Genomic DNA, 72,089 nt, shown 5'->3' with positions numbered 1-72,089 from the left:
GGTTTAGTGTTTCCTAGACTAGATTTTCTGGGAAGGCAATGAACATGTCTGTTTTTTTTTTTCCCTTTGATACCCAATACCCAGCATGGTGCCTAGTGCATGAAGGGCACTTACTGAATATTCATTGAGTAAACAAATTAATAAAAAATACTGCCTTCAGTGTTAGAGTGGCTTATATACTCATTCGTTCATTCAGCAAACATCTAGCAACTTCAAAGGGTGGATACATTCATTTAGATACTTAGGGGTATATTTAGAACTAGAAGACTTGGATTTATCAGAAAACAATTTTTCAATACAATTTTTCAATTTCATGTGCTGGCAGCATTTGGAGATTTTTCTAAGGTCATGAAACAACATTATTTAATGTACTTTATTTCTAGAATAGCTTTAGATTGACAGAAAAGGTATGAAGACGGTACAGAAGGTTCCTACATACCCCTCACACAAATTCTCTCATTATTAACATATATATTAGTATGGCACATTTGTTTTAATGAATAAACCAATTGTTGCTGTTTAGTCACTAAGTCATGTCTGACTCTTTTGTGACCCCATGGACTGTAACCCACTAGGCTCTCTGTTCATGGGATTTCCCAGGCAAGAATATTGGAGTGCGTAAGACATTTCCTTCTCCAGGGGATCTTTCCCACTCAGGGATTAAACCCACATCCACTGAATGGGCAGGTGGAATCTTTACCACTGAGTCACCTGGGAAGCCAGTGAAAAAACCAATAATGTTACATTATGTTAATCAAAGTTTATACTATACTGATACTTTGTTAGTTTTTACCTAATGTCCCTTTTCTTTTCAAGAATTCCATCCAGGATACCACATTACAATTACTCATTGTACCTTAGCCTCTTCTCGACTCTAATCAGATTTTTCTTGTTTTTGATGATCTTGAGAGTTTTGAGGCATTTTGAGACAACAATTGAAAGTTGTCTGATGATTTTCTCATGATTAGGTTGGGGTTATGGATTTTCCAAATAACCATGAGTAGTCATCGAAAAGCAAAGGAGAAAAGGAAAGATATAAGCATCTGAATGCAGAGTTCCAAAGAATAGCAAGAAGAGATAAGAAAGCCTTCCTCGGCAACCAATGCAAATAAATAGAGGAAAAGAACAGAAAAACTAGAGATCTCTTCAAGAAAATTACAGATACCAAGGGAACATTTCATGCAAAGATGGGCTCAATAAAGGACAGAAATGGTATGGACCTAACAGAAGCAGAAGATATAAAGAAGAGGTGGCAAGAATACACAGAAGAACTGTACAAAAAGATCATCATGACAAAGATAATCATGATGGTGTGATCACTGACCTAGAGCCAGACATCCTGGAATGTGAAGTCAAGTGGGCCTTAGAAAGCATCACTATGAACAAAGCTAGTGGAGGTGATGGAATTCCAGTTGAGCTTTTCAAATCCTGAAAGATGATGCTGTGAAAGTGCTGCACTCAATATGCCAGCAAATTTGGAAAACTCAGCAGTGGCCACAGGACTGGAAAAGATCAGTTTTCATTCCAATCCCAAAGAAAGGCAATGCCAAAGAATGCTCAAACTACTGCACAATTGCACTCATCTCACATGCTAGTAAAGTAATGCTCAAAATTCTCCAAGCTAGGCTCTAGCAATATGTGAACCGTGAACTTCCAGATGTTCAAGCTGGTTTTAGAAAAGGTAGAGGAACCAGAGATCAAATTGCCAACATCTTCTGGATCATGGAAAAAGCGAGAGTTCCAGAAAAACATCTATTTCTGCTTTATTGACTATGCCAAAGCCTTTGACTGTGTGGATCACAATAAACTGTGGAAAACCCTGACCTGCCTCTTGAGAAACCTATATACAGGTCAGAAAGCAACAGTCAGACCTGGACATGGAAAAACAGACTGGTTCCAAATAGGAAAAGGAGTACGTCAAGGCTGTATAATGTCACCCTGCTTATTTAACTTCTATGCAGAGTACATCATGGGAAATGCTGGGCTGGAAGGAGCACGAGCTGGAATCAAGATTGCCGGGAGAAATATCAATAACCTCAGATGTACAGATGGCATCACCCTTATGGCAGAAAGTGAAGAGGAACTAAAGAGCCTCTTGATGAAAGTGAAAGAGGAGAGTGAAAAAGTTGATTTAAAACTCAACATTCAGAAAATGAAGATCATGGCATCTGGTCCCATCACTTCATGGCAAATAGATGGGGAAACAGTGGAAACAGTGTCAGACTTTATTTTTTTGGGCTCCAAAATCACTGCAGATGGTGATTGCAGCCATGAAATTAAAAGACACTTACTCCTTGGAAGGAAAGTTATGACCAACCTAGATAGCATATTCAAAAACAGAGACATTACTTTGCCAACAAAGGTTGGTCTAGTCAAGGCTATGGTTTTTCCAGTGGTCATGTAAGGATGTGAGAGTTGGACTATGAAGAAAGCTGAGTGCTGAAGAATTGATGCTTTTGAACTGTGGTGTTGGAGAAGACTCTTGAGAGTTCCTTGGACAGCAAGGAGATCCAACCAGTCCATCCTAAAGGAGATCAGCCCTGGGTGTTCTTTGGAAGGAATGATGCTAAAGCTGAAACTCGTGTACTTTGGTCACCTCATGCGAAGAGTTGACTTATTGGAAAAGACTCTGATGCTGGGAGGGATTGGGGGCAGGAGGAGAAGAGGACGACAGAGGATGAGATGGCTGGATGGCATCACCAATTCGATGGACGTGAGTTTGAGTGAACTCCGGGAGATGGTGATGGACAGGGAGGCCTGGCGTGCTGATTCATGGGGTCGCAAAGAGGCGGACACGACTGAGTGACTGAACTGAACTGAGTCATATGAGTAGCTTTCATAGTCAACAAAAGAGTCTGAAATGCAGTACTTGGATGCAGTCTCAAAAATGACAGAATAATCTCTGTTCATTTCCAAGGCAAACCATTCAATATCACAGTAATCCAAGTCTGTGCCCCAAATGCTAATGCAGAAGAAGTAGAAATTGAATGGTTCTATGAGGACCTACAAGATGTTCTACTGCTAACACCAAGAAAAGATGTCATTTTCATCATAGGGAACTGGAATACAAAAGTAGGAAGTCAAGAGATACCTGGAATAACAGGCAAGTTTGGCCTTGGAGTACAAAATGAAGCAGGGAAAAGGCTAACAGAGTTTTGCCAAGAAAACACACTGGTCATAGCAAACACCCTCTTCCAACAACACAAGAGATGACTCTACACATGGACATCACAAGATGGTCAATACTGAAATCAGATTGATTATATTTTTTACAACTGAAGATGGAGAAGCTCTATACAGTCAGCAATAATAAGACCGGAAGCTGACTGTGGCTCAGATCTTGAATTCCTTATTGAAAAATTCAGGCTTAAATTGAAGAAAGTAGGGAAAACCACTAGACCATTCAGGTATGACCTAAATCAAATCCCTTATGATTATACAGTGGAAGTGACAAATAGATTCAAGGGATTAGATCTGGTAGACATAGTGCCTGATGAGCTATGGACAGAGGTTTGTAACGTTGTACAGGAGGCAGTGACCAAAATCATCCCAATGAAAGAAGGCATGTAGTTTATCTGAGGAGGCTTTACAAATAGCTGAGGAAAGAAAATCAAGAGAGAATGGGAAAGCTATACCTATCCAAATACAGATTCCAGAGAATAGAAAAAAAGAGATAAGAGGGTCTTCTTCAATGAACAATGCAAAGAAATAGAAGAAAACAATAGAATGGGAAAGACTAGTGATCTCTTGAAGAAAATTGGAGATATTAAAATTGGGAAAGAAGTATGTGAAAGCTGTATATTGTCACCCTGCTTATTTAACTTAAGAGCAGTGTACATCATGTGAAATGCTATGCTGGATGTCTCACAAGCTGGAATCAAGATCACGGGGAGAAATATCAACAACCTCAGATATGCAGATGATACCACTCTAATGGCAGAAAGCAAAGAGGAATTAAAGAGCTTCTTGAGCTCAGTTGGTAAAGAATCCACCTGCAATGCAGGAGACCCCAGTTCAATCCCTGGGTCAGGAAGTTCTCCTGAAGAAGGGATAGGCTATCCACTCCAGTATTCCTGGGTGTTTCCTCTATGGCTTAGCTAGAAAAGAATCCACCTGCAATGTGGGAGACCTGGGTTCAATACTTGGGTTGGGGAGATCCCCTGGACAAGGGAATGGCTAACCACTCCAGTTTTCTGACCTGGAGAATTCCATGGAGGTCCATGGGGTTGCAAAGAGTCAGACATAACTAGACTTTCACTTGAAGAGGGTGAAAAAGGAAAGTAAAAATGCTGGCTTAAAACTCAACATTCAAAAAACTAAGATCATGGCATCTGGTCCCATCACTTGATGGCAAACAAAAGGGGGAAAATTGGAAGCCATGACAGTTTAAATTTTGAGGGACTCCAAAATCCCTGAAGATGGTGACTGAAGCCATGAAATTAAAAGACATTTGCTCCTTGGCAGGAAAGCTATGACAAACCTAGACAGAGTATTAAAAAGCAAAGACATCACCTTGCCAACAAAGGTCCATATAGTTACAGCTGTGTTTTTTCTAGCAGTTATGTACGGATATGAGAGTTGGACCATAAAGAAGGCTGAGCATGGAAGAATTGCTGCTTTTGAACTGTGGTGTTGGAGAAGACTCTTGAGAGTCCCTTGGACTGCAAGGAGATCCAACCAGTCAATCGTAAAGGAAATCAACCCTGAATATTCATTGGGAGGAGTGATGCTGAAGCTGAAGCTACAATACTTTGGTCCCTGATGCGAAGAGCTGACTTATTGGAAAAGACCCTGATGCTGAGAAAGATCAAAGGCAGGAGAAGGGGACGACAGAGGATGATATGGTTAGAGTATCCCAGACTCAGTGGACATAAGTTTGGGCAAACTCTAGGAAATAGTGAAGGACAGAGAAGCGTGGTGTGCTTCAGTACACCACGTAGAAAAAGTCAGACAGGACTTAGCGACTGAACAACAGCAACATGGTAGCTTTATTCCTAGTTTTTTAAGGGATCTCTGTAATGTTCTCCATACTGGCTGTATCAACTTATAGAGGCGAGGATGAATCTAGAGTCTGTTAGACCTAGGCTCTGTCATACAGAGTAAGATAATTTAGAAAGAGAAAAAACAAATATCGTATATTAAGGCTTATACAAGGGCTTCCATGATGGCGCTAGTGGTAAAGAACCTGCCGGCCAATGCAGTAAGAGACACAGTTTGATCCCTAGGTCAGGAATATCCCCTGGAGGAGGGCATGGCAACCCACTCCAGTATTCTTGCCTGGAGAATCCCATGGACAGTGGAGCATGGGATTGCAAAGAGACATAACTGAAGCAACTTGGCATGCAAGGCACACATGTGGAACCTAGGAAAATGGTACTGATGAACCTATTTGCAGGGGCAGGAATAGAGACGCAGACATAGAGAATGGTTGAACTTGAGGACACATGTGGGAAGGAGAGGGTGGGGTGATTTGACAGAGCAGCACTGACATATACACGGCTACCGTGTGTGAAACAGATGGCTAGTGGAAAGGGGCTGTATTGCACAAGGAGTTCAGTTCGGTGCTCTGTGATGACCCAGAGAGGAGGGTGGGAGGGTGGGGAGGGAGGATCCAGAGGGAAGGGATATGTGAATACATAAAGCTGATTCTCATTGCTATACAACAGAAACTAACCATTAACAGTACAAAGCAATTATCCTCCAATTAAAATTAAATTAAAAAAAAAAGAATACCAGTCACAAAAATGGAATGCACATTCAAGCACCAGAAGACAGATGTCACAAATCCACTAAGGGGATAGCGGGTATACAGTTTCCTAACTCAAATGGGGAGAAGGCAATGGCACCCCACTCCAGTACTCTTGCCTGGAAAATCCCATGGATGGAGGAGCCTGGTGGGCTGCAGTCCATGGGGTCGCTAAGAGTCTGACACGACTGAGCGACTTCACTTTCACTTTTCACTCTCATGCATTGGAGGAGGAAATGGCAACCCATTCCAGTATTCTTGCCTGGAGAATCCCAGGGATGGGAGAGCCTGGTGGGCTGCCATCTATGGGGTCACACAGAGTTGGACACGACTGAAGCGACTTAGCAGCAGCAGGGGCAGCAACTCAAATGGCCCTCAATGTCAGACACACGTCAGAACTAACTGGCAAAATGCCCACATGACACTCAGGGTGCAAACAGGAAGCTTGCCCGGGCGCAACTTCACTTGGGTTCGACACTCATCAGCTCGTCCAGGTGCATGCTCCTCCACCAAGGAAAATCATGAGTTGGTAACCAGTGCCAAGCAGAGCAGGTGAGAATTAGGGAGGAGCCCAGAAACGAATGATTTCGGCAGCTACTAGGAACTACCCCACGATCTCCCTTTCAGGGCCAGCTAGCCGTGAGGCAGCAGGCTCTTCACAGCCCTCCTAGCGTGGTGTCATGGCTGTGGCTCAACCGGGGAAACCCGGGCAGCCAAATATCGCGAGAGAACAGTCGCCCCGTGTGGGGGCCGAAGCTGTTCCCCAAAGTGGGGTCCAATAAAGAGGCAAGGTTGCTTTGAAGGAAAATTTGCTTTATTTTAAACGCCGGCAAGAGCTTTTATAGACAGAGGGAGGAGGCTACATGCATAAACAGCACAGTGGGCTCTGACAGTCATGGGAATTATGGCAGCTCAAGTCATGGCTACAGTCTGGTCATTATGTGGTTAACTTTGTCCTCCTGGTGGGGTTTCAGTATCTATAACAGGGTCCCTAACCTCTGGACTGCAGACCAGTACCTCCTGTAAAATCAGTGGCAGCCTTAGATTAGAAATGAAGTGTACAATACATGCAATGCGCTTGAATCATCCTGAAACCATCCCCCTCAACCCCTGGTCCCCATGGAAAAACTGTCCTCTACGAAATCAGTCCCTGGTGCCCAAAAGGTTGGGGGCCTCGGATTTACAACATAACTCCAAGGATAAGGCTCAGAATATTATCTATAGCCCTTACTGCGGCTGCTGCTGCTAAGTTGCTTCAGTCATGTCCGACTCTGTGCAACCCCATAGATGGCAGCCCACCAGGCTCCCCCGTCCCTGGGATTCTCCAGGCAAGAACACTGGATTGGGTTGCCATTTCCTCCTCCAGTGCATGAAAGTGAAAAGTGAAAGTGAAGTCTCGCAGTTGTCAGACTCTTAGCGACCACATGGACTGCAGCCCACCAGGCTCCTCCGTCCACGGGATTTTCCAGGCAAGAGTACTAGAGTGGGGTGCCATTGCCTTCTCCACTATAACCCTTAAAGAGGAACGAAAGTCCCCTGACTAGGCTTAATGACTAAACTATTATTAATCTTGTTGGATTGTTTTCCTTTGTTTCTGCATCTTCTCAGTTCTCTGATTAAACTTATGCTTTGGTTTACGTTTTTCCACAGACAAAAGGCAGGCTGAGAACGTGGGAAGCAAGGGTCATAGAGTCCAGTTCCATTTAACTAAGACAGAAACCAAGATCTGGCTGAGAGTTGTGCTGATTGCTACAGAGGTGACATTTCTTCTATGCTCTCTCACTGACAGAGTATAGAAATATGTGTGTGTATACTGGACTGATGCTGAAGTTGAAGCTCCAACACTTTGGCCACCTGATTTGAAGAGCTGACTCATTGGAAAAGACCCAGATGCTGGGAAAGACTGAAGGCAGGAGGAGAAGGGGATGACAGAGGACAAGATGGTTGGATGACATCACTGATTCAATGGACATGAGTTTGAGTATGGGAGATAGTGAAGGACAGCGAAGCCTGGCATGTTGCAATCCATGTGTCAAAGTGTCAGACACAAATGACTGAACAACAACAGTACTAATCCATGTATATACACAAATTGATACATTTTTCTGTATGTGACCAACCATATCTTTATTTTTCTAAATATGAGTTTATGCTCCAGCTCTATTTCATCACCATCATATGGATCATCCCAGACTCCTCTCCTTGTTTATCAGTAAACTCCCATTCCAACAGTGAGAATCCTGCTTGCCCATCTGCAATACATTTATCCTATTGTCCGATTCTAGGATTTATTTACAGCAGCATCAGAATTGTTAATACTTACCCCCATGGGAAGCAACTCTACCAGCTGGACTATAGTGCTCATGTATATTTCTTTTGCCCTTAGTTTTACAAACTCTATTCATTTGCAAAGTTACTTACGTTAACAACCTGCCCCTTCCATGGTGTTGTTTCACATACATTTGTAATACAGTTAGATCCTTTGGCCAAAATCTATATTCCCTTCTGGGATCCCCTGACCTCCTAAATGATTTCTTAAAATTTGCACACATTAAACTGTACTGTTACAAAATGAAAAAAGTAAAAATAAATAAGCTAAGTGATCAACTCATGCAATTAAATGCAAAGAAAGCAGAAGGAAGAAAGCAATAGAGATAACATCAGAAATTAACAAAACATAAAGAAACAATTTAAAAGAGGAATAAAATTAAAAACTGCTTTTGCGGGGGAATAAAACAATTGACAAGCTCTTGGGAAGAAATAAGACACAAAATGATAAAGATATAAAATATTTAAAGAACATAATACTATGAACAAATGTGAAACAGTGCATTTGGAAATTTAAGTAAAATGACAAATTTTAAAGAAAATACAGATTAAATTTTGCTTCAAGATAAAATAGAAAACCTGAGTGAATACTATAAGTAAATAGAATAAATAATCACATTGCTCCAAAAGAAAACAGAACCATATAGTTCACCAGTGTGTTTTATCAGGGAACCAATAACTCCTAATAGTCTACAGATTGTTTCTGAGGATATAGAGAGAAGGAAAGCTCTCTGATTAATTTTGTGAAGCAAAGAAAATCATTATAAGAAAACCAAACAAAGGCAAAAACATTCTTATTCTGGGACAATAAAGCATAAATCCAAGAAAGATTTTTTTTTGTTTATATTCCATATATGGTTTTATAAATAACTTTATATCCTCTGTGTATTTATATAGATACACAAAGGTTTTTTGTTTTTTTTTTTTTTTTGCAAATATATAAAAATCAGGACTTGTAAAAGAAACCAGATGTTGGCATAAGTTTATATTTTATCTTACCCAAAATGCAGATTCAATAATCATTTTTATTATATAGTCTTTAAAAATACTCTCCAATTCTTAGTTCAGTCTTCTATAAATCCCTTGAGAGTAGTTTCAATTTACTTCTTATGGTTACTTCATTTAACCAGAATTTATAATGAGCATGAAATGGGATTTTTTAAGGTATTTGCTCAAGCTCCCAACAGAGAAGAGAGCTATAACATTTAATCCCGAGAGGATCAGACTCTGCCCTTGCTGGCCCAGTCTCTGCCCTCACTGATGCCCGCAGTTCAGTCCCCTACCTGAACACTCCAAAGAGCTGCCTGTGGAGGAGAAAGTCTCAAGATGGCTTGAAGATGTTTGTTGTTTTCCCTCCAATTGTTTAGGAGCGCTGGGTGAATACATAAGAGACATTTTCCTCGCTATTCTTACTCCTCACACAAAACTGATTACAATTCAAGACACATGTAGACTGAAGCACTGCTTTGAAATGACTTGGTTCCTTGCTCTCATTGTTTTAAGTGGGTGGAGGGTGGAGGTTTATGAGGGTGATCGCAAAAGAGAAGGCAGGCGATGACCTGCTTTTAACCCAACTTCCATGTCCCGTGGACTCAGGGACAATTTCTACATGGAATCTCAGCTTTCCTTGCTAATGTCAATTTGATTGGTATGAAGCAGGAACACAGATCCTCCCAAAGAGTGTTAGATATAAATGTTAATATAAAAATCACTTAAACTGGGCTTTAGAAACATTTCCTTTGAAATTACAATCGAATATAGTTACCCGGTTGTCAGTATCATGTGTGTGAAACCCTCAGCAGTATTCCACACTGTGGTGAGCACGCCCACAGAGACACTGATGAGGCTACAGAAAAGTCAAGGTCTGAAAGTACTTATGAGTGTTACAAACATTTATTCTGATACTTGTTCAAATAGTAGGTAGACTGTTTTCAGGACTGTTGCAGTAGATGTAGGGACTTCTGCAATGGGGTAGCGTAGTACAGAGAGATTGCGCTTAACTCCAGATACAACAAAGACAAAAGGGGATATACAGTCAAAGAGCAGGGTGGGAGGAGGAGTCAGGGGAGCAAAAATTGTGATGAGAGGATGGTGATTCTTGGGTTTCCCAGGTGGTGATAGTGGTAAAGAACCCTCCTGCCAATGCAGGAGACACAGGACGCGGGTTCCATCCCTGGGTCAGGAAGGGCATGGAGGAGGGCACGGCAACCCAGCCCAGTATTCATGCCTGGAGAACCCTATGGACACAGGAGCCTGGTGGGCTACAGTCCATGGGGTTGCAGAGAGTCAGACACGACTGAAGCAATTTAGCACACATGCATGGTGATTCCTGCTAAACTGATCTACTGAGATTCTTGTTGAAAGCAGGCTGGGGTGAAAAGTTATTATCTGGCAGGTGGTAAGGGATGAGAGTCTTCCCTAGTAGCTCAGTCGGTAAAGAATCTGCCCGCAATGCAGGAGACGTGGGTTCGATCCCTGGGTCAGGAAGATCCCTTGGAGAAGGGCATGGCAACCCACTCCAGTACTCTTGTCTGGGGAATTCTATGGACAGAGGAGCCGGAGTACAGAGGCTACAGGCCTTGGGATCGCAAAGAGCTGGACATGACTGAGGGACTGACTAATTAAAAGGCTGAGAAGTTTGGCCTGAGTCTTCTGATTCTAGAATGAGGGATTCCTGCTAAACTGACCTATCAGGATGCTGGCTAAAACTGGGCGATGCAGGCCCTCCTGGGATGGAAACAGAATATCCAGGACTAGGCAGCTCAGATAAGCCTAATGAGAGGTAAAAGAGAGAGTTTGTCACTTGGGAGAGGATGCCTATATACAATAATGAACACAGGAGACGTCAGTGATGATTCAGGCCTGAATTTGAGGATGGTTTAATATGTAACTGACAGAGGCCATCATTGTGTGTTCAGATTGATACACATTTCACACATCTGAGGAGAATGTCTGGGAAGAACCAATGTTTAAAGAAGAACGAGATCAGTACCATTTTTCTAGATTGTACATACAGCGTTAATATACAATAGTTCTGCTTCTCTTTCTGGCTTACTTCACTCTGCATGACAAACTCTGGGTGCATCCACAGGCAGGAATGGAGACGCAGATGTGAAGGGTAGGCATGTGGACACAGGGGCGGAAGGGGAGGGTGGGCGAGTTGGGAGAGGAGCACTGAAGTATGTGGTAGTGTTGATTTCGTCACTAAGTTGTGTCCAACTCTTGGTGACCCCATGAGCTGTAGCCCTGCAGGCTCCTCTGTCCATGGGATTTCCCAGGCAAGAATATTGGAGTGGGCTGCCATTTCCTACTCCAGGGGATCTTCCTGGCCCAGGGATCAAACCTGAATCTCCTTCACTGCAGACAGATTCTTTATTGCTGAGCCACCAGGGAAGCCCCGCATGTGAGTGAAGTGAAGTTGCTCAGCTGTGTCCCACTCTTTGCATTCCCATGGACTGTAGCCTAACAGGCTCCTCCATCCCTGGAATTTTCCAGCAAGAGTATTGGAGTGGGTTGCCATGTCCTTCTCTAGGGGATCTTTCCGACCCAGGGATAGAACCTGGGTCTTGCATTGCAGGCAGATGCTTTACCATCTGAGCCACCAGGGAATCCCCTGTATGTATATTGCTGCTGCTGCTAAGTCACTTCAGTCGTGTCTGACTCTGTGCGACCCCATAGATGGCAGCCCACCAGGTTCCCCCATCCCTGGGATTCTCCAGGCAAGAACACTGGGGTGGGTTGCCATTTCCTTCTTCAATGCAGGAAAGTGAAAAGTGAAAGGGAAGTCGCTCAGTCGTGTCCGACTCTTCATGACCCCATGGACTAGAGCCTATCAGGCTCCTCCGTCCATGGGATTTTCCAGGCAAGAATACTGGAGTGGGGTTCCATCGCCTTCTCCTGTATGTATACTGCTGCTGCTGCTGCTGCTGCTAAGTCGCTTCAGTCATGTCTGTAGGTAAAATAGAGAGCTAGTGGAAGCCGCTGTCGAGCACAGGGAGCTCAGCGTGGTACTCTGTGGTGACTTCGATTGGTGAGTGGGGGTGGAGCGGGAGGGAGGGAGGCCCAATAGAAAGGGGATACATGTATGCGTAGAGCTGATTCACTTTGTTGTACAACAGAAACTAACACAGCATTGTAAAGCAACTATACTCCAATTCAAAAAAAGAATGAGATCGATAAGGGTGGGTCCCTGACCTGTGGCTGTGTTTGCAGATGATGTGGAAGGTTTGGCAGAGAAACTGTAGATGTAGTTGCAGATGCGCTACAAGCATGATGCAGGAGAGGTGTGGTTCTGTGCAAATATGATGGAGATTTGTGCAGATGGCTATTGTATGCTTGAAAAGTGGTAAGCCCTAACTGAGGTGCGCTAAGAGTAACAGACACGCTGAATTTCCGAGCTGGGTATGATATAAAGAATGTACAGAATTTCGGTTGTAAAAATTAATTTCACTTGAAATGATAATAATTTTGGTATGTTGAAATAAATAAAAATATGGCTAAAACTTAAAAAAAAAACCAAGAATGAGCTCAAGTTGACACAGAATGTGGGCCCAAATACCAAGTTCAATGAAAAAAGCCAGTTGCAAAACTTGTCTGTTTAGTACAATCCCATATTTGATAAAAATGAATGGTAATAATATTAGTTTATATACAGGGAAGGAAAAAGTATTAGAATGCAAATCAATGTAAACTAAGAATTGTTAAAAATAGTTTTTTGGGGGGAATAGAATTAGAGTGAAGTTTCAAGTTATGTTTTAGAAAGTTTTTAGGTCGTGTTTTATTTTTTATAACAAACCCTACCTTAGCAATTAGAAAAAAAATTTTTTTTTAAATGAGGGAGGGGCTAAAGGGGCAACAGAGCCCTCATCTCTTCCTGGCACTGTCTAGGAAAGAGTTCAACCAAGGAAACCATATCAGCTAACTCACTGACCCCAAAAGTGATTCTGGAATCTTCTTATCAGGTGCCGTTTCCCCAGGCAGGACACAGTTCACCAGCTTCCAAACTGAGACTATAGTGGTGGCTGTGTGAGCTTCTTAAATGCCAAGTACGTAGGAAAAACTTATATGGGAGCCAAGGCATAAAGAAGTGAATCAGGAGACTGTCAGCAAATACTCAATGTGCCAATAAAGCAAGTCCTTAGTAGAATGAGCACAAGTCCAGCAAACTTTAAAAGTAAATTTGTACCAGTGGATTCCTGGCAAAGCACAATCAGGAGTTCTCTCCCAAAGGCAGGAAGTGAGAATTGCCTCTTCTCACGTTGGCATTATTTATAGCCCTGGGTCTGATTGTGGGCTGTGCTCCTTATCAGCTGTGTGATATCAGGGGAGTTACCTAACCTCTCTGACACCTGGTTTCTTCATCAGTAAAACATGGAAAATATCGACCTCAGAAGATTGCCCTGTAGATTATCACATTATGACTCAGCTCAGGGCCCTGCACATAATAACGGCCCAGTAAATATCTCCCATGAGCAGAGCACTGAAATACATACATTGCAATTGAGGAATAGATAGCTAGGGGGAAACTGCTGTTCAGCACAAGGGGCTCAGCCTGGAGCTCCATGGCAGCCTAGAAGGGTGAGATGGGGGTAGGGGCGGGAGAGAGGATCTAGGGGGACGGAACGTGTGTACACTTAGAGCTAATTCACGTTGTTATACCGAAGACACCAATACAACATTGTAATTATCCTCCAATTAAAATTAAAAAAAAAAACCATAACAAAAGAAAGAGAATATGTACAAAAGCCCAAACAACCACAGACAATTCTATATGCTAAAACACAAAATAAGGGTTTATTGGTCTCACATTACAGACACATTTTATCATATGTAAGCATTACAGCAAGTTCTGTATAATGAGATACAGAAACAAACACCAAGAAAGGTTGTGATATAGCATAAGACATCCTTAAATGGAGAAATTCTACACAGGAAGAGGAACCTAGAGATCCTTGTGTGTTATTTCTCTTCTGTCTCTAGCTCTTCATATGTATCCATGTCAAAGATAATTTGTTGATAAATGTCCAGGCTAGCCTTTAAATACATTTAAGCTTTCCCCATGTTTATGAATTTTCTCCTCCTTGTATTCTATTCTATAAGTTCACTAATAAGTATAGAGCTCACACCACACAGATGGAAATAGAAGGATGCATACAGTTGGAGCTAGAGGTGTATCCAGTTTTTATTCACTTTGTGACCTTGAGCACATTATGCAATTTCTTCGTTCTTTGTCTGTTCAAGGGAAATACAATAATGTCTTCATCTCAGGGTTGTTATGGGGATTAAGTAATTGTATTTCACATGCCTGGCACTCAGTAGGAGCTTAAAGGTTGTTAGTTTCCCTGCTTTTCCAAAAGGAATCTTAGAGATCATCACCCTTCTCGTTTGACAAATGAGAAAGCTTAAGACCACAGAAGTTAAAAAAAACCCACACATCTGAAGTCCCATTTCTACACTCTTTCCTCTGCTGTCCTTTCTCTTATTAGCTTGTTTAAATTCAATAGAGAAGAGAAAACTCAGTGGAATCAAAAAGTATTCTTTTCCTCTTTTTAATATAGGTAAGCCACCAAGAGACTTTTAAAGTAGGAGTCAGTTTTATGAAAGGTAATAAGTCGTCTAAGAACTGTTCTAAATCCTCAGAGATATTAAAAACAGAAGTTCTGTTCTTCCAAGATTTCCATAGCAGACGTAAGTATTCTGTGTGCTTTGGCACCAAGAACCCCAGCACTGAGTATTTATCTGCACATTTCAATTCAGGCCTCCGGAATTTCTTGCCCATGGAATTGGCAGAGGAACCAGACTTCAGTATTCAAAGTGGTCAAGTTTGCGCAGACACAGCTGTATTTGAAGTCCAGCTCTCTTCCATTAGTCAACAGAACTTGCACAAAATGCAAGTAATTTAAATTTAAGTGTTGAGATCTTACCCTGCTTTCGTATCTGTGTCATCTTTTCCCAAACCTGAAGATCACCCATGGATAAGCCAAGAGAACCCATGATCATGTGCATGACGGAAAAAAAGCAAAATTGGGCAACCTGTAATTTAGCTCTTGGCCTCTTCATTTAAGGAAGAATGGCAAGCTTTATTCAGCAGGAAGGAGATATTCAATACTGCCATTAAAAATAGCTAAAAGAGTCTGTTATTTCTTTAAAAACATGTTTTTAAAATAACATATTACCATACTAAAATTGGTTGAATTTTGTTTTTTAAAAAATATGTATATTAATTGATCTCTCTCAGTTGTTTCAGTTGCCTCCTTACCAGTCTCAAGTCAAGTTCTTACTCTGTTCAGAAGCACCAGGAAGCCTTAACCATCACTAAGGCCACTTGTGGCCGCTGATACATGGAAACACAGCCACTGGAAATAGGCTGTATTTTTGACTATACCAGTTGCTCTTAGCAAATTGCTAACACAGAAAACTATATCGGTTCTTATAACTCTTAATGGTCCAGCCACAGTCCGCTTATTTTTGTCATAGGGATCTACAGAAGGGCACAAAATTGGTGAAATAAAGGCAGAGGCCTATGAGACATCACTGTGGCTTTTGAGGGTAACAAATGGCTTCCAAAAACTGCTTGTTGCTTTGGCATTGGGGAACTTTTACAGCCTGCATGGTAAAAGTAGCTATATGTTAACTTTCTTTAACAGGTCTAAGTTCATTTTATAGGAAGAGACAAGACTGAACAGTCAAACCTCTAACACTGCTATGTATTAAAATGTATTAATATACTTGGTTCTGTTTATCACAAATGATTTTTCTCAGAAGCAAAATCCTGTCCAAGTTATAACTAAATATGCACATTTAAGGGTCTTGTCAAGTGTATCTTAAAATAATTGTTTTTGTTATTCTGTGCTGCCATATTTATGCAATGTAGGAAGATTACACCAAGGGCTAACTATTGACCAGAAATGAACATTTGCTCCTTTCCAATAGTCATTTGACTGGCTATTAATCTTAGCAGTATTTACACAAGAAGAGAGAGACTGGAAACATTTTGCTTCCTAAAGCTCACCAGTTTCTGACAATAATACTGGACTCAAAAACAAAACTATGCATTCATCGCTTCTCTTATTAATAGTTGTAAGATGGCTTTTTTTTTTAAACTGTTCTATCTGGATCTCATCACGCATAACAAGAACCCATATTCTGTGACTTCTCTGTTTTACACATTAGTCTCAATTTATAAAATTATTTCAAATTCTGAAGTCTCGGGACATGTCCACATCCTGGGAGGCTGCTTGACGTGCTTCTCCTTCAAAATTTCTAGCCTGTAAGTTTCTAAAAGTTTACAGAAAACCTTACACTTTTCTGAAAATTCTCTCCTGTAGAGCAATGGGATGAGGTGTTACATTCATTCTTGTTTCTGTTTTTGAAGGAATTCTTTCCAAGGACTCAAGTGTCTCAACTTGTACGAATCTCCTCCCCTCTAACACTTGATGCCACACGATCTTCATCAGTATTTGGATAAAGACAACATAGAAACATAACTAGGGCCTTGGAACCAACTATTTTCCCATGATGGTGATTGATAGCCTTCAATTTCTTTTATACTTTAAAAGAATATTAGAAAATATCTGAAAGAGGTATCAGGGTGGATATGAAAAGTCATTCTAAGTAACTTCATCTCTAAACTTTGATTACTAAATTTAGTTCTCAGAGATGGAGGAAGAAGAATGCAAATAAATAGAAATGAAGGACATCTTACCCAGATACATGATCAATCATTCCTAGCAAATAGTGTGATGCGATTTTAATAGAGTGGGTGGTGATCTAAGTCACATTTTCTAGTGTCAGGTTCTGTGTTGGACAGAATCCAAATTCTTAATAAAATTAAGCTATGTTAGCTCTCTCACTTTCCTTGATATCTCAGGCCAGTTAGAGAAAGAAAAGTACAGAAAAACTATACTCTTCTGGAAGGCTTACCTGGTGGCTCATTGGTAAAGAATCCACCAGTTAATGCAGGAGATGCAGGAGATGTGGGCTGATCCCTGGGTTGGGAAGATCCCTTGGAGGAGGGAATGGCAACCCACTCCAGTATTGTTGCCTGGAAAATTCCATGGGCAGAGGAGCCTGGCAGGCTATCGTCCATGAGTCACAAAAAAGTCAAACACGACTTAGCAACTAAACAACAACATATTTCCCTTCACATGCCATTTCCTCTCTCTCCTCTCGTCTCTCCCATTTCCCACCTTCAAAACAATAACAGATACCCAAATCCCAAGCCATTGCATATTTTTCTGGCCAAAACTCTCTGGGAGAAACACAATGATGAGTGTGCCCCGATGTCTCCCAGGTCCCCCAGACAACTTCAAACAAAGGACAGCTGAAATCTGGCCACGGTCACTCTGCTTGGTCCTGGGGGAGGACCCAAAGCGACTTCCCAGCTGACTTTACCTCCATTGCACTCTATCTCAGTGGGAAAGGAAGTGTATGGAGATGCTCCAAATGGCCTTGCTCCTCGAGTTAGATGCTAGTTTTATTCTGAAGCCAGTCAGTGAAGAGAGGCAAAAGCACGTAGTCTGGGTAAGCTGTTGCATGCCTTGTGAAGACGTGCTTACAACGCACTGGGTGATCATTAAATGGAGAGTGCAGGGATCTGGGGTCTGGTCTCGGTTTGACCTCAACACCCTCATCTACATAATGAGAGTTGAACCAGATGATCTCTAAGAGGTGTTAGTAAAGTGTTGGAAGAGATCCCAATTTGTTTCCGGTCAAACAGATTCCTTAAATTGTATTTAAAACTTGTGTGTCCGTGTTTTCATTGAAGATGAACTATTCAGAACCATTAAAACCTGTTTCAAACTCTAAAGTTCCTCTAAGTGATTTTTTACTTGAAGTCACTCTTCATTTGGCTTTTCAGGATATAAAATCATAACTTTTTCAAGTTTATTCTTAGGAACTAAAATAAGCAATGCATATGTCCTTTCCAGCAGTAATCCTTTGATGAATGTTTTAAAAATTAATCTAAACATTGATTATAAAGTATTTTAACTAGGAAAATCACCTGCTATGTACTTTTTAAAAATAGATTCTAAATAGTTTTAGGTTAAAACAATTGACTAATGATGTTACAGCCTCTGTTTGTGTGCACATGTAAACCTAGATTAGAATACTTTGTTTCTAAAAATAACAGTATTTTTTTTTACAAGTTTGAAGTTGTCAGTTAAGGTTACACACATATTCTTAAGGAAATTTGAAATGGTCTGTAAAAACAAGTGGCTTTGAAATCATAAATACAAAAAAATTTTTATTTCCTTTTGGAAAATGATCCTTAAATGACTTTTCCCCCCAAGAATCGGTGATTTATATTCTAGTAAGCATTTTGGAGTCGAAGCAATTCCACTACTGACTTGTTTTGACTATGAGAAATTTCTTTTCATTTCTCTGGTCTTCAATTTATTTTTGAGCCTAAAAAATAAAGATACTGAACTTGAATGAAATATTCTCAAAGATCCCGTCTACTCCATGGTATTATGGCTGTTCTTGGGATTCTAAATGCCCTATTCTCAATACAGCTATTCTAGAGCTTAATGGAGAAAAGACAGTGCTTTCATATTAGCTATGTTCTAGTTCTTTTATTAATTACGAACAAATTTTCCTTTCTTGTCCTGAGTTCACCTGAATGCTCCTAAAATCTAAACACATCAGGAAATAAGAGAGCTTTATTTTTAATAGGTTGCTCTCTTCCTTTATGAGTGAAAGAAGTTTCACAATGTGTATTTAATTTTCCTATAATTTTTAAAAGGCAAATTTCTCTGGGACCATGAAAGAATTTTCTGATATATCCAGACTATATAGAAACCACCATTCCATCTGGCTGAAAAGTAAAGGCTTCTTTAAATTGACTTGGCCCGGTTCCCAGGCCTTTAGCAATATCTGAGAATTAAGTCCATCACCTTCAGAAGCTACAATAACTCTTGGATTCACTGTGGTCCCATTTAGCACATTGCTCTATAATAACATAGTTGTGAATAATATGAGAAAGCTGATTCTCCTTCCAAAGGCACTGAATTTATAACTTAGGATAGAACGTCTCTGAGACAGTGTCAGTTTTAAAGTTCTTTCAAGTTGGTTAGTTACTAGCCATTGGGGACATGTTCTTTCTTCCTTTTCAAAAGTTATTTCAGTTGTCAAACTGTTTCATACAAATATGGTACATTTTGTTTTGATACCTTAACACTCACGAATTAGAGGACACATTTTTAGGGGGGATATTCTCTGCTAAGGAGGTCTTTTCATAAAGACCACCACTTACACTCCCCAAGCCACAGTGATTCTGTACGCACAGGAATGCTGCTCATGCATGCCCACCACGGGAAAGGAAGTCCAGCACGGAGGTGAACGGTTGTGGCTAAGGAATTACACCTGTCCCCCTTGTAGTTACAGAAACATTTTGTAATTTAGAATCACAGAATTCTACAAAAGACAACGTCATATTGTAGAAGGTATCCTATAACATCATCTTATCCAAATCTGCCACACCTAATTTTATAAACAGGAAAGAGGGACAATGGGAGGTAACAGGTGTACTTGAAGCCACACAGCCTAGTTGACTTAAATCCCAGACTCTTGCGAATCCTTCAAAGTTCTCGTGACACCTCATGTGGAGAACCTGTGGAGAACCTGTGCAGAGTGAAACTATCTAAAACTGCTCCTTGCGCAGAATTTTTGATGAATGGTTTCTATTATGATTTGCCTACATTTTACCTTATATCTAAATTACTTCTTAAAGATTTGTGAACAATCAAAGCTAAAAGTATGAGACCACTGATAACTTCTAGTTTTCTCATTATAGTCCTAATTGATGGTTGCTCCGCTGCTTCCACTAGAAATCAAAACAGTTATTTTGCTAACATTCAAGCAGTTGGAAAATTTTGTCATATCCCAAATTTTGTACTTAAAAGAGATGCTTATTTTTAAAATAGAAGTTTTTTTTTCTATTTCAGGTCATTAAGGAATACTTCTCGAGCTATAGTATTCGGGGCTTGTCCTTTTAAGTCCATTGGCGTGCTTTCAAGTCTCAACAGCTAGCTCCTATTCAAAATCAAAATACAAATTGCAGTAACTCTCTAATGCCACAGTAAGTTTAGAGAGATGCAGTATGCCTTCTGTTAGAAAAAAGTCAAATCTGGTGCCAAATTATAAAAAGGCGCAGTTTTGGGGACAGAATGGAAATTGAATACACCGAGGTTGCTACTTGGGAAAATGATCAGTATATAATCTAATATCTTTAATTTTATATACATGAATATAATGTATGTCAACTTTGTACATGAGATACATATAGTATTTAAACATTTTACTCAACAGATAAGAATTTACAATAACAATATAACTGACTAAAGAGCTGTCCACTCAATATACTTAGATCTGTACTTTAACAGGAAAAGAATTGAATAGTTTACAATCATAGAAACACTGACATTTGAAACAAGACTTTATAAAATAATTTATATATATATATATATTTATATATATATATCCTAGCATCTATTGAGAGGAATGATTTTCATTTGTGGCTGTGTGCAATGAATGGCATATTTTAAATTTTTAGGTAATAAAATAATTTAGAAGCAGTCCATGCAGTGGTCAAAGCAAGGGATGGCAGTTCCTTCAAGACGTCCGTCCTCTCTGACATCAGCGGACATCAGACACACACGCGGTACCACTGGGGCACACTCAAACAAGGCTCCTCCAGCAATTAGTTACATAAACTCCAACATACACCCGTTGATATCCTTCCTTCCGAAGTACAAGTATAGGTCACAACTTCTCTTAGCTGGGGGAGCAGTAGTCAGTTTCTACTTAAGGTGACTCTGTCTCTCCTGAAGTTCTACGTGATGCATCTCCATATGAGGTGACTAACAGACCTTTCTGGTTTTCACCACTTTACTCTGATACTTCACAGAGTGCCCTCCATGTCCTGTGACGTAAACATCCAGCAGGTAAGATTTTCCAGGCTGAAGACCTTTAATTGTTTCTGTGGTCACTGCTTTTTGCAGATTCTGACTGTGGAAATATTTACAGAGGACCTTCTCTGATTTCTTCCTGGTATCTGGGCCCAGGCATTGGTTTTGCTCTCTTTTCTTCTGGTCTTCATTGTAATTATCATCCACTTCCTTTTTGTAGATGCAAAACTTGTTCCTTTCCTGGGTGCCTAGCCAAGCCACCGTGACCGAAGAACAGGTGCGGAGCTTGTCGAAAGCTTTGATGCGCCTGTCTTCAGGAAGAGAGGGAAACGACTGCTTACTGGGCCGGGTGGTAGCCAGTATTTTCAGCATAGACGCGCCCTTCTTGTTTCCCTTCAGTCGGATGAGATATTTGGCTTTTGGTTTTCCTCTCAGCTGAAACTGCCGAATGCCTTCCACATTCTGAGACAAAAGGAGCTTCCCATCTCTTCTCACTTGGATTTGGACGGCGTCCAGACAAGAGTGAACGAAGAAGGTGACCTTCTGGTGAGACGGGACAGGGGCAAACCGTAGAAACTTTGCCCCCTTCCTTTTAACGAACACATCGGTGACTTTCCCGTCCTTCAGCTCCACCGTCTTCTGTTTGGCTTCCTCCTTGGTCCTGGCAAAGGTACCCAGGTAAGCTGTGCTCATGTTGCTGTCGCTGTTAGCCACGAAGACGTCGAAGTAGTACTGCGTGTCGGGTTTCAGATCGGAGACGGTGAAGATGTTCTTGTTTCCTATGCAGACCTTCTGAATGTCCGCCTTGGGCCTCGAGTGAGCATGCCGCCCTAATTTGGGGGAAGGCTTCGTCAGGAAGCTGCGCTCTTTAGCTGAGTTCTCCGAAGCAAACCCGAAGTGAGCAAAGTCGAAAGGGCTGAAGTCCAGGCCGGGTTTGGGGGCCATCATGAAAGCGTCGTCCGCACTCAGCTTGGCTTCCACCGCGCAGAGACTTTTAAAGTTGTGCTCTCTGCTGACGACCACACAGTACTGAATGGGCTGCTTCAGCACTGAGGCGGTGGGGCTCGGCTTCCAAGCCAAGGTGACAGTGGTGCGTCCCAGGGACGTGACATCAACTCGCGGGTCGTAAGGCAGTTCAGGGTAGGGCTGGTCAGACTCTGGAGTTGTGGTGGCATAGACTTTGAAATGCGTGTCTTTCTCTGTTGAAAGAAGCTCCAACTGATACAAACCAGACGGAGAACTAGAAGATATGAAATACTCCACGTCGTTGCCTTTGTAGGAGAATAGCTCCGTGCCTTCCTCATTAATGATCTGCTGCTTCTGCTGATCTAGAGGCTCTGGATCACCTAAAAGACACAAAAGAGGCACAGGCTACACGTCAGTACGTATGCACAACCTTAAATGGTGTTTGTAACAATTCAATTTAGTTTTTATCCATTATAAAAAGAATACATGTTCCTGTAGAAAACTGGGAGATACAAGAAGATAAAAAGACTATCCATTAATATATGATCTGGAGACAGTCCTTTATTAATAGTTTGATTTCTTTTTTTTTTTAATAGTTTGATTTCTATCAGGTTTTCTTCTACATGTTTCATGCAATTGATACTATTCCATTTTTCTCTGTAACTTTATAACATTTATTATCATGTATATAGGTACCCAGAGAAACCTCCCTTTTTTCTCATTTATTATTATATAATAGAAATAATACAGTTGGTTAACTTTTGAGCATTATAATAATGCTCTTATATATGTAAGGCTTTCTGATTTTAAATGATTTCTTCAGAGTAGACTCCAATTAGTGGAATTTTTAGGTCAGAGGCTGCAAACCTCTTAGAGACTAATCCCTACTGTCAATCTGCTTACCAAAAAGATTCTACCAGTTTGCACTTGGATGGCTAGCCATTTAACTAATTTCACTTTTATTTGTAGGACCAGACAGTCTCATTAGAGATAGATTATAAACCATCAGTAAGAGGATATAATTTTCAGTGTGTAGAACACTTGCCCAGGAGGAATGAAGGGAAAGCATTGAAACTAAAATGTTTTCTTTATTTTTGTTAACAGATATCACACAGATATCAGTGTGCACATATGTGAGAGGACCCAGAAAATGACTGCATAGCCAGAGCAAGTAGATCTTTCCCAACCAAGCACAGGTTGAGAGTGAGGTATGTAGAATTTCATAGTCCTAAACCATGTGATGAACACAATCGTCACATGACTATTCCTTTTCTGTCTCATCGCTCCCCATATGCTGTTTCAATATTTTCCTAATTACAGTTCCCCCATCACTGTAAATATCCAGCTTGCTAACATCCTGTCACACCATCAATCTCAAGCCTTACTTAAAGCTAGGATGCCTTTGCCCCTTAAGTGGGGGTGAGGGTGGGGGGGAGCCGTGGGCAGCATCAACCCAGGGCCTCAGACAGACTCTACTTATTTCTTTGTATCTCGTTATTTGCTTTCCATCATCTGAATCTTCCTTAAATGCCTAACCGACTCCTCCTTTTGACTTTCTTTTCATCCTGGACTTTCAGGTGGTGCTAAATGCCCTTCTGTTCTCTCTTCCTATCTACCCTTTACTCCCCAGAGATCAGATACTCTCGTCCTGGTTGCATATTAAAATCACCTATAGGGGCTTTTAACACACCAATGTCCAGATCACACACCAAGGCATTTAAATCACAACCTCTGAGGCAGGATCCAGCATCTAAAGCCCCACTGGTGATTCCAAGGTTCAGGCAGGACTGCAAACCACAGCCAGGGAAGCTAATCTGAACCTCTTGCCTTTCCCTGCACCTTCAGTTCCCACACCTGTCTCAGTCTTTTTTTTTTTTTTTTTTTACCAAATCATGGTCATCTGATGTCATCCCCATTTCCCACATCTCCTTCCTCAATGCCCAACTTCTCCTATGCATCCATGCTGTTCTGTCTTACGAAGAGAAGGCTATATGTCTCATGTCTCATGTCTTTCAGCCATCCATCTATCCAGAGGTCTGGGACCAGATCTGTCGGGGTACTCACCTGAGCCTTCCCCGCTTGCCTCCTCTGGCAGCTCCTGGAGGCTCAGCTTCCACTCTAAGGGTGCATCGCAGGGCGTCACTGTGACGGACAATGGAGTGTTGTCCTCTTCAACCACAAAGAAATACCTGTGTGAGAGTGGACCACTTCAGACAGCTTGTCCTCACACTGAACAACTAAGAGTACTGGAAAAATCACTTGGTTTAATTTGTGTTCATTTAACAGAAAATCAAACTGGCTATCTGACACAAATCATGATACTTTCAGCATTATTTGTGGAAGTCCATAGCCCAAAGTTCTGCAACCAGATTTACCATCAACACGGTATCACATAATTAGATGTTGAACCAAAATGTGTTGATTGCATGTTACTTGGGTTAAGAATAAACAATTAACCCAGTTTGGGGGTGTTATTTAGCCCAGGCCCTGCCAGTGCAATGTAAGTCACAACAAAGGAATTTCCAGGGACATTACCCTACAGGTACTGCATTTTCCATAAATTTAGTGATAAATTTATAAGATATGGAGGGCACTCTAAGGCACTAACTATTCCAAAAGATCATTTTTACAGCTATGCCCTTCTAGAATGGATGTTGATCTCTAGCAAAATAACACTATCATCATGTTTTTACATTGTTGATGTTGTTCTGTTGCTTAGTCGATCAGTCATGTGCGACTCTTTGTGACCCCATGAACTGCAGCATGCCAGGCTCCCCTGTCCTTTACCATCTCCTGGAGTTTGCTCAAATTCATGTCCATTGAGTCAGTGATGCTTTCTAACCACCTCATTCACTGCTGCCCCCAGCTTTTGACTTCAATCTTTCCCAGCATCAAGGTCTTTTGCAATAAGCCAGCTCTTCGCATCAGGTTTTTACATTAGTGACTTTTACTCACAGCTTTACTATTCCATATCTTTTTGGAGAGAGGTATCTAATCACCATTTGAGAAATATTTTTAAAAGGTAAAGATTACTGTGTTAGTCAGTGGAAAGACACGTTTCTCTATCACTAAGATTTTCTGTTAATGTAAATAACCTAGTGATTTTAAAAGTTGGACTTCCCTGGTGACTCAGATGGTAAAGAATCTGCCTGCAGTGCAGGAGACTTGGGTTATAATCTCTGGGTTGGGAAGATTCTCTAGCTAGGGGAATGGCTACTCACTCCATTATTCTTGCCTGGAGAGTCCCATGGACAAGAGAAGTCCCATGTGGGGACTCCAGTCCCTGGGGTCACAAAGAGTTGGACACAACTGAGCGTGTCATAAGAGTTGAGTGATTTTAAAACAACATTTTGAAAGATTAAAGCATTCTGCTCTACACATTCTCCTTAGATTTTTTTAAATGATGGTCTCAAAGGAACTTTTTAGGGAGAATAAAAAAATATTGCCTATGTATAACAATGCTATATCTTCTTCTTCTGAATAATTTAGATGATTACGTTTATCTTTCAAAGCCCATAATCTTGCAAGGGCGGAAACAGTTTCCTCACTGGTTTCACCTCCTAGGAATGGTACCTCCTCAGTATCTCTTCCCTTTGGTTCTCTCCACATGCACCCCAATACCTTCTCCCGCCTGACCCCCACATCCGTTGGCTCTGTCAGCCTCCTTTGTGGCTCCTCTCCCCTCCCTGATCTCTAGCCCGCCAGGTGAGCCAAGGTCCCGTGTCAGAACACTTTTCTACCCATGCTCATGCCCTGTGTGAGCTCACCCAGGCTCACAGCTTTAACCTCTTGTATGTTAATGGTTCCCCAATTTAAACTGTCAGCCTGAATTCTTTTTTTCTCATATAATTGAATTAATGCATTTATGTCTGCTCTGGGTCTTTGTTGCAGTGTGTGGTCTTTGCCTAGTTGCAGCACAGTCTGTTGAGGAGCACAGGCTTCTCACTGAGGTTGAGTCTCCTGTTGCAGGGCATGGCCTTGAGCTTTAGCTCACTCGGGCTTTAGCAGTCGTAGCTCCCAGGCTCTAAAGCGCTGGCTCAGTACTTGTGGCGCACGAGCTTAGCTGTTCCATGGCATGTGGGATCTTCCTGGAGCAGGGATCGAACACCTGTGTCCTGCATTGGCAGGCAGGTTCTTTGCCACTGAGGCACCAAGGAAGCCACAGCCTGAATTCTTAACTAAGTTTTAGAAATAACTATTTTCTTCTGAGTTTCCCTGGTGGCTCAGCTGGTAAAGAATCTGCCTGCAATGCAGGAGACCCAAGTTCTATCCCTGGATCAGGAAGATCCCCTGGAGAAGGAAATAGCAACCTGCTGCAGTATTCTTGCCTGGAGAATTCCATGGACAGAGGAGCCTGGTGGGCTATAGTCCACGGGGTTGCAAAGAATAGGACACAACTTAGCGACCAAACCAAATCTTCTTGCCATTTTTCCTTTCCTAGATAATACTGAAAATTTCAAACTTAGGGTGTCTAATCCAAACTTCTCATTCTCTCCCCCAATCAGCCTCTCTTGTCTCTTCTCAGTAAATGACAACCCTAACCTTCCAGTTACTCAGGACAAACATTTTAGAGTCATTCTTGATGTTTTCTTTCTCTTCCACTCCACATACACTGAGTCAGCAGACATTTCTTGGCTTCATCTTGAAAACATAGCGACTCTATCACTTTGTTCCACTTTCTCTGTTAACATCAGATCCAAGTCATCATTTTTTCTTTCTTGAGCATTGTAGTAGCCTTCTGAATGGTGTTACTTGTACTTTGAGCTCCTCAGTTTATTTATCTCCTTCCAGAAGGCGATATCCTTATAAGCCTAAATCTGAACACACTTGCTACAAGCCCCCCAAGAGCTTGTTTCATTCAGAGAAAAAGCCACAGAACTTGCCGTGATCTGGGTCCCCAACCAAACCTCTAAACTCGGCTCCTCCATCCATTCCCTTCTTTACTCAGCTCCTTGCTCTCTTTGGAGTATTTATGGCACACTATTGCCTCAGGGCCTCTTACTTGCTGTTCCTCCACCTGAGATGTGTGAGTTGGTCCAAAAAGAAGTCTGAGTGTTGAAGAATTGATGCTTTTGAACTGTGGTGTTGGAGAAGACTCTTGAGAGTCCCTTGGACTAAAAGGAGATCAAAGCAGTCAATTCTAAAGGAAACTAACCTGAATATTCACTGGATGGACCAATGATGAAGATGAAGCTCCAATACTTTGGCCACCTGATGCAAAGAACTGACTCATTGGAAAAGACCCTGATGCTGGGAAAGATTGAGGGCAGGAAGCAATGGGGACAGCAGAGAATGAGATGGTTGGATGACATCACCAACTTGATGGACATGGGTTTGAGCAAACTCTGGGAGATAGTGAGGGACAGGGAAGCCTGGTGTGCTGCAGTCCATGGGGTCACAAAAAGTAGGACTCCACTGAGCAACTGAGTGACCACCACCTGAGATGCTCATCCTCTGGCTGTTGATCTTACTTGATCAGTCACTGCATCACTTCCCTTCTCAAGCACTATCTCACCATAGACCTACTCTGACTCTTTATAGAAGATATTACCTTCCTACTTGTGAAGTTCTCCTACTCTTTTCTTCAAAGCACTTATATCACTACCTGATGTATTACTTATGCATTTGTTTATTTTTTTTAATTTTCCACCTCGCCTGACTAGAATGCATACTATAAGAGGGCAAAGCATTTGGTTCAAAACTTAGGGAACAAAATAATTCTTCATAAATATTTGTTCAGTTAATTAATGAATAGGTTTAGCTTTTTGCTTTCGGAAAAAAAGTGCTTAACTGGTCAGAGAGCCTGAAAATTCCTCAGTGGTGGGATCTCTGCCAATGTCACGGTCATGTCATTATCCCTTTTGCTTTCTGTGCTTGGACCACGTAGGGCTTCTTTTGTTTTCCAGACTCAATCCCATCTTTGAGCCACTGGGATGTTTTCTCTGCCTGAAACACACCCTTTAGTCCTTACTAATATATATGAAAAAGTAAATAATTTTAATTGAAATATAGTTAATGTACATGCCTTTACTCTGTGTCACTTCTTCACTTCACTTTCTCTTACTGGTGTGGCTCAGGTTCTCTCACATACTCTGAGTGTCCTACACTTTTCACTTGGGGCACCTGTTTAATTTGTGTAATGTATAAACATACATTTATATTATTATTTGATTTATCATTTTCCCCACAAAGGCCCATTTAGGGTTCATTTTCCATGTCATTTTATTCCTAGCATTTAGCACAGATTTCTGCATGCAGAAGGTCTTGATAAACCTTTTTAATTAATGAATTACTAAACGAATAAATAGAACAGAAGAATCATAACACCCACCTTATTCTAGCCTGAAGATACCTATGCTTAGAATCTACCTGAAGATACAAAATCTGAATGGAAATATATGTCCCCCCCCACCCCATTCAAAGATGAATTAGGAATTGGAGGGTGGACTTAGGGCTGTAGAAGGACAAATAAAGTGAGGCCCCTATAAAAGTAAAAACAACTTGTTTAGAATAAAGATAGACGATCATCCAGGCAAAATAACTAGATGATTGAATTGTTCACAGTATGGAAATTTTATGTACCTTAAGCATCCATAAAGATGGGGGTCAAATGGTTTAATTTTCAGTTCAGTCAGATTTGGACAGTAGAGTTTTGTTCCTTTGGCCAGGTTGCATAGGTGATATTAAGCACATAAATACAACTGAACCTATCTACATTACAAAGAATTAGGTAAGACAAAATAATTTCTTTAGCATCATGTAATATAAAAGGTATTCAAAATTTTCTGCTTTTGTTTTTGGTTTTTACGTGGGTAGCAGAGCTAACCCGTGCTGAAATCCATGTGCAAGTTCATTTATTATCCTTCTCATTTCAGTCAAGAAAGTAGTTTGTTTCCCAAAGTAAGCAACTGTGTCTTAGTAACTTGAATACAGGCCATAAGCAACCAATAACAAAGAAAACAATGCCTGCATTCCACAAGGTAATCATTATACGTATAAAACTTCAGGGAGTCCCTCTAAGTCAACATTTTCATATGGAAACACTTATGATTTAGGGATAAAAGATAATCTGAATAAACTTCAGCAATTTGACAAACATGTATTGTCTACCAGGCACAGCACACTTGTGGAAGGGAGCTGCGATCAGAGACAATAGGATATGATTTACGAGCTTCAGGTATTCACTGGCTAGTAAGAGAGGCCAAAATGTGATAAATATGCTCCAAATTATAATGCTGGAGTGAGGGATAAACACTCCATGCACCATTTAGACTCTGGAATTTATGTATAAACATAAGAATAATTAATGAATCTGTTTTCTTTTGCTGTTCTTTGCTGCCAAACTTTATCTGGAATTTCATCTTTAGCTGTAATATCAACAATGCCTATGCGTATCTCCTGTCACATGTTTTAGCTCTAGAAATGACTGTGGCTTCAACTCTTTAACTAGTGCAAGTTAACATTACATCCAAATGGAGATATCAAAGTCTCCAATCATTGTTTGTGGAGAAGAAAAGACTGAAAGAATGAACAAATGAAAAGACTGAAAACACGGGAGGAAAGGAGCATGTGTTGTTCTGAAATGTCTTATAATAAAAACTTGTTACTTGGAAGGAAAAAAATGTAATTTTAAGACAGCTCTTAAAACCAAAACTTATTTACTTTTTAAGAGACTGGAAGATCAAGGAAAAACTATTTATTTGATTAAGTGATATGATTACATAATAAAGAATGCTGTCTTTTCAAGAATGCTGCAAAGCAGTGTACAAGTCCATATGGGAAATCAAAGAAATCGTTAAAGAAAAATTTGGATTCACTCAAAAATTTCAAGAGACAAAAGGATATAAAAAGCAAAATGGTTTGGCATGAATTCAGCTGATATTTAAGACTAATTTGAATCATTAGAACTGCCTTCCCTGCCCTCCCCTGTTTTCACAGACTAAATCTCTGTAAATACTAAGACATCAAGTTCCTTCAGTGTAATTATCCTTGCATTTTGTGCCTTTACTTATTCTTATGAATGTCCTTGAAAGAGCCATAATTATTTTATGTATTACTGACAAATCAGTTCCTAATCTATTACCTTCATTAAAATGAATAATTTCACTCAGGTGGTGCTGAAATGATACCCAAACAACAGGTCACATCAGTCACAAGTAAACTTATTATTTACTCTCATTCAGACTGTCCAGATGGCAACATGACTCTGCCACTCAGTGGAAGGAGATACCCACCTTCCATTCTTTGTGTCAATCAAAACTGAAGTGACAAGAGAAAAATGCCCTAATGATCTGCTATACCTCAATCTTTGGAAAATGAATTGTTGATGATGACATAGAGTATTATCCTTTAGAATACCAAGGCGCCCCAAATTAAAAGGAGAAATTGTTTTTGAAATATGATAAAGAGGAGTTTGGGCACTGCAAAATAAGTATCTTTAAATATATGTAGTTTATGTGATACATATATATTTGTATGATCTATATGTAATTTTTAAAGGTCAAAATATTTAGAAGCATGATATGAACTCAATTTGTTGATGTTGGTATGAAGATAAATGAGCAGTCACTTCTCATCACTGGTTTGATGCTTTCAAAACCCTATCATATTGATCAAAGAAATATCCTTATAAGACAGTGTAAACCCTTGAAGAATCACATGTATTAAATAATTTCATTTATCCTCCAGAGTCATACTTAGAAATTTCCTACCACCCAGAAGAAAAGAAAATCTGCTCTCTCCCCCCAAAAGATCACAGTCAGTGAGAATCAAAGAGCTACCTGGTGACTAGAAGTGGTACTACCATTTTTTTTTCCTTCAGTTCAGTTCAGTTGCTCAGTCGTGTCCGACTCTTTGCGACCCCATGAATTGCAGCACGCCAGGCCTCCCTGTCCATCACCAACTCCCGGAATTCACTCAGACTCACATCCATCGAGTCGGTGATGCCATCCAGCCATCTCATCCTCTGTCGTCCCCTTCTCCTCCTGCCCCCAATCCCTCCCAGCATCAGTCTTTTCCAATGAGTCAACTCTTCGCATGAGGTGGCTTTTTTTCTTACTTAGAGAAAAATACACAATGCTATTCAGACACTGGGCTTCCCTGGTGCCTCAGATGGTAAAGAATCTGCCTGCAACACAGGATAACCAGGTTCAATCCCTGGATCAGGAAGATTCCCTGGAGAAGGAAATAGCAACCCACTCCAGGATTCTTGCCTGGAGAATTCCATGGACAGAGGAGCCTGTCGGGCTATAGTCCATGGGGTCACACAGACTCAGACACGACTGAGCGACCAACACTTTCACTTTCATTCAGAGATTGATTGCAAATCATCTAAACTAAGTAAGTCTAAACGTTTACTTTCTTTCTTAGAGACACCCTTTCTGAGTTTATTGATAAAGGAAGTACTGCAGGGAGAATACCTTTTAGGTGTGTCTCTAAAGAGATAACTGCTAATTTCAGCTCCATCTGGAATTACTGACGAATCATGAAAAAATGCCTTGTCTCGAATTTGCATCTGAAAGAGTTCCTCATCTCGAGTAGGCAACTTCTGGGTCCTTGAGCTGAGTGGTAACAGCAGCCACAGCATACACCAGTGGAGAGGCACCATCCTGGGGCGACAAAAATAATTGCTTATGTTAATTCTATAGGCAAAACACTTGGGCAGTTTGCAAACTTTCTGATGGTTAACACTATTTTGGTTTCCACAGAAAGAACTGTATTATGTACTTTGGATACATACACATGAGCTTGAGGGCAACTTTGCTGGTTTGTTTTTCAAAGCATTTCATCGAGTTGATGATGAATTCACCAGAATTTCAGATACTAAACAGATTTTGAAACACAAGAACTCTTGGTGCATTAACTTCATTGGGTATTGAGACAGAAAATCTCCCCTTCAGTATGGCAGAAGTGGTCACTATAGATATCTCCATACAACTGCCTCAAAGCTTGAAATTTGACACAAATCACAGAGACCCATTGAGAGCCAGAAAATTACCACTGCATGGTTATTTTTATTCTTCCTTAAAATTTGACTAAGGATCCTACATATATAGAAATATTCTTAGTCCGCAAATCGAATTTTCATAAATCAGAGATTTTAAGACATTGTAAGTTTAATTTTCTTATAGGTGAAACAATTTGTCCAAAATCACAAGGGGAGCTATTTGCCAGTGTCTAGTATTACAGATTTACCAGACTCTTAAACACAACATTTATATATAAACCTTCATCATATTAAAAAGCAAGCTTGGATTCCCACTTCAAATCAAGAAAGACCATTGGAAAGTTCTATAGTTAGGTCATCTGCCTTAATCTCTGGCAGAGTTATGTATTTACCATCCCAGTCTAGTGTTTTCATTGAGTTACATTTTGGCATTAATCACTGACTTTCCATTAAAAAACATAAACAGTCATGGATCACCCTCTAGGGCCCCTTGCTGGAGGGATGTTTTCAAGGACACCATCTTCTGCATGTTCTTCTGCATGCATCTTCTGCATCTTCTCCCAACAGGAAGCTTCAGGTAGGTGAGTTTCTTTTCACATCAAGTGCTTATGAAAGGCTTTGCTTCCTTTGAGGATTTGGTGCCAGTTTTCCTCAGGAAAAAACCTCTGAAAGGAGTTGTTTTCCCTTATCTCTTTGACAACATACATCAGCGAATTCAAGCATTAGGGAAATATATTATTTTTACATTGAAGTACTTTAAATAGTGCGAGAGTCAAATGCAAATATTTACGATAATTTGAGATGATTTGAATGCCAGTTTTGTTTCTAAAAGGCCATTGCTATAGCTATGAGGTCACTTCTACTTAAACCATCACTTGACTTTAATTTTATCTTTCATTGCTGTAGCTATGAGGTCACTTCTACTTAAACCATCACTTGATTTTAATTTTATCCTTCTTTGAGGGCTACCAAAAATATATTCATACAACTGAACATATTTTTTGAGGAGAATATGCTTTTCTTTTTTTTAAATGAGAGTTTGAGAAGTAATTTTTCCCAGTGAGCTTGCTTGCTCAGAAACTTCATGTAACTTGCTTTTTCAAAAGTCGTTATCTATCATTGCTCTGTAATTTTCCATATAAAATATCTGCAGTATTTAAGAGTTATTGTGTGCAAAATACACAGGCATCCCTGGTGGCTCAGAGGTAAAGAATCCACCTGCAATGCAGAAGATGTGGGTTTGATCCCTGGGTCGGGGAGATCCCCTGGAGAAGGAAATGGCAAACCACTGCAATGTTCTTGCCTGGAAAATCCTATGGATAGAGGAGCCTCGCAGGCTGCAGTTCATAGGGTCACAAAGAGTTGGTCAGATATGACTGAGCATACCCACCTGCATATGCAAAACATGGTGCTAAGTCCATTAACTGCACTATTGCATTTAATCTTTACAGTAACCTTATACGTATGTACTAGTCTTGTATAAGAATAAACCTCCTTTAACATAAGCAGAGAAAGGATGTAAACCCAGGAGAATCTGACTGCAAAGCCCAAACATTTATCCTCTATAATCTCTCTCAAGAAAGCAATAGAGGTTCTTATTTCCCATCCTTATTTCTCAATTGTATTGAGATTGAATGAAAATTCAATGTCACTAAATGACTGAACGTTAAGAAAGTTGGCTTTTTAGTTTCAGCTCCTAATTAGAAATGTAATCTTAGGCAATTCACTTCACATTCTGGACCTCGATTTTATGAATGGTTTGGATGGAAGGTTTTTCTAAAATCTGAAAATGAACAATGACTGAGCACTAAAATCCTCTTCCCAAATAGCTAGCAGATTCCCTGGTGGTTCGGACGGTAAAGAGTCTGCCTGTAATGTGGGAGACCTGGGTTCGATCCCCGGGTCAGGAAGATCCCCTGGGGAAGGAAATGGCAACCCACTCCAGTATTCTTGCCTGGAGAATCCCATGGATGGAGGAGCCTGGCCAACTACAGTCCATGGGTCACAAAGAGTCAGACACAACTGAGTGACCTCACTTTCACTTTCGGAATAAAACTAGCCCTCTTTAAGTTTCATTAAATAATCTGTTCCTCAGATACCCAGCTGACTGTCAAGGAGGGGAGCTCCCAAGTGTGGCTGGGGGTGTTAACGGGAGCTCATGTGACTTACTTAGACAAATGTTATATCTATGAAAGATGGCTTGGCAGATCAAAATCAAAACTCAGTGAACCTATTCCAAATAAGTAGGGACATGGTGGAGAAAACTGAATGGAATCTCCACTCATGACACCTAATCCCTCCCCTTCCGATGCCCTTTGTTCTATAGCTAACAAATGTAAAATCCAAATGGGATTTGATATGCTGCTCCTGTAAAAGAGGTGGCAAAGATAAAGAACCTGATAAAGAACCCGCCTGCCAATGCAGAAGACATAAGAGACATGGGTTTGATCCCTGGGTCAGCAAGATCCCCTGGAGGAGGGCCTGGCACCCCACTCCAGTATTCTTGCCTGGAGAATCCCAGGGACAGAGTAGCCTGGCAGGCTACAGTCCACAGGGTCACAAAGAGTTGGACACGACTGAAGTAATTTAGCACACACCCTGTAAAGAAATACTCATTATTTCAACATATATTCAGTTTACTTTTCAGTGGCATCTCTGAAACTGTAGCAGAGGAGTCCAGATAACAAGATACATCTCTTTAGAAATGGTTAGAGTTTGACTTCCATGCCTGGGAAGCACTTGTGTGTGAGATACTCAGGTGTATTTGCCCTAGAACCACTCAAGGGCAGCCTTCTCTCATTAGCCCTGTATTTGCCCTGAAAGCTGTCAACAGCACACAACTGAGCAGGACAAGCTGCCCAATGCCCCAGGATATCTGGGATATTTAGGTCAGCCTCAGGGTTAGATGGCTAGCTAGTTATGACTGGTGGGAATTTTTCCAGCATCCTCAGCTGCCCATGGGAGGAACTTTCTCTTATTAAATCAGCTAATTGTAAGAGATGAATTTTAAATTAATAAGAACAATTTTAATAAATTTTGCTGTGTATGTGATTCATGCCAGGCACTCTTCTAAGTGCTTTATATCTATTATATAATGTTAGCAACAGCCCTATGGTATAGGCAATATTTTTATCTCTCCTCAAAAATAACCAAATTGAGGCTTGGACGAGTATGATCACATAGTGATTACAACACAATATGAGGAATGTAAAGTCTCAGAAGTGACTTTAAGGTAAATATGATTATTGTACATTCCTCAGCATCAGCTACTTAGCGATGTAATGCTAGGTAAAGTGAACAACTTCAGATGATAGGCTTATGCAGAGTAAGTGTTAAAGATAGTTCTCCATGGGACTCTGTACTTGTCTGTGCATAGGTGGGAAGCAGAAGAATTGACTGCTTTCGTTCCAGATTACCATCTTTTCAAGGATGTTTGTGTAATTCATAGCCTTGAAGATAACGCTTCTGGAGCCAAGAGCAGGTGTGATTATTACCCATTATGAAAACCCGAGTTCCCTTAGCTCAGGGCTGCTCTCTTGTAATAATCTCCACTGTATGTACTGGTGCCACAGGTGCCCTTTGAATCATCCTGTGAGATTCGGGGGTCAGGGAGCGAGTGGCAGAAAATGATGCTGCTGTGGATCTGTGGCTCCTGCTCTTACTCTGAGTAATAAAGTCCTTTGTCACTGACCCAGGAGTCTCATGCCATCTAACATCCATGAAAATATGGCAGGCTAACTTGCTAGCTCGCAAGGAGGGTAAAATCTCAAACACTTTCCAGGTCTTGACCCCAAGCTTTTACTTGTTAAGTTACTTTACTGGCTTGTTGACTTTACTGGCTCAGGTAGACATTTGTATTTAGATAATCGCCCACAGAGAATAGACTAAACTTTATCTTTTGCTTTCTTTATACAAATATCATATTTCCACAGCTTAAATTTTATCAGGCCACACTTTCTGTTTCTGAAACAGTTTTAACCATTCTAATTGGTACATCAGTTATGGGAAAAACAGACACTTTTCAGAAAAGTGTTTAAAATTAGTATGCTTCCTTTTATTTTTATTGTACTTACAGGAGAAGATGGGTGTTAACTGAACTTATCATTTCACAAGGTATGTAAATCAAACCATCGCGCTGTATGCCTTAAACTTACACAGTGATGTATGTCAATCATTCTTCAACAAAACTGGAAAAAAGTTAGAATGATTCATCCAGACACTGGAATTTATATCTATAGGATTATTGTTTTCAGAATGTTACTAATAGCATTTATCTACTGCTGGGGGAAAAAACATACTCAGTTATTAGGGAAACCTAATAATTTGTTCAATTTGATCAGGTTATGGGCAGAATTTTTCTAACAAAATGTATTTAAAAGGAGCATTGAATATAGTTAACCAAAAAACTATTATGCAGACATATTGTGTATGTTTTTACAATTTATATTCACTGATTCAAGTTTAAAGCTTTATGTAAGCATTGTTTAAAGGATGAAATTTTATAGAATTTTTTTCTCTACCAAAAAAAGTTCTTAAACATTCAACTTAAGAATTAGTCACTTTAAATAAGTAAGGGAAAATACATTCTTAAGAATAAGCTGTGGGTAAGCAAGTCTATAACAGACTTTTCTTCTAAGATTACAAAAGTGCCCTCTAATGGCATAACTATTCCTTTCATTTCTTTTTGCTCCTTCTAGGTACCTAGAGCTCATCTAGGTTTAAAGTTTAATGTAAATAATATTTCTCAGAATTTCTCTTTCAGAATTATTACTTCTGTAATGGGTAATATGGTGGGTAATCTAGTAAATGTGTCTGCACATCAAGAAATCTTGCTGTGTTTCTACAATCAAAGGTCTATTTCCAACAGAAGTACAATGTTGCTAAGATGATTGCAAATGTTTTTATTTTGCTAGACAGAGTAATCAACTTGGTTGCAAAATGATTCTCAGCCCAGAAAAACTAAGTGGTATTATCCTATTAAACTGAGAAGATTGAAATTGTTTCAGTTGTAAAGTTCTGATGAATCAGGTACATGGATGTTAATTCAAAACTCTGAGATTGTTTGTTCAGGCAGAGGCTTTCTCCATATTTGGCACACTCCTTCCTATCTTACCTAGGCTGAGGTGAAAAAAGAAAAATGACCTAATGATTTTATATACCTCGGTCTCTAACCTAGATTACTGTCATTTAGATATTGGAGATGAGAAACAGTTTTATCCTTTGGAGTGCTAATGCATCCTAGAGTCAAAGAAGAAATTATTTTTGAAATATAATTGTTCAATGAGATGTATCATGTATTCTATACTTAGAAATACATAGAAAGGTAGAGAGAGGTTTGGACACTGAAAAGTAAATAACTTTAAATGTTATTAGTTTATAGGATACATATACACACAGTTAAAGTAAATAATTCAGACACACTATATGAATCCCATTAGTTGATGCTGTGGGTGGGTGTGTGTGTGTGTGTGTGTGCGCGTGCGCGCACGTGTGCACGCTAAGTCGCCTCAGTCGTGTCCAACTCTGCGATCCTATGGACCACAGCCCGTCAGGCTCCTCTGTCCATGGGATTCTCCAGGCAAGAATGCTGGAGTGGGTTGTCACGCCCTCCTCCAGGAGATCTTCCCAACCCAGGGATTGAGCTGCGTCTCTTAGCTCTCCCTCTCCTGCATTGACACATGTGTTCTTTACCGTCAAAGTTGATGTTAGAGTAAATGAGCAGAGGTTCTAAAAGAAGCACCTTTTATACATGCCATTTTACTCTATATTTGCTGCCCACTCTCTGGAACGTGAGTGAGCACTACCGCTCTAGGAGGATGGAGAGGGACTGCTTTAAATGTCTGAGGATGTGATGACTGGAGCTGCTTCTCCCACTTGCTCTCCCAGCTTCTGTGCTGGGCCCTCTGTTGCCGGCCCTAGAGAGGGAAAGTGGAGAGTGGACCACAGAAGATGAACTGAGGGCTAGTTTTAAAGAAAATGCCAGTGAAGAGATAGGAAGCATTTGTATTATCCTAAAAGAGGTAGGGAGTGGAGCAGCTGATGGGTAACTAAAGACACAGAAAGAATTCTAAGACTTTATTTCTGACATTAACTTGAACTTTTTATTCTATGGAGCTTTCAGTATAGCTAAAAGAAATAGTCAAATTGACCTGGCGTATCCTTTTCCCACACACCTTGAGAATTGTAAAATAGTCATATGGTAAGCAAGAAAAAAACTTAAAGGGACCTTGAACAATTTATCAATGTACTGACTAAAAACCCAGGATGACCCTGGTCACCACAGAAAAACCACAACAGGCCGAAAAGCAAATAAAATGCTCCCCAGGGAGTCAGTTGCAGCTCCTCCACTGTCGTTTTGCAAAATTTATCTCCAATTACATAGTCAACTTGGTTAAGCCACTGATTCACTTAGTGAAAATGAAAATGTACTGGAAATGGTGTAAACAAGGATAATAAGTAAATAAGTCTGGTTAATTATTTTTTCTTTGAAATATGTATTAAATGCATTTAACCACAAATCCTAATTAAGAATCTTGTCTTAGGAGTAGAGAGATATTTCAAACCACTAAAAAGCTTGCATTTAATATTTATAGACTACTGTTTAGTTACATTATCGTACTAATGTAATAAATTTGCAAGTCTGGTAGATAAAATGTTCTTTCAGGTTTTCGTGGAACTGTCCAAGGCTTTCTGAATAAAAGATGTCATACAAATTAAGGCATCATGACCTTTCCCATTTTTGTGGACTCCTCAGAACAGCAGCGACAGCTCTACCCGCCTAGGAGAAACATGATAAAAGCGAATTCCTCCATCACCTTCCCACCAACCAAGGTCCTGCAAATTCCCGTAGAACATGTGAACGTATTTGTAAAAAATGTCATCAAGCTCTTATAGACATTACACGGTATAAGACTTCATAAGATCAGATTCATCAGGATAAATAGGCCACAAGTAGTACACAATCAGAAAATTCATCGAGTCATTAAGATTCACTTAAAAACTATCCAGTGTGCCCAACCGTGTGTCTGCTACAAACATGAAATAAATTTACAGTGACCAAAAAGAAGGATGGGCATTCTGAATTTACTTGAGACAAACGCATCTGGAATAAATAAAATCTAATGTTTAATTACAGACACTGGAAAGTGCATGATTATAATTTAGTGAGGATAATTTTAAGGAAAGGTCTGCCGCGGAGATTTCTGTTCTTTTCTTTTCCTTTTTAAGTGCAAACATTTAGTCTTTTAACTTCTATTTTTAAACTCGAGGGCATTTGTTTTTGTTTGAATCATCCATGCCACATCTGATAATAAATCTGAAGCATCTGATCTAGCTGTAAAGAAAAAAATGTAGCTTTGGTCAGGGGAAAGGCCCCCCATGTCTGCCAGGATCTGCTCTGTGAGCAAGGAGGGGTGGGTTGTGGCGGGGCAGGGGTGCCGAGGGGTGCTCTGTCTTTGACAAAGATGCCCATCCTGGCTCTACAGATTCCCTCAAGACAGAAAAAAAAAAGGAAAAAAAAAAAAAAAAACAACTGAATTTCCAGAAGCTGTTTTGTTCTCCTGTCTTTTGTAAACAATGAGAATATTAACTGAAATTAATCGGTTGTCCCTGTAAGTATAGACAGTGTCTGCCATGGCTGAAAATTTGAGGGAAACAGCATATTGTGGTTTGTATGTTTCCATATTTGGTAAGGGTGAAAGCAGCAAGTAGGAGTCAGGGCCCCCGGTCAGCACTGAATGGTTCTCTGCCCAGGCTGGGTAAGCTCCTGTTCCCTGATAACCTCAAATGCAGCTGCAATATTTCCAACTCCTATGGCCTTATAGAGCAGAGCCAGCCTTGGGCACAGAATTCATAGGCTAAAGCTCTCTAAATGCGGGCTGTCATTACAGAGTGGAATGATTATTAAGGGTTTTAGAGTTCATTATGTCAATAATCTATGGATTAAGGACCTTCACAGGCATTTCAATGGCAATGATTCCAACCTCCTCTACCACTTCTCTAAATGATTGCCAACTTTCATTCTGGAAGGAAATTAAATTAGTATGAAAAAGCAATGTAAAATTAAAACATGCCAAAGATCTGAATAAAGTTTCCATTCTGTCATCCCCTCCCCTCTGATCTTCATGGTATGCAGTTCACAGCAGGGCCAAGGCTGGGGCACTTTAATTTTAAAAGATAGCCAAGCCTACATAATAAGAATAGCTTGAAAGAGGATCAGGTTTTAAATGAAGTAACCTTGTACTCCAGCACCATTAATGCCAATAGAATAATGAACAATAGAAACGGCCAAAATAAATGTACTACAGATAGAGAGTAGTCTTTGATTTAAGAAGCCAGATTTATTTTACCAAAGGAAGGAGTTAATCTCCTAAAATGCATCTGATAGGTGATTCAAAGGTATGATAAATTCAAAAGCAATTTAGAAGATAATGCAAAGTAAAACTGAAACAAGATTCTAAATCTCCTCCTCCAATCAGAATTTCCTCTGTAGTTACAACTGTAATAGCTGGGCTCATTTTCACTATCTTAGAAACTAATGATTCCTGGAATAATGAAAGCTCCTAAGGGAGGAATAATATGCTCGGTTGCTTTTCTTACTTTAGTTTGGCAGCTAAGCCTTATTTCCTGTTGATCTGCAACAAAATGGAAATGACTTCCCGTGCAATGTTCCCCAAAGTTGTTCATAAACGGCACACGCCATCCTCGACAGAAATTCAGCTGATGGAACGTGGCAATGTGCCAACAGCACCTAGCAGCATCACACATCAGCCTTGAAGATGGGATATGAACTGTCATGGTCAGCAGAGTCCCTGCCGTGTGGAACATGCCAAAAATACCCTGCAAGTATAATGACCTTGACTACCCCCCATACTGGTCCACTGTTTAGCACTGAGTTGAGTTGATGTTAATTATGCATAAGAGTAAGTGAACATCTACCAAGAGGGAAAGGGTGGCTGAGATTATAAACAAGCGCTAATGAGAGCTGGAGTGAAAAATCCCTAAGAACTGGTGAGGAGAGAATAGGACTCAATGGAAGTAAGAGGAGAAGAATTAACTAGACTCAGGAAAGGGAGATGGAGGTAGGGAGGGCAGGGAATTGATTCAATGGAGAACCGCATCAAGAAGAGTTAAACAAATGTCAGCTGAGCCCCTGCATGCACTAGACGCTGAATGATATGCCACTTATACAAGACTTCCTCTCTTCTTGAGGTATTTACAGTCTAGCGAGAAGTGAGGAAGAAAATATTCTTATGCAGAGGCAAAGAGAGATCAGTACGGAACTAATGGCAAAGATCTGTAAAAGCAAAATGCACCTTTCTAAAGGGTGTGAAAACTTAGCTAAAAGACTATAAAGTCCTGTGGTTTACAACCTATGTTTCTTAGCCATTACTGAAATTCCCGGGATGAGTTTTGAAGAGGGTCCTTAAAAGGTCACCTCGTGTGCCTAAGACCATGGAGAAAGACCCCAGAGGCAAGGACAAGTATTTCTTCAAGACAGGCTACTGTTTCAAAAATCACTATTTTCTTTTCCACACAAAATCTCTGTCCCCTGCCATCCCCAAGGTCAGGAAGCATGGTTCAGGGGAAAAACCACAGACTGAGAGTTAAGACACATCCGCTGCGGGCAGGAGAACTATCCATGATGATGGCTTGTTCTCAAGGTACCCTGCGGCTGTGGATCCATCTAGGGTGAGTCCATCCCATCTCTTACAGAAGCCGGCAGCACAGGGCAGAAGCGGGGCTCCTCCAGGACACACTGCAACTTGGGTTCCTCTGTATCTAATTCTCAGGCAAGAAAGAACAGGCTACGGACAGAGTGAAGGAAAACCAGCCTGCTTTTATGGAGACATGGCCATCCACTTTATGAAATGAATGGTTACTGCTGTAGGTTTACCTTGAGAAAGGTTAACCTTTCCACAACCGCAGTAATAGCATAGAAGAACACCAGTGTGAAAGTCTATTGGCAAGTCAACCCGATTCTCCTTTCCTGGAGATGATCATTAACACACTAGAAGTGGGTTGTTGTAGACTTACTGGAGATTGGGACTATAGTATATCAGTTACAAATTTGATACTTTTACAGTTATTTCAGCCTATAAACGGAGAAGGCAATGGCACCCCACTCCAGTATGCTTGCTGGAAAATCCCATGGACAGAGGAGCCTGGTAGGCTCTAGTCCATGGGGTCGCTAAGAGTCGGGCACGACTGAGCGACTTCAGTTTCACTTTTCACTTTCCTGCATTGGAGAAGGAAATGGCAACCCACTCCAGTGTTCTTGCCTAGAGAATCCCAGGGACAGAGGAGCCTAGTGGGCTGCCGTCTATGGGGTCGCACAGAGTCGGACATGACTGAAGTGACTTAGCAGCAGCAGCAGCAGCATCCTATCAAATAAATTCCTGTAAAAGCTCCAGGAAAGGAACTTTTCAGGAAGATACTCCATAGATTTCTTAGGACACCAAAAACAAGATATGGTCAAAGGAGCTAAAACTCAAAAGAACGAGAATTTTCTAAATTCTGATTCTATATTCCAAACCAAAGTGGATAATGTGAGAGTCAAACTGTTAGTAGCCCAGCCATGTCCAATTCTTGGGGACCCCACAGCCTGTAGCCCACCAGGCTTCTCTGTCCATGGGATTTCCCAGGCCAGAACACTGGAGTGGGTAGCCACTCCATTCTCCAAGGGATCTTCCTGATCCGGGGATCGAACCCAAGTCTTCTGCATTGCAGGCAGATTCTTTACTGCCTGAGCCTCCAGGTTAATAATATGATTCAAAAGAAATATCCTAGGAATATATAATCTACTTATGAAGACAAAAGTTACATACCCAGACACCAGAGTCCAGTCACGTCCATATCACTCATTCACTGTCTTGTTCCTTAACATATATGCAATGAGTCCTTGCTGCATGCCTGGCACTCTTCTGGGAACAGGGATGACCTTGTGAATCTATGTTCTAGTGTAGGTGACAGCAATATACAGATGCATAAATAAGAAAACACTATTGGCTGGTTTTCATTGCCATGCAGAGAATTAAGAGGCCTGTGGGAAAGATAGTGTGGTGATGCCTACTCTAGATGTACATTTATTTAAATACTTTATTATTTTTCTGGCCGCACCATGTGGTATGTGAAATCTTCTCTGACAAGTGATCAAACCTGTGCCCCCTGCATTGGAAGCGCAGAGTCTTAACCACTGGACCACCAGGGAAGTCCTCTAGATAGTATATTCAGAGAAGATTTCTTGGAGGAAATGGCATTTACTCTGAGATATAAAGGAAAGGAAGCCAGTAAAACAAATGTCAGGGGAAAGAGCATTCCTGGCTCAGAAACAGCAGGTGCAAAGGCCCTAAGGTGGCACAGGTGTGGGTACCGCCGAAAGGAAAAGATATCCATGCAGAACAGAGTGGGTGACGGGGAAAGGTGAGGCAAAGGGAACACCACACACAGCCTTGCAAACCGTATGAACAAGTTAGGATTCTATCCCGAGTGTGATGGAAAGCCCTTTAAGCAGGCCAGGAACCACGATCATGGTTTTAGGACAAACTGTGTCTATTACATAGAAAATGGATTTGGGGGACGGGATCATCGTTAAAGCAAAGACCAAACTCATCTCTGTAAGAGCAAAAAGAACCGATGAAGGGAAAGCTACTACAGTTGTTAACGGTAGACATGCTGATGGCTTAAACCTCATGGCAGAGGTGGAAAGGAGTAGGGAGATTCAGGATGTGTTTAATATGCAGGGTCAACAGAATGTGCAGGTGAGCTGGAGGTAGGGAGTGAGAAATCAAAGGTAACCCCTTGATGATGTGAACCTAGATACAAGAAAAGGACAAAACATAAGTAATGGAGAGATGAAAGAAATCAGAGAGAAAGGAGATTAGTCAAGCAGAATTTCAAGCTGGCATCAAATAGTTTTTGAGGTGTTGGCCGTCTTAGATGCAGTTTTTAAGAGCTAATTTTTATACTAGATAAAGTATTAGAAAAAGGAGAAACATAAAGATACACAGGCCAGGATGGGAAGTAGCTGGATGTGCGGGTTGATTTCAGTTGTCAGGTTGGGAAAAGGTGGTAAGACATTCTGGGGAGAGGCAACACACAAACACACACACTGGGGAGAGGCAACACACACACGCACACACACACACGTATGCACACACACATGTGCACACACACGCTCACACACACTGGGGAGAGGCAACACACACACATGCACACACACACATGCACACACCTGTGCACACACACACATACACGCATACACACTGGGGAGAGGCAACACACGCACACACACATGTGCACACACACACGCTCACACACACTGGGAAGAGGCAACACACACACACACACATGCACACACACATACGCACACACCCGCGCACACACACATACACGCATACACACTGGGGAGAGGCAACACACATGCACACACACACGTGTATACATACACGTTCACACACACTGGGGAGAGGCAACACACACACACACGCACACACACACGCACACACACGCACACACACATACGCACACACCTGTGTGAACACACATACACGCATACACACTGGGGAGAGGCAACACACACACACATGTATGCACACACACATGTGCACACACACTGGGGAGAGGTAACACACACGCACACACACATGCACGCACACACATAGACGCATGCACACACACATACGCACACACCTGCACACACACATACACGCATACACATTGGGGAGAGGCAACACACACATGCACACACACACATGTGCACACACACACGCTCACACACACTGGGGAGAGGCAACACACACGCATACACACATGTATGCACACACATGTGCACACACACGCACACACAGTGGGGAGAGGCAACACACACACATGCACACACACATACGCACACACCTGCGCACACAGACACATACACACATACACACTGGGGAGAGGCAACACACACACACATGTGCACACACACACGCTCACACACACTGGGAAGAGGCAACACACACACATACTCACACACCTGCGTGCACACACACATACACACATACACACTGGGGAGAGGCAACACACACATATGCATACACATGTGTGCGCACACACACATGCACGTGTACGTGCACACACACACATGCACACACACTGGGGAGAGGCAACACACACATGCACATGCATGCACACACATGCTCACACACACTGGGGAGAGGCAATACACACACGCACACGCATGCACACACACATACGCACACACCCGCGCACACACACATACACGCATACACACTGGGGAGAGGCAACACACATGCACACACACACGTGTATACATACACGTTCACACACACTGGGGAGAGGCAACACACACACACACGCACACACACACGCACACACACGCACACACACATACGCACACACCTGTGTGAACACACATACACGCATACACACTGGGGAGAGGCAACACACACACACATGTATGCACACACACATGTGCACACACACTGGGGAGAGGTAACACACACGCACACACACATGCACGCACACACATAGACGCATGCACACACACATACGCACACACCTGCACACACACATACACGCATACACATTGGGGAGAGGCAACACACACATGCACACACACACATGTGCACACACACACGCTCACACACACTGGGGAGAGGCAACACACACGCATACACACATGTATGCACACACATGTGCACACACACGCACACACAGTGGGGAGAGGCAACACACACACATGCACACACACATACGCACACACCTGCGCACACAGACACATACACACATACACACTGGGGAGAGGCAACACACACACACATGTGCACACACACACGCTCACACACACTGGGAAGAGGCAACACACACACATACTCACACACCTGCGTGCACACACACATACACACATACACACTGGGGAGAGGCAACACACACATATGCATACACATGTGTGCGCACACACACATGCACGTGTACGTGCACACACACACATGCACACACACTGGGGAGAGGCAACACACACATGCACATGCATGCACACACATGCTCACACACACTGGGGAGAGGCAATACACACACGCACACGCATGCACACACACACACATACACACATAGACACACCCACCCATACCCACACCCCAGTAGTTGTTTCTTTGAACTTACATTTCGAATGGAAGCACACATGATATTTGAGGCCACCTACTTTGTCAAAAGTCCTGGTAAGGGGCTGTTTTTAGTAGTGGGCGGGAAACCAAGGAAGACAGATATAGAAGTTATGAAGAATATTTGACAAGAAAACACTGCAATTTGGCATATATGACCAGACCTCTTCATAAGCTGTGTCCAAATGCATAGACAAAATAAAACTTAGAACTTCCTAATGCACCCAAATCTGCCAAGTGTCACCTAATGGATGCTCCCAGGCCCTTTTCTGGCACAGTACAGGAAGTGTAGAGGAATTCCAAGACAGAGGGATAAGATGAGGTGGACTCCACAGGTGTGGGCAAGAGAGAGGCAGGCTGTGCACTCACTAACAGGCAGGAAGAGGCAGTGGAGAAAGCAGCGATGTGACCCAGCGGGTCCCTGGACAGATGCCAAGCTCTGAAGTGTGCCAGTCTGAGGAAGGAAAATGAGCCCTCTTTTCAGACATCCTGTAATACACGTATTAAGCAGTCACTAACTACTGGTTGACCAATGGGCCAGATTTAATAAGGAGTACCTCTTCTGAACTGAGACCATCACTATTTGTTTGGTCCCTGCTGGGTCTCTGTTGCTTCCCCGGGCTTCCTTCCGTTGTGGCGAGCGGGGGCCACTCTTGTGGTGGAGCATGGGCTTCTCTTCGGGGCTCCTTCCCTTGCTGTGGAACCCAGGCTCTAGGGCAAGCAGGCTCCGTAGTTGCGGTCTGCAGGCTTACTTGCTCTACCAGGTGTGGGATTTTACCCAACCAGGAATCGAACCCACGTCCCCTGCATTGACAGGCAGATTCTTAACCACTAGACCACAAAGGAAGCCCCTTGTTGCTGGTTTTTTGTGTTAGTGACAGCAAGGATATAAACCAAAAGATGAAAGCAAAATACTGTAGCAGGATTCTAAAAATCCATCCATCTCTTGACTCATGCATCAGCAACAACCTTGAAACTTTCTGTCCTTCCCATCTATCCCAGGGCAGAAATACTACCTTCTCAAAAGAACTTCAAAATCTAAAAGGTTTTTTTTTAGTTCTACTCATCATACTAATAAAACCAGGTACTTCAGTTATCCGAGTTCAGAGATATTCCTGTTATCAGGACAAACCTGGTTTTAAAACTTGCTTTGGCAATTCTGCCAGCTCTGTCTGCTGAACACATGGGCTGCATCTTCTATAGGTTATGATCAAAGAAATCTTTAATACCCGAGCTTCTAGTGATGTAATAAAAAGTGATATTCATCCACAAGGCAGTGACAACAGAAACCTTTCTAGGAGAGCAAGCATGGTGGAATTGCAGAGCTCACTGGCTGATTCAACAAACAGTTATTGGGCACTTACTCTGTGCTAGGCACTCCTTGAAGTCTGGAAATATAGCAGTGAACAAGATGCTTGCGTGAGGTTCTCATGCTTGCAAAGCTTACACTTTGTTGGATTTAAGAGAGGCTCCACATAAAGATTCCTGAGAGCAGGAGTACTGTGATGCAAATGAGAGCGGTGAAGAGGCTGGAGGAGAAGCCACAGAGAGGGGAAGGCTGGAGGGGACAGAGTTAGCTGAGTGGCCGGGAAGACCTCTCTGAGGAAGCGTTGTTTCAACAGTGACCTGATGGAGAGACTAAGCCCTGAAGAACCACCGAATATTGGGCCTAGAGGGGACCTTTACAGATAAGGAAACTGAGGAGGACAGGGGAAGGGCCTGCTTCGTCTCCCGGGCTTCACATTCAGGAATTTGCCTGCATGAACTGGGCTACCCTGTGGCTCAGTGTTAAAGAATCTGTCTGCAGTTCAGGACACTGGGGTTTGATCCCTGGATTGGGAAGATCCCCTAGAGAAGGGCATGGCAAGTCATTCCAGTATTCTTGCCACAGAAAATTCCATGGACAGAGGAGCCTGGTGGGCCACAGTCCATGGGGTCGCAAACAGTAAAACCCTCAGCCACCCAAAGGTTTGCACCCACACGGGCAAGCCTCAGGGACCACAGTGACAATCACATCAGGTGGGGAACAGCTGACCAATGTTAATCCCGAGGTGGGGGGGTGGTGAGGAAGGGCAACACCACGTTTTTTCAAGGTCCATTATCAGATGAAAGAAAGATTAGAAGCTCTGTGGCTAGCCCAGCTAGTCCAGGGGCTGGCAGGGCATGACAGGGAAGGAGACTGGAAAGTGGTGAATTACTTATCTGATAAAGCCGTGAAACTGAACAGAGCACTTTAAAAAGTAGGAGGTGTTCCGACAGAGAAAGGATGCTGCCTGACTTTCCCTAGGGAGATTCCTAATAGGATTGCAGCAGTGTGTTGTTTATTTAGATGGCTTGTTATCTGAGCTCTCTCTGTACACTGTCAGAAAGTGAGCTGGTGTTTATTAAGTGCCTATTGTTGAGTTCCTTCGGGACTTTGAAGGCGGATAAGGCAGAACCACAGTTCTCCTGTAAAAACCAGAGACTTTGGTTCTTCTGTACTTTCTTATCTCACTTGAATTATAGCTATTTTTGGTTTTTTCCTTGTCCCTAAAAAAAAACTCTTCATGAGGCTTATATAACATAAGTTTACCCAAGAAAGTGCCACTTAGACAGAAATTACCTTTTACTCTTTATATCCTCTATGTAGACTTTTTTAGTTCTTGCACAAATAGGCACTAAATAAATATTTGCTTAAATTTACTGCTTTCGAGAAGCTTATAGATGAAAGTAAGGCAAATAACCTCAGATATCAGATGACACCACCCTTATGGCAGAAAGTGAAGAACTAAAGAGCCTCTTGATGAAAGTGAAAGAGGAGAGTGAAAAAGTTGGCTTAAAGCTCAACATTCAGATAACTATGATCATGGCATCTGGTCCCATCACTTTATGGCAAATAGATGGAGATACAATGGAAACAGTGGCAGACTTAATTTTGGGGGGCTCCAAAATCACTGCAGATGGTGACTGCAGCCATGAAATTAAAAGATGCTTACTCCGTGGAAGGTAAGTTATGAACAACGTAGACAGCATATTCAAAAGCAGAGACATTACTTTGTGAACAAAGGTCCATCTCGTCAATTATGGTTTTTCTAGTAGTCATGTATGGATATGAGACTTGGACTATAAAGAAAGCTGAACACTGAAGAATTGATGCTTTTGAACTGTGGTGTTGGAGAAGACTCTTGAGAGTCCCGTGGACTGTAAGGAGATCCAACCAGTCCATCCTAAAGGAGATCAGTCCTGGGTGTTCATTGGAAGGACTGATGCTGAGGCTGAAACTCCAATACTTTGGCCACCTGATGTGAACAGCTGACTCATTGGAAAAGACCCTGAAGCTCGGAAAGATTGAAGGCAGAGGGAGAAGGGGACGACGGAAGGTGAGATGGCTGGGTTGCATCACCGACTGAATGGACATGAGTTTGAGTGACCTCTGGGAGTTGGTGATGGACAGGGAGGCCTTGCGTGCTGCGGTCCTTGGGGTTGCTAAGAGTCGGAAGATAATTTGAAATGTCTCCCATTAGAAAGATCCCTAAACGTTCTGGGCCGTGCAAGGCCACTGGGGATGGTTGCTGGCTGCTTCCTCCAGGCTGATTGCTAGCTCCAGACCCATTTTCCTTCCTTACCCAGGCATCTAACCCTCAACGTGTGGAGTGGCCAACCTGAATCTGGGCTCTGTTACCGGGAACCCTTCCATACCATCGCTACTGTGGGCAAATTAAATAGGTGGGACCACTCTGAACCTTGGTTTCCAAGTTTGCTGTCTGAAAGGGCACAGTACCAGAGACACAGTGCCATTTCAGACAACAGACCTGGCGAGACTGCTGAAGGGCTGCCTTGAAATCGGTGCACACTGGTATTACTTCAGCAGCACTCATCCTGCCAGCTGCTAAACCAGGAACCTCAACATTCCCTGAGGTTTTGATCCCCAGGTTGCATGACCCATCACATCCCGCCCCTCCCCTGCTATATCTCCTCTCAAAGGCGCTCTCTCTTCTCTACCCAAATGTCCAGCACCTTGACATCCACTTACTGACCCTCCCCTGCCTGCTCTCACACCCGTGTCCCCTGGATCTCTCAGTCCTTCTACACAGCACTGCTCGGTCCCCTTGATAAACGAAATCGATTCCATTCTTCTGCTGAAAAAAAAAATCATATGCTTCCCATGAAGCAGAGTCTGAAGGCCACGCCCGCGAGGCCCTTTGGGTCACAGCCCCTCTGCTCCTGCAGACTCACTTCTACACCCTCCCGGCTCCAGGAGGACCTGCCACCCCTGCGGCTGGGGCACCCCCGCCCCCTCTCTGGGGGCAAACTACCGCGCACTCTTCACTCCAGTGTCTGCAACCGCAGAGAAATCGAGCTGTGCACTTTTCTGCGCTCATACTCCTACTGCAAACCATTTTGCATTCTGTCTGTGTGTCTTCTTGAGACCCCAAGGGTGGCAAGCCACGCGCCCCCTCTATAGCGGTGACACAGAACCCACTCCAAGCAGAAGTGCGTGACGTTTCATGGGTGTGTCATGGACAAACGACAACAACACGGACAGTTGTTGCTGCTTTATGGAATCTGTTTCACAAAGGATAATAAAAGCTAAATAGGACACAAGTTATGAAAGCCTTTGACAATTTTCTTTTCCCCAATATCTGATGATCCTGAAGCTTTACTCCTTCCTCCCCGCCAGCAGTTGTTTTGGTAACGACAGCACTAAAGCCTGCTTGCTGCCAAAGAGGATTTGGCTTCTGTGCCGAAGCCAGGACAAAATCACAACAGTAATGTAAAAAAACTGTACTCACGATCCTGTAATCCAGTGATAGGTGGGTGAGACAGATATACCAGCGACCTTAAACAGTGACCATGGTTAAACACTAGATTAGTCTTATTTCCAGAAGAAAGGGGGCACACGAGTATCTTGTTCTGGTAAAATGAAGTAAAAGTATTTAAACTCTTTGGCCTTCAAATCCAAGGCCCAAAACAAACTGTACACTCAGAGCCACGCCTGTGGAGAGAGAACGTTCTTCAAGGACACCGAATATGTGTGCTCGGTCCTGTCTGACTCTTTGCGACCCCGTGGACGGTAGCCGGCCAGGCCCCACTGTCCCTGGAATTATCCAGGCAGGAATATTGGCGTGGGTTGCCATTTCCTGCTCCAGGGGTTATTCCTGACCCAGAGATCGAATCAGTGTCTGGCTCCTGACAATCTAGTAGCTTAGAGACTCTCGTCTTTCGCTGTCTCATTCTCCTGTCTCTTGCTTCTATCAATTCAGGATTATATGTTTCTACAAATACTTGAATTTAAGTTTTGGTTTGTTTTTCTACTCTCTTCCATTCTCCCCTGTCGTGCAATTTTTATGTATGTATTCATTTATTCATTCACATTGGGGACTGTTAAGAAAGTTACCTAAAATAGAAAATAATCACTGGACTTAGAGGAAGAGGATCAGAATTGGAAAAGTTCTGACTGAACAGTTATTGGTTTTTGTACTTTAAGCAAAAGTGCAAGCCTCTTACTTAATCTCTTTGAGTTTCAGTTCCCTCATCTACAAAATGAAGACAATTATTCCCAGGATTATAATAAGATTAAAAATGGTAGACATGTGTGCTCTTTTAAAAGTAAAGAAAGTTCTGTTCATTAACAAATACTATAAGCCAGCTGTCCAATTTTATTCAACAGCAAAAGACACGTTTTGACTTGCTCTTAAAACAGAGATATGAGGAGTTTCAGCATCAGATTATTCTACCTTTATTTACCTAATCGATCAGGTAAAAGGTTAGGTTCCTATTGAACAAGAGACTGACTAGAAACACAGAGGAAAGGGTGAGATGTTAAGTTTTTAACAATAATCACACAGACAGTAAGAAATGGTTATTATTCCTTTTGTTACCCTAGATATGCCTTATCTGAAGACATCAATATTGTTTAATAAAAAAAGGTGGGCTATAACTGATTCAAAGGTGAGTGTACGCAGGCTTTTTAGGCACTAGATCCAGCAAAGGCTTTAAGAGGCATGTGTTGAGATGAGAGAGCTGAGGATTAGGCTCAGTTCCCGGGATGTTCTGCATTATTATTTCTGGATTAAGGGATGACTGAAGAACAGGACACTCAAAAGGCAGACGATGCAGACAGGCCTCATAGTCACTTGTAATGAAGAGCTTATAGCAAATTATGATGAAATAATATAAACATATACCCCTAGAACCACTAGAAAGATGACAGCCTACAGAATACTGACCCAGTATGGGAGCTCACACCCACAATTGTTTCATTCCTTCCTCCCCACCTCAAAAGTAAGAGATATAGTTAGGTGTGGCTTTCAGTCTTATTAATATCTTTTTAAGGGAATCATTAAGGAAAAGCTGCAGCTGGTGAGTCTTGGGGGTCAAGGGTGTTCATTACAAGATAAAACCCACCAAGACAAAAGGATGTTTCCAAACTGCCTCTTTGTGGTCCTTGCTTTTGTAAGTGTGAATAAACTTTAAACATAGAGTTTTTTCAATTATAAGACTAAATTTGGTGGCTGAAGCATTAATATGGGTGTGTGTGTATAAATATTTTCATTCTTTGAATTTACTTATTCCTCATTGTGTTTTAAAGGGCTTTAAAAGTTTAGGATATTTGGAATATGTGGTATACATGTCTATAATAGCTCTCATTATTCCACTGAAATGTGCAATTCCATCCAACTTTCTTAGAAATCACTGTTTTTTAAAAAAAAAAAAACCCTAAAAGTTGGACTAACTTCAAATCTTACCTCTCAAAAATGTCACATTATGAGTAAAATAATAAAATAATTGTAGTGTAGAATTACTATTTTTTTTGCATGCTGAGTCACTCAGTTGTGTCTGAGTCTTTGTGACCCCATGGACTGTAGCCCACCAAGCTACTCTGTCCATGGAATTTTCCAGCCAGGAATACGGGAATGGGCTGCCACCCCCTTCTCCAAGGAATCTTCCTGACCCAGGGATCAAACTGGTGTCTCCTGCATCTTCTGCATTCACAGGCTCACCACTGAGCCCCAAATCAAGTTGCAGGGAGAAATATCAATAACCTCAGATATCCAGATGACACCACCCTTATGGCAGAAAGTGAAGAAGAACTAAAGAGCCTCTTGATGAAAGTGAAAGAGGAGAGTGAAAAAGTTGGCTTAAAGCTCAACATTCAGAAAATGAAGATCATGGCATCTGGTCCCATCACTTCATGGCAAACAGATGGGGAAACAGTGACAGACTTTATTTCTGGGGGCTCCAAAATCACTGCAGATGGTGACTGCAGCCAGGAAATTAAAAGAGGCTTGCTCCTTGGAAGAAAAGCTATGACCAACATAGACAGCATATTAAAAAGCAGAGACATTACTTTACCAACAAAGGTCCATCTAGTCAAAGCTATGGTTTTTCCAGTGGTCATATATGGATGTGAGAGTTGGACTGTGAAGAAAGCTGAGTGCTGAAGAATTGATGCTTTTGAACTGTGGTGTTGGAGAAGACTCTTGAGAGTCCCTTGGACTGCAAGGAGATCCAACCAGTCCATCCTAAAGGAGATCAGTCCTGGGTATTCATTGGAAGGACTGATGCTGAGGCTGAAACTCCAATATTTTGGCCACCTGATGTGAAGAGCTGACTTGTTTGAAAAGACCCTGATGCTGGGAAAGATGGAGGGCAGGAGGAGAAGGGGACAACAGAGGATGAGATGGTTGGACGGTATCACCGACTCGATGGACATGAGTTTGGGTAAACTCTGGGAGTTGATGATGGACTGGGAGGCCTTGCATGCTGCAGTCCATAGGATTGCAAAGAGTCAGACATGACTGAGCCAGTGAACTGACTAACTACTGATGTTAATAACGGACTTTGCAGCTTACTTATTTTTCAGTACTAAACCTACCATGGTTTTTTCTGTGGTCATGTATGGATGTGAGAGTTGGACTGTGAAGAAGGCTGAGAGCTGAAGAATTGACGCTTTTGAACTGTGGTGTTGGAGAAGACTCTTGAGAGTCCCTTGGACTGCAAGGAGATCCAACCAGTCCATTCTGAAGGAGATCAGCCCTGGGTGTTCGTTGGAAGGACTGATGCTAAAGCTGAAACTCCAGTACTTTGGCCACCTCATGCGAAGAGTTGACTCATTGGAAAAGACTCTGATGCTGGGAGGGATTGGGGGCAGGAGTAGAAGGGGGCGACAGAGGATGAGATGGATGGATGGCATCACTGACCCAATGGACGTGAGTCTGGTTGAACTCAGGGAGTTGGTGATGGACAGGGAGGCCTGGCGTGCTGCGATTCATGGGGTCGCAAAGAGTCGGACACGACTGAGCGACTGAACTGAATTGAAACCTACCATATATATTTGGAATATGTTTCAAAATTAGAGGGTATATGTTTCTAATACACTTATAACTCATTTTTTAATCTTTAATTTTCTCATTAGACTCCACTTTGTGAGGAAAATGTTTTATTGTTTCTTTTTCCAGACAACTTATTTCTAAAGTATGTTAAATCTTTGTCTGTTACACACACATATATACATCAGACACAACAAATAGTGTATCTTAGTGCATTTTAACATCTAGATTTGGATGGCTGGTCAGTGTAACTATTTAAGAGGAGGGCTAAAGAAAGGAAAAGAGATTTGTCTACAAGAATTGATTCCATAGCTATAAAATGAAAAGTGAAAGTGAAGTTGCTCAGTCGTGTCCAACTCTTCGCGACCCCATGGACTGTAGCCTACCACGCTCCTCCGTCCATGGGATTTTCCAGGCAAGAGTACTGGAGTGGGTTTCCAGTACTCCTAGCTACATGCAGACTTAATAAAGCAAAGTGATGAACTAGTTTGCCTTTTGTGATTGGGGTAGAATCTGTGCAGTGTTTGGGGATGTGGGGAGACAGGAGAGGTTTACACCAGACCTTATATACAGTCAGCAATTTTTACCCCATTTCACTTTCACTTTGAAAAATTCTCCTTATTGAAAAGAAAGCCCTTAGCCTTCTCAAAGGACAGGTGTGGGGCATTATTTATCTACTTATCCTTGCTTAAGCTTTGTGTTATTTTAAATTGAATGTGTTTGCTCTCAAAGAAAAGTTGTTTAGCATGACCTTAAACACAGATTTTAAAGTGGAAAATGTAATCATTTTCCCCTAAAAAATTTCCTAATAAGTTAAACTATCAAAACAAATATCAAATAAACAAAGAAACAAATAAAACAAATAAAGAAATGTAGCACACAGGCAGCCTATGATTGAGGCCTTGTGGACTTATACGATAATAATGCTATTTTTTAATCATTAAATTATTTTAAAAAATTAAGCAGATTGTGTCCTTGCAAATTAATTTGGCAATTAATCTAAATTTCCCTGCTGGCTCAGAGGGTAAAGCGTCTGCCCACAATGCGGGAGACCCGGGTTCAATCCCTGGGTCAGGAAAATCCCCTGGAGAAGCACATGGCAACCCCACGGCAGTATTCCTGCCTGGAGAATCCCATGGACAGAGGAGCCTGGAAGGCTATATATATAGTCCATGGGGGTCACAAAGAGTTGGACACTACTGAGCGACTTCACTTTCACTTTAAAAATTTAGCTATTTCTATCAATTTTACTTCTGAAACCAAAGAGTTATCACTTTATTTTAAAAGTTTGTAAGTTCAGATAAGTTTATCTCAGTTTGTCTGAAATTTGAGTCTCAGATTTCTCAGTAGGAGGATATAATAACTTCCTCACTGGGTTCCTGTGAAGATTAAGGAAAATGATAGATGTGGAAATACCTTACAAACAGTCAAGGGCTATGATAATATTAATAAATAGAATCTTTTCCATTCACATTGTGAAATCCAAAGCACAGAAACAACCTTAATACATTAATAACTGACTACACTGTAAAACTTCTGAAAGTCCCTTGGACTGCAAGGAGATCCAACCAGTCCATTCTAAAGGAGATCAGCCCTGGGTGTTCTTTGGAAGGAATGATGCTAAAGCTGAAACTCCAGTACTTTGGCCACCTCATGTGAAGAGTTGACTCATTGGAAAAGACTCTGATGCTGGGAGGGATTGGGGGCAGGAGGAGAAGGGGGCCACAGAGGATGAGATGGCTGGATGGCATCACAGACTCGATGGACATGAGTCTGAGTGAACTGTGGGAGTTGGTGATGGACAGGGAGGCCTGGCATGCTGCGATTCATGAGGTCACAAAGAGTCGGACACAACTGAGCGACTGAACTGAACTGAACTAACACTGTAAAACAATAAAATTAAAAAAAATTTCAAATGGGGAAGGAAATGGCAACCCACTCCAGTGTTCTTGCCTGGAGAATCCCAGGGATGGGGGAGCCTGGTGGGCTGCCGTCTATGGGGTTGCACAGAGTTGGACACGACTGAAGTGACTTAGCAGTAGCAGTAACACAATATATGTTCTTATGAGCATGAAGATGAGACTTTTTTAACTCTTAAAATACTGAAATATTCAGAACATAATGGAGTACAATAGCTGATTATTGATAACAGGAATTATGAGATGTTTGCACAAATAAGAATACTTTTGAAGATTATGATGACTAATGTAACTGAGGCTTTTTCAGCTACCTGTTCACCTACTTTCGGTATCTCTGGCTCTGTAATGTGTTATCTCCAAATCTCCTAGAGTTGCGATTAAAAAAAAAATATATATATATATATATTTCATTTATATAAAATAACTTAAGCCATTCCATACTGAGATAAATATCATAATTAATTATAGTGGATTCAATTGTATATTTTAATTTTTTTCTAGTTAATTTGTGAGCAGAGCTTACTTCTTGTAAAGGCTGATTAGAATGTCATTTTCACTTCACATTATTTTTACTTCATAGAAGCTATCACCTTGGCTATTTTTTTAATTGTTCAATGGCCTTACGATAAGGTGAGTAACACTGTCTTTTTCAATAGATATATTAAATAATATTAACAAAACTTATTTTCCTTCTTTATACATAAAAGTAAATACAAATAAAGCATCTTCTACCTTCTCCTTTCATCATAATGAGACATTGTGTTTCTGTAAAAAGGAGAAAAGAACACATAGGGAATGCTGGTCTACAAGACTGACATTATTAGAAACTGGATAACTAACTAGTCAGTGTAATTTTAGAGGCAATGGGAATCCTCTGCCTCAGTGGTTTAAAAGAGTTTCCTATATCTTTTAGTTAAAATATTTTAAAATCAAATATTGATGTGTTTTTAAATCAAATATTCACTGGGTCTAACCTTGTAAAAACAATACCAAATGTCCTTTTCAATTCCTTGACATCAAGATTCTGTCTTAAATTCCCACCAAAGTAGGATGAAAGTGAGTTACACAGTTTGTGGGACCCAATATAAGATCTCTTATTCATAAATAAAGAATTTCAAGATTGCAACAACAGAATTTCAGCAATGGCAGAGCATTCAACTGAGCACTGCTGCTGCTGCTAAGTCACTTCAGTCTGTGCGACCCCAAAGACGGCAGCCCACCAGGCTCCGCCATCCCTGGGATTCTCCAGGCAAGAACACTGGAGTGGGTTGCCATTTTCTTCTCCAATGCATGAAAGTGAAAAGTGAAAGTGAAGTCGCTCAGTCGTGTCCCACCGTCAGTGACCCCATGGACTGCAGCCTTCCAGGCTCCTCCGTCCATGGGGTTTTCTAGGCAAGAGTATTGCAGTGGGGTGCCATTGCCTTCTCCGCAACTGAGCACTGGGGTCTCCTAAATGGAGCCCAAGAAGCTGGCCCTGGGTGTAACTTACACTAGAGTATAAGAAACCGAGCATGGATCACCAGAGGAAGAGAACATAGAAGAGGTATGTAAAGGTAGGCTGTCTAAAGGAGAGGCTGAGAGAGCGCAAGACACACCCTCTCTAAAATTCTGTCTTAAACTAGCCACATTCCAATCTGGCTTTATCTAGCTATTAACATCTTTGGAAGATATTAGCCAACTGCTGATTACCCTGTTTCCCATCCCAGGGATATTTTCATATTTATAGAGGACAGTGAAAAACAAAACTACTTTAAAAATGAACAATCAAATATTTTCAGGTGGTGTTTTAGTACCGTGAGAGACCTCGTTGAGGCAGGGTCCCCATTAGCTCTCAGGACATGTCTTGGAGGTCCTGTCTGTTACTTTATCCACTAATACAGTTAATTCTGCTACTGCAATTGTTAGAGTGTTAAATTTGCATCTCCCGTTAAACAGGCAATTTTATTTTTCCACAGAAAGTAATGTATTTTCATAGCGATTTTAGCAAACTCTGAAGGATCAGTGCTAGAACTGAGATGCTCTCCGGCTGAGACTTGGAGGGGCCAGAGTCAAGTGGCTGCTGTGTCTTCTGTTTGCCGGGTGTTATAGCCAGCACTGCTGTTTCTGATCTCTGATGCCACTGCTGGCTACAAATATCTCTTCAATTACAGGATCTAGTTACTTCTGAATCAACCTGATCCGAAGCTTTTGATAGTATCAGGGAATTTTAGTGAATGTTATTATTTAATGTGAAATTACAACACTTACTGAGTACTATCAACATATGAACAACATTTAGATTTAAATCATGATATATACACTAGTATTTATTATTTACCTTTAAATGTATTTTAAACAAGATAACTCAGAAGGATCAAGTACATTGATGATCATGGGTATGTGTTTGGTATGACCGATAATTTAATCAGAAACACATTTTATTGCTGGAATAAAATGCATAATGTTACACTTGGCAATGCCTATGGGCTTAGAGTACGTATGACTTGAGCAAAAGAAAATAATGAAAGCCATCTCCTAGGTTCACATGCATTGCTGCTGCTGCTGCTGCTGCTGCTGCTGCTGCTGCTGCTAAGTCGCTTCAGTCGTGTCCAACTCTGTGCAACCCCATAGACGGCAGCCCACCAGGCTCCCCCATCCCTGGGATTCTCCAGGCAAGAACACTGGAGTGGGTTGCCATTTCCTTCTCCAATGCATGAAAGTGAAAAGTGAAAGTGAAGTCGCTCAGTCATGGCCGACTCTTAGCGACCCCATGGACTGTAGCCCACCAGGCTCCTCCGTCCATGGGATTTTCCAGGCAAGAGTACTGGAGTGGGGTGCCATTGCCTTCTCCGCACATGCATTGCTAGGGTTTACTTTTCATTGTGATGTGTTAAAGTTGTAACCATCTATCTACTCCAAGAGGCACCTACCTTGGAGAAATTAACCCTAAATAAATCAAGCTCTTTTACATTACAGTTTCCCCTTTTAAACATAATATTTCCATGTAAGTACCACAGCATTTGTCATTTCATCAACTGTCAAGATATGATATTATCTATCTTTGCATACAAACACTTGTTCATAGTTTCTATAACTTTAAAAATAATCATGGTGATTTCCAAAAGAAGGTATCATGCCTCACAAATCTTTCTAATTACAGATTCAGTTTTTACTACTTATTTTAGAAAATGATAAACTTTCATATTTTGTCTAGATCTATATATATATGGAGGTTGCCACAGAGAGAAAGAGGTAGCTATGAAATCTTTTGTTGTTAGTAAAACACCCATTTGAATATAACCCATGTGTTTTGGCTATATCTTTTGATTGTGGAATACATTGCTGTTTGAGTGTGCAGCTGGAAGAAGAGGGCTTTGACCTCAATTTCATGTTAGAGAGAAGACAGACTAACAGACAAAAACTTAAAACAGTTATCAGTTCCTTTAGTATCGGCTGAAACCATTTAGACTATTGGTTGAAATCATTTCAGCTGGAAAACAGACACGAGTACATATTGCTAACTTGATTTTTGTTATTTGGTTATTATATATGCAGAGGCAGTGTCTAAGAGAAAATGGTGGACTTCCCTAGTGGCCCAGAGGGGAAAGAATCTGCATGCAGTGCAGGAGATTCGGGTTCAATCTCTGGGTTCAGTCTCTGGGTTGGGAAGATCCCCTGGAGAAGGAAACGGTTACCCTGCAGCATTCTTGCCTGGAGAATCCCATGGACACAGGAACATGGCGGGCTACAGTTCATGGGGTCACAAAGAGTTAGACACGGCTGAGCGTGTCTTACGAGTTCCACTCAAATGAGTTGATTTTCAATCCTGTATAATCAATTTTTGTTATCTTCCTTTCAAACTTTATATAACCCCATTATTTCTAAAAATGTTTTTCTTTTCTTACAACTATGCAAAAGGCAGCAAATTCTTTCAAAAGAATAATTTTAAGAGACATTTGATAATTTAACTATATACATTCTGCCACATTTTTCTTTCTTAAAAGAGTTGTTTCAGAATTTTTATAAGTGAAACTGAAAATAAATACTTCAAATATATGAAACATTAAATATGTGTCATTTCCAAATATGCTACAAGGAAAAATTAACAAATGAAAGCCAAAATCTATTCACCAACTTACTAAAATAAATCAGTTTCCAAAGGATCCGGAACTTACTGAAGGAATAACATGTAATCTTGGAAGTTTCTATACTTATAAACTTGAAGTTTGCAGACTTTAAAGCAAAGTTTAAATCAAATCTAGCTTGGTGAGTTCTTTAAAAAATTGACACTGTAATGGGACCCAATATCCAGCTGTTCTGTGGTCAAATCTGTTTCTTCATCCCAAAGGGAAAAATCTGCAGAAACATATTGCTAGTTTGCTTTTATTCCATACTGATCAAATGCCTTACTCTTACTTTTTAAAATGTAAAACAAGCAATGCCTTTTTTATTTTGGGTGAATTAATATTATATATTTCATATATATATATATATGCTCCAAATATTTCAAAAGACTAAAATGTCTGGATGTGTTGGTTTGCGGTTTTTGGTAAAAAAAAAAATCAAAATGGAGGGGGCAGATATAGATATAGCATCTTTGAGTTTAAGAAGTGTGTTTAGGAAGTAAGCAGCCAAGAAACCACCTGCTTCTGACACTGGCATGGGCATCGGTGGGACACAGAACCATACATTTTCAGGTGTCAACTCAGAAGTGGCAATAGATACACACACATCCAAATAAACACAGATTTCACACTAAAATGGTGCTGGTTTCCCAAGGAATATAAACTGAATTTATGGTCAATATACCACTGTGTGGCTCAATAAAATATTAGCAATTCTGTTTTTCCATGTCATACTATATGATTCTTTTTTTTTTTCTTTAACCACAATGACAACAGCAGCAGTATTTACTTTTCTTCCTAGGTAGAAATTAACGTGTGGAAGCACAATTGCATGCATCTGAGGTATCGATTTGCATTGCAATACAGAGGAAAAATAATGCAGAACTTAGACCAAATTCAGTATTTAAATTGCAAAGTATTTTTAAATGGAGCAATACAGAGGAAAAATAAAGCAGAACTTAGCCTAATTCAGGATTTAAATTGCAAAGTATTTTTAAATGGAGTATTTAAATGTTGGAGGACTTGAATTTTAAAATCTGTTTCAACACAGATTTGGTGTGACTGACTATCCAACTAAAACTTTTTAAGCTGTTGCTTCTATTAAATAATTGTGAACCAACGAGGAAGAATAAATTACATTTTTCAGAATAATCATTCCAAAACAAATATTTAGAGTATCAGATACTGTTTCAAGGTCAAATGAATAATCTGACTGATCTTTGCAGGTTATGCTTGCCTTTGACCCAGTACAGAAGATCATAGAGCACGCTCTCTTTCTGGTGTCTGCCTAAAGGCTATTGACGTTGGCAAGTTTCATGTATTACCAGGCTGCTACTATGAATGCACTGGTCCCCAAAGCAACACCTGACAAGAAGACAGGGAGCAAGTAAGTTTCAGAGAACACAACCTGGTTACTATAGCCAACCACCTAATCATGGGGAAGACTAAGGAAGAGGGATTAGAATAATTTAAATCAAGGCAAATTATGTGAAATCACACTACTCATACTGTTAATTCAGACATAACTGTTCATTCCTACTATCTACTCATCCGTCAGAGCAAAATGAAAAATAAGTTATCCTAAAAATGACAACAAAAACACAATTGGCTTTAAAATAAAAATTCTAATGTGTAGACAGACTGAATAGAAAAATGAACACAGGAAGATAACACAGAAACACTTTATTTCTATCTTTCCCCACCTTGGTTTCAAATCATGGAGCTTGACAACACATTTCCCCCACTATCACACAGTCTGGTCAGTAAATCCAAGCGACAAAATGAAAATCTGAATCACCAGGCTCATGAAGCCAACTGAAAAAGTTGCAACATTGATATCTGACCCACTGTGGCTACCTCAAATGTAGCATTCCCTTATATGCCATTATTCTTTACTCTTTAACATTCATACTTTACTACCTGAATGTTCAATAAACTCAGGACAAATAAACTGAGGAAGGGGGCTTCTCTCATTCACAGAAAGGTATTTTTCAATTATATAACTTGTTACATTTTAAAGAGATAAAAGCTGTATCTGCAAGTGATTAAAAGATGTTTTGTATTCATGGTTTCATCTCTGCTGAAATAAATGTGTAATTTAAACCACACATAATTCATAGCCATTGAGGCCCATTACAGAGTTCTAGCTTCTTTTTTATGATAGTTACTAATTAAGACAGTGCTACTGCCACGCTGAGCCTGCGACTTCGACTTCAACATACAGGTTTAATGAATAAAATGTTCTGACGTAAAAAAGGAAAACAATAATACAGACAAAGCTGCCAGCTGTTATGTTTCGAGTGTGTGGTAAAGATTAAGTACATTGACTGAAGTTAAGAACTGCGCAAAGGAAAAAACTTATTTCTTTTTTTAAGGAAGAAGTGAAGGGCTTTTGAGAGTAATACGAAATAGTATTTCTCAAAATTTCTGGGTCCCTCATTTCCAGCTCCCCACAGCCACTCCCACCCCGTCAAGAATTTAAACTCTTCAGAGTCACTTTTAAAGGATAAATGATGGGATATTTTAATATAATCCTGAATATAGGTTTAGATTGAAAATGGGAATTGGGACCATAATTAATTATGTTGCCAAGTTTTTTGAACTTTAAGAAGACAAATTGAGGCAAATGAGGACATTTATATGACTGCAACCTTATGAAAGTTCATGGGTTAAAACTTTGGTAAACTGACAGAATCTTTTTGACATTTGATTAATTCCATATGCAGAATGAGTGTGAGGAATTAATATCCTTTTGGTGTTTTCACTTTCTGAAACCACTGTAATAAGAGACTGACATAGAATCAAAACCAACTATAAACACAGCCTTCAGCTAGGGTTACGGGCCTTATTATCACTTTTAATAAACAATAATGAGTAATAAATACCGATAGCCCTCAGTACACTCTGGTCTATTCGCATCTTTGCTCTCGCATCCATCCGTCACGTCTTTCAGGATAATAAAACAATTCAATCCCATCAAATGCCGACAACCGCTCCCTCGGGAGGGATGTTTTATCTCTACTTCTGCGAGCCCGGGGAGGATTTTACTTGTTTGAAGGGGGCGGAGAATGGAGCGGGGTCCTATTTATTTCCATTGACGACTCCCCTGGTTCTCACAGGCGCTCAGGGATCGGGTGGGAGGAGAGGAGGAGGAGGTGCGGAGATTCCCTCCTTCAGAAAAGAAAAAAAGGTTCAGGAAGCGAGGCGGGAAGAGGAGGGGTGGAGGGGGGAAAGAGAGCTTAGTGTGTTCGGAGAGATCAGCAACGAAAATACATACACATGTATTTTGTGTGATTTAGCGGGATCGAAAGATGAGAAATAAAAAAAAAAATTACAACCCAACTAAGTTGCTAAAAAGAATTCTGTTACACCAATTAACAAACACACCCAGAAACATTTTCTCAGGTTCATTTCCCGCTCAAGGTCTCGGTTTCTGGGAGCGACTTGTACCCAGAAGAGGGAGATGGGCAGCGCCCCGAAGGGGACCGGGAGGGGACCCGCGACCCGCCCGAAGGCCAGCTGAGCCGAGCGCAGAGGGGCCCGAGTTGAGCTCCGCGGGCCTCGGGGACCCGCGCGCAGCGGGCGCGGGGGCTGCGCGGAGTCCTCCCGCCTCGACCTCCGCGGGAGGAAGTGTGCGGTGAGAAGGGGGCACCGATGGAGCGGAGTGGACCGAAACCGTACCCCTAGAGCAGCAGTTTGCGAAGTGCCCCCAGCTCCAAGAGAACAGCTGGGACCTGGAGCCGCTCGTTCGGATTCCAAAGGGTCAGGGCCGGCCCGACTGCAGCCCGAAGGGCGGGCGAACCCCGGCTCCCGCACAGACGGGACTGGGGCGCTCCATCTGCGGCGGGAAGAAGCGTGCCCTCGGTGGCAGTTTTGCTTTCCCGGCAAAAGTAGGATCGGGTCACCGGGCCACCCCGCTCGGCTCGGGGAAGTTTCTCTGACGATGCTCGCCTTAACCCGCCAAGGACGCCGGAGGAGCCGGAGCGGTGGGAGGTCCTCCGGGGCAAGGCCGGGCAGAGACCACGGGACAGTCCGCCAGGAGCCCGCCCCTCGCACCAGCCAGAGCCCTGGCTTCTCGCTTCACGCTGAGACGCGCCCTGCGAGACCCCGGGTCCCGCAGGCTTCCTGCAGCGGCGGGCGGAGGGCACGAACCCGGGGCTGGCGGGCCAAGTCGGGGGGTTAAGGCTCCGCGGCTCCCAGGACGCCGCCGCACCCCGGGCACCCGCTCCCGCGTCCCGGGCCTGAGCACGCTCTCCCTGCATCTCCGGGGCCGCCCAGCGCGAAGCCCGCCTGGGGCACCCGCGGGGACCTGCTCCACGCCCCTGCTGCCCTCAGCTCCTCGGGAGCCGGCGCCCTCGCCCAGCAAGGACCGAGCGCCCGGCGGGCCCCGGCATAAGCGCCTCGCCCTCTCCCCGACCAGCCCGCCGGGGTGGGCACTCCTTGCGCCAGGTCTCAGGTGGCGGGGCGAGGCAGCGGGACGTCGGCTTTTTCTTTTTTCCTCCTCGCTACTTACCTTGCAAAATGCATATTTTTCTGAGGGGAAGAGGAAAGATCCCTCCCCGAGGTGTGGTGTGCGAACAAGTCCACGTCCTAGGCTGCTCCGGCCAAGATGCTGAACACCGGTACTCAGGAACCACAAGGACTTGGAGGAGGAGGCAGATAAAAGAGGGGGGAAAAAATGAAATCGCCCGAAGTGTCCTAACTTTGCGGCCGGCGCTGCAAACTTCAAAGGCGGGCGACAACCGGCGGCGCGCGGCCGCCGAAGTTGCTGAGAAGTAGAGCGGGGCGAAGCGCGGGGCCGGGGGAAACCCCGGGGCAGAGCGCGCGAGCGGCGGGAGGTCCTTTTAAAAGGCCTGGGGGTGCGGGGGGCCAGGCGGCCGAAGGAGGCTGCGGCGGAGCTGGGAGCGGCTGCGGGCTCGGCGGACGGCCGCTCGGGACGCCGGCGCCAGGCTGGAGCGCGGCGCGGGGAGGGTCGGGCGCACCCGGCGGCGGCGGCGGGGGCGGGGGCGCGGCTGGGCTCGCTCCGCTCTCTCGCGCCGCTGAGACGGGAGTGCTGATCTCTCCCGAGTGTCACTGCTGAAGCCCGGAGCCGCTCCCCGCCCGCCCCGCCGCTGCCCGCCCGCCCCCTCCCGCCTCTGCCCACCGTCTCCCGCTCAGTTCCTCCCTCCCTCCCGCTGCGCGCCATCGCGCGCGCGCGCTCGCACACACACACACACACACACACACAGACACACAGACACACACACACACCCGGCGACCCAGCGCTCCTCAAACGGAGACCCTCGCGGGCGGCATCGCGGGAGACGTACTTTCCTCCTGACCTCCCAGCCAGCAGCGAAGCAGAAGGAGGCCCGCAGAGACCCGATCAGAGCTGCGAAACCCAGAGAGACGCGTCCAAGGGCATCGGACTGTCAGGGAGACCCGGGTGCACAATAAGGGGGAACTCGTGTTGATTTGGGGGCGGGGTGGGGAGACGAGCTAAAATCGAGGTTGGAGGCGGAAAGCATAGTGTGCAAACTGTGCATGCATGTCCCACTTTTCCCCCGGCCGCCTGCCTACCACAGTCTTCAGCCGGGGAGCGCTTCCCCTCGGCGCACTCAGAGCCTCCTCCGGTTGGAAACTCAGCAGCTGTTTTAACAATTGAAAAGCGGCCCTACGGGACCAGTGAGAGACAGAGCAGTGTGTGAAGCCATTAAGGCTGACTAGGCAATTATGATAAGAAGTTACCTAATTAGCAACCTGGCCTGGGCACAGGAAAACGTAGGGGAAGCGAGCGGGGTGGTGTGCAAAAAACCTGGGTGATTTAGTGATCTCACTTTCGCAACTGCGAGCCTAGTTTTCTGCAAACCTGGTTTTTAGACCCTTGGATTTTAAGTTCCTCAGAACATACAGTTTGTTAAGATATAGCGTCAGTAATGAAACCATGAAAAATACTTGCTCGCTTCTCATTGCCACGGAAAAACAAAGATAAGATGAAAATCAGCCTTACCCAGATCATATTGTTCTTAAATACCTGGTCACCAGAGAGAGCAGTCCAATGCAACTCCTTAAGTTTTGTGTCTCCTGGATGAGAACAGTGCAGTAGATGGATTTATTAAACTGATTTACTTCACAAAATCACTTTATAAAAGCCTTAGAATTTTTAAACGCTAAAAGGGACGCTGAGATCATTGCACATATATTTTTAGCACATGAGACAATGGAGGAAGTGGATCTCTGCTCAGAAGATCTGCAAGAATGACTTCTGCACTTTTGAGATATGGTCCCAAACAGGTCACTGGAGAACTCAGTAACACACCTTTATTAAGTGCCTGTTGGTGATGGGTTAACTGCTAAGTCAAATCTGACTATTGCGACCTCATGGACTGGGGCCCACCAGGCTCCTCTGTCCATGGAATTCTCCAGGCAAGAATACAGGAGTGTGTTGTCATTTCCTTCTCCAGGGGATCTTCCTAACACAGGGATCAAACCCTGGTCTCTTTTGTTTCCTGCATTGACAGCTAGATTCTTTACCACTGAGTCACCAGGGAAGCCACTGCTAAGTGCCTGCTGTGTACCATATATGTCTTGGTGCTGATATTTCAAGGTAGGAGATAATGCTAGCCTTTAAGAAGTTCACAGCCTGGTTGGGGGACAGAAGCATCAGTGAAAATGTGATTAGTTCCATAAGGTATGTTTGTGCCTGTTTCCGTAGGAATGTGGAAAAAGAAGCAGCTGACTCCCTTTTAAAAGTTTCTCTTAGTAGAGATTTTAGTTTAGAGTTCTGAAGAATGAGGAAAAGAATCCCAAGCAAACAAGGATGGGGTAGGAAAGAGTTCCTACAAACTGAGAGAAGCAAATGAAAAAGTCAGAAAAGCGTCCAAGTACATGGCTCGTCCTGGAAAGTGGCAGAAGTTAGGTGTGGCTGAAGCAAGCAAGGCCAGGCCACACCACACTCTTTATGCCCAAAGAGCCAGAACTTTCTGTAGGTGGTACATGGTTGGGGAAACCACTAAGGGTTTTAAGCAAGGACAGATTTTAAGGTTTTCAAATGTCATCAAATCCCAGTTTTGAAAAGTTACCCCTGGAATCACTGTGAAAGACAAGTAGATAACAGTGAAGAGGTCTATTTCCAGAGAGAAACTTAGGCCCAAACTAAGGCAGTTGAAGCACCAGTGGGAATGTTAGGACAGCTCAGGAGATATTTAGGGAACTATAGCAGGACCTAGTGATTGATTGGACACGGAGCGTCCTGGAAAGGAGGAGGAGTCTAGACTGCCTCCCCGATTTCTGGCGGGGGCACACGGGCAGGCATTTGCCAACAGACACAGTGTGTAGAGAGGAACAGTTTGAGGAGGGATGGGATGAGTTGTCTTAGACTTGTTGAGCTCGGGAGGCCTGGGGGATGTCTGGATGCAACACCGTAAAAGCAGCCAGAAACAACATTGCTAGCACAGAGGGTCCAAGCTAGATGCATCCATCAGGCGTCAGCGGCGTTCAGGTGTCTCTTGAAGCCAGAGAGCAGGGGAACGCGGTCAGACAGGGAAGACTGAGGAAGGAGCTGGCAGAACACTGATGTTCTAGGGCTGGATGGGGTGAGAGCAGCCTTCCAAAGAACTAGATGGGAGACCTGAGAGGGAAGAGGAGGCCAAGGAGGGGCAGTGCTGATGGAGCCGAGGAAGCAGAGGACATTTGACGAGGGGGAAAAGTGGCAGGGGGATCAATGCAACCAGGCCGCGAGGGGACTGTGATCCCGTCAGCAAGTCTGAGATCTGGACGTAAGGAATCATTTCTGTTGTATGTGTGCCACGGGCCCAGGTTACAGCAGGGAAAGAAGGTGCAGTTCGTTATGAGGACAGAGGGTGAAGCTCACTTCTGGAGTACTTTGGCCCTGGAGGGAAGGCGAGAAATGGGTGGCGAGAAAAGTATTTTCCTAGTTGTACTTTTGTTTGTTTTCCTTGTGTGACACACCTGTTCCTAATTTCACAAAGCTGAGGGAGAAGCAGGTGGAGAGGGAGAGTCTGTGAGTTTCTCTGAGGATCAGCGCCTGCCTCAGTACGGTGGTGGCAACAGTACCTGTCCTGTGGACCTCACAGTATTGGTGGAGGGCAGATAAACACGGCATTGAGATGGTGCTTAAAACTGCTGTTGGGAAGGAGCCGAGTCCATAGACATCGAAGTGACTTGTCATCGAGTCAGCCAGTTAATGACCGAGTCTCTAGGGAAAGTTCTGTAAGAGCTTGGTGAAACATATTTTTTATGAAAGTTCTCCCAAATATCTCTGATTTTGAACATCAGGATTTGCATATATCAATGTAGCTGTCTTAAATATATGCTATTGGCAAATCCAATGGCATTGTATATGTTTATGTTTATATATGTACATATCCTCAGTGTGTTTTGAGACATTTGGGTGTGATAGTTAGAACATGCATTATTTAGTCAGACTGACTAGTATTTAATTCTAAACCCTAGTAATTATTTGCTATGGGACAAGGTTAATCTCACTGAGCTTCAGTGTTTATTTTTTTCAAATATAAAAATGGAACAAATTATAGCTGACTTACAAATGTTTTGTGAGGATTAGGTAGTAGACTGTATTCAAGTATTTCAAAGATATTTGATTATATTTCAACTTACTTTTACACTATGAAATTCATAAATATCCAGTCGTTGGGAAAAAATTAAAAGTCCAAAACTTCATAAACTTAAAAGTGTAATTAAAGACTTATCTAAGAGACGTCCTCGTCCAAGCCCATGTCTTAAGGCAGCAGTTCTCCAAGTGTGGTCCGCAGACCCCAGGTAGGGGCATGAGACCCTTTCAGGGAGGTATGTAAGGCCAAAGCTATTATCATATTAACTCTAAGATGATAATTTGCCTTTTTCTTTTTTTTGCTGTGTTGCCATTTCCATTAATAGTACCAAAGCAATGGTGAGTAAAGCTGCTAGCACCTTAGCACAAATCAAGGCAGTGACACCAAGATGTCCTAGAAGTTACTGTCAAATCCATCGTCACAAATGTCAGTATCACTTAGGAATATCTTCGATAAAGCAGTGAAAATTATTCGTTTTATTAAATTTAACCCTTGACCCTGTCTTTTTAATATTCTTTATAGCAAAGCTAGTGGAGGTGACTGAATTCCAGCTGAGCTATTTAAAATCCTAAGAGATAATGCTGTTAAGGTGCTGCACTCAATATGTGAGCAAATTTGGAAAACTCAGCAGTGGCCACAGGACTGGAAAAGGTCAGTTTTCATTCCAATCCCAAAGAAAGGCAATGCCAAAGAATGCTCAAACTACCGCACAATTGCACTCATCTCACACGCTAGTAAAGTAATGCTCAAAATTCTCCAAGCCAGGCTTCAGCAGGATGTGAACTGTGAACTTCCTGATGTTCAAGCTAGTTTTAGAAAAGGCAGAGGAACCAGAGATCAAATTGCCAACATCCGCTGGATCACGGAAAAAGCAAGAGAGCTCCAGAAAAAACATCTATTTTTGGTTTATTGACTATGCCAAAGCCTTTGACTGTGTGGATCACAGTAAAGTGTGGGAAACTCTAATAGAGATGGGAATACCAGACTACCTGACCTGCCTCTTGAGAAATCTGTATGCAGGTCAGGAAGCAACAGTTAGAACTGGACATAGAACAACAGACTGGTTCCAAATTGGGAAAGGAGTTTGTCAAGGCTGTATATTGTCACGCTGCTTCTTAAATTTGTATGCAGAGTACATCATGCGAAATGCCAGCCTAGATGACTCACAAGCTGGAATCAGGATTGTCAGAGAGAAATATCAATAACCTCAGATATGCAGATGATACCAACCACTCTAATGGCAGAAAGTTAAGAGGAACTTAAAGAGGTTCTTGATGAGGGTGAAGAGGGGAGTGGAAAAGCTGGCTTAAAACTCAGCATTCAAAAAACTAAGATCATGGCATCCACTTCATGGCAAATAGAAAGGGGAAAAGTGGAAGTAGTGGCAGATTTTCTTTTCTTGGGCTCCAAAATCACTGCAGATTGTGACTGCAGCCATGAAATTAAAAGATGCTTGCTTCCTGGAAGGAAAGCTATGACACACCTAGACAGCATATTAAAAAGCAGAGGCATCGCTTTGCTAACAAAGGTCTGTATAGTCAAAGCTATGGTTATTCCAGTAGTGATATATGAACGTGAGAGTTGGACCAGAAAGAAGGCTGAGTGCCAAAGAATTGATGCTTTTGAATTGTGGTGCTGGAGAAGATTCTTGAGAGTTCCTTGGATTGCAAGAAGATCAAACCAATCAATCCTAAAGGAAGTCAACCCTGAATATTCATCAGAAGGACTGATGCTGAAGTTCCAAAACTTCAGCCTCCTGATACAAATAGCCAACTCATTGGGAAAGACCCTAATGGTAGGAAAGATTAAAGGCAAAAGGAGAAGGGGGTGACCCAGGATGAGATGGTTGGGTATCATCAAGGCCTCAATGGACATGAGTTTGAGCAAAGTCCATGAGACAGTGGAGGGCAGAGAAGTTGCAGTCCATAGAGTCTCAAAGAGTTGGACATGACTTAGTGACCAAACAATAGCGAAGTGGGAGGCACACGTAAACCTCTTCTGCCACGCACCAAAGACCAGTATTTGTTCTGAATTAAAACTCCTGTGAAATTGAGTTGTGAGCTAAACTAGCAGTTTTTCTTTTAATTTTTTTTTATATTTTCCCCCACAAAACATGTTTTTTCTTGAGAGAACAACTCACAGACAAACTATGGTTATTCACACTTGGATATTTGGCAGACTTTTTTTTTTTTAATTATGTGAGCTTGTCACTTCAAGGTAAACAACTGGCAGTATGAGTTTTAAGTGAAAAATTTGAGCTTTCAAGTAAAACAATATAGAATTTAGAAAACTTGTGTCTGCCACCATGAACTTGACAGCTTTCCAATACATAAACTATTTTGATAATAGGATTGTGGTCTTTTTAGTTAATGTGATTTTTTGATATTACACCATGAAATGTGTTGTCATTTGGAAGATCTGCATAATGCAGTGAACCAGTATTTTCCAATGATCAATAATTCATGATATTCTAAAATCAGGCATGAGTTAAAGATCTATTCAAAACACAAGATAGACTAGTGAATTTGAATATGATAATATGAATAGTATGCTTGTATGATTTCACATTTCATATTGCAATTATAAAGCTTAAGAGACTACCCCTTGTTGAGTTTTGGTGTATTACCAAAGGAAAAATATACAGAATTATTTGAAAAAGTTATTAAGCTGTTACCTCATTTTCCAACTACATATCTGTGTGAAACCAGATTTACTTCAAACATTATATTGAAACAGGTTAAATATAGAAGTGATAGGAGAATTCAGCTCTCTTCTACTAAGTTAAGAGACTTGCAAAAATGTAAAACAATGCCATTTTTCTTACTGAATTATTTTCTTTGGAAAGTATAGCTATTTTCAGAAAAATGATGTTATTTATGTTAATGTAGAAGCTACTTATAGTTGTTTTAAAACAAACTAATACATTTTAAAAACTTTCCATTTTGATTCCTCATATATTGAATACTGACAGAAATAACCCACATAAGAACTGCTTGGGATCCTCAATAATTCTAAGATCCTCAGTGATTTTAAGCGGTTCCTGAGAACCACTGCCTTAGGGAACAGGCCTAATCATGAAAATAGATTGAAAGATCATCAAAGGCTTATCATAGTATTCTGCCTAATGAT

At 42.0% G+C, this 72,089-nt stretch overlaps 1 protein-coding gene across 2 annotated transcripts; it reads right to left on the bottom strand.

The window, feature by feature from the left end:
* Nucleotides 1-13,841: 13,841 nt before the first annotated feature.
* Nucleotides 13,842-65,354, bottom strand: NDNF (neuron derived neurotrophic factor). Of its 2 annotated transcripts, none has more exons than XM_027543703.1 (4): nt 64,901-65,354; nt 31,368-31,556; nt 24,013-24,137; nt 13,842-22,328 (listed from the first exon to the last, which is right to left on the bottom strand). In XM_027543703.1, exons 1-4 carry the CDS (start codon nt 64,912-64,914, stop codon nt 20,935-20,937), a joined length of 1,722 nt encoding a protein of 573 aa, XP_027399504.1. In that variant the 5' UTR covers nt 64,915-65,354; the 3' UTR covers nt 13,842-20,934. The 2 variants fall into 2 exon arrangements, with proteins under 2 accessions (XP_027399504.1, XP_027399505.1); XM_027543704.1 differs by lacking the exon at nt 64,901-65,354 and adding an exon at nt 50,826-50,904.
* Nucleotides 65,355-72,089: the final 6,735 nt, after the last annotated feature.

This window comes from Bos indicus x Bos taurus, chromosome 6 (genome assembly GCF_003369695.1).
Source record: "Bos indicus x Bos taurus breed Angus x Brahman F1 hybrid chromosome 6, Bos_hybrid_MaternalHap_v2.0, whole genome shotgun sequence".
In the NCBI taxonomy this organism is placed as follows: domain Eukaryota; kingdom Metazoa; phylum Chordata; class Mammalia; order Artiodactyla; family Bovidae; genus Bos; species Bos indicus x Bos taurus.
This window is presented reverse-complemented; position numbering and strand designations above follow the sequence as displayed.

Coding starts and splice junctions, on each gene's coding strand:
- NDNF (XM_027543703.1), bottom strand. Junction 24,138..31,367: donor TTTAGAGACACACCTAAAAG/GTATTCTCCCTG, acceptor ACTCTCACACAG/GTATTTCTTTGTGGTTGAAG. Junction 22,329..24,012: donor GGCAAGCGGGGAAGGCTCAG/GTGAGTACCCCG, acceptor TGTGTCTTTTAG/GTGATCCAGAGCCTCTAGAT.